At 42.4% G+C, this 71,538-nt stretch overlaps 2 protein-coding genes across 6 annotated transcripts in view; one reads left to right on the top strand and one right to left on the bottom strand.

The window, feature by feature from the left end:
* Window positions 1-9,473, bottom strand: part of M1AP (meiosis 1 associated protein) — a 105,076-nt gene extending 95,603 nt beyond the window's left edge. For both annotated transcript variants that reach the window (XM_023732482.1, XM_012556265.2), the window contains exon 1: window positions 9,234-9,473. In XM_023732482.1, coding sequence (XP_023588250.1) covers window positions 9,234-9,473 — 240 coding nt within the window. The remainder of the gene's footprint in view (window positions 1-9,233) is intronic.
* Window positions 9,474-15,030: 5,557 nt separating this feature from the next.
* On the top strand, window positions 15,031-53,263 carry SEMA4F (ssemaphorin 4F). 4 transcript variants are annotated; one of them, XM_004369155.1, is made up of 14 exons: window positions 15,037-15,265; window positions 17,492-17,643; window positions 18,207-18,266; window positions 18,495-18,593; window positions 23,432-23,525; window positions 43,158-43,277; window positions 43,375-43,526; window positions 44,193-44,371; window positions 44,584-44,731; window positions 44,865-45,087; window positions 45,190-45,299; window positions 45,410-45,570; window positions 51,722-51,780; window positions 52,018-53,202. In XM_004369155.1, the coding sequence occupies exons 1-14, from the start codon at window positions 15,121-15,123 to the stop codon at window positions 52,626-52,628; spliced, it is 2,313 nt and encodes a 770-aa protein (XP_004369212.1). In that variant the 5' UTR covers window positions 15,037-15,120; the 3' UTR covers window positions 52,629-53,202. The 4 variants fall into 4 exon arrangements, with proteins under 4 accessions (XP_004369214.1, XP_004369212.1, XP_004369213.1 ...); XM_004369156.2 differs by lacking the exon at window positions 18,495-18,593 and having other exon boundaries at window positions 15,110-15,265; window positions 52,018-52,628; XM_023732463.1 differs by lacking the exons at window positions 23,432-23,525; window positions 43,158-43,277; window positions 43,375-43,526 and having other exon boundaries at window positions 15,121-15,265; window positions 52,018-52,628.
* Window positions 53,264-71,538: the final 18,275 nt, after the last annotated feature.

Below are 71,538 nucleotides of genomic sequence, written 5' to 3'. Positions count from 1 at the left end.
TAATGTCACCATTTTTTCTTTAACTTTTTATTTTGAAATAATTATAGAGTCACAGAAAGTTGCAAAAATAGTACAAAATGGTTCTGTGTACCCATCACCCAATTTCTTCCAAAGTAGATACCCATAGTACAATTTCAAAACCAGGAAATAGACCTTGGTACAAAGTGTGCATGTAATTCTATGCCATTTTATCACATATGTAGATTCTCGTAACCACAACTGCAATCAAGATACAGAATTACTCCATCACCAGAAAGATTTCCCTCCTGCTACCTCTTTAAAGTCACACCCACTCCATCCTCCCCACCATCCCTAACCTTTAGCAACCAATAATTTGTTTTCCATCTCCACTGTTTTGTTATTTCAAGAATATTATATAAATAGAATCATAGAGTGTGTGACCATATGTGACTGGCCTTTTTCACTGAGCATAATGCCCATGAATCCATCCAAGTTGCTGTGTATATCAATAGTTCATCCCTTTTTATGCAGAGTAGTATTCTATGGTGTGGATATACCACAGTTTGCTTAACCATTAACCTATTTAAAGACATTTTGGTTAGTTCCTATTTTTCCTATTACAAATAAAGCTGCTGTTAACATTTGTGTACAGGTTTTTGTGTGAATGTAAATTTTCATTTCTCTAGGATAAATTCCCCGAAGTGTCATCACTGGGTCATATGGTAAGTATATGTTTAGATTTTGTAATAAGTACCAAACTATTTTGCAGAGTGGCTGTGCCATTTTACATTCTCATTAGCAATGTATGAGAGATCCAGAGTCTCCACATCCTTGCCAGCATTTGGTATCGTCACTATTTTTTATTTTAGCTGTTCTAATAGGTGTGTGATGATATGTCACTGTGGTCTTAAATTGGCATTTTCCTAATGGCTAGTGATGCTGAACATCTTTTCATGTGCTTATTTGCCACCCACATATCTGTATATAGATTTTTGTTCTTGTGTTTTGTCTGTTCTCTAATTAGATTGTCTGTTTTTTGTTTGTTTACTGTTGTGTTTTGAGAGTTCTTTATATATACTAGATACTCTTTTGTCCAATATGTGATTTACAAATATTTTCTTCCAGTCTGGAGTTTATCTTTTTATCCTCTTGACAGGGCCTTTTGCAGAGCAAAAGTTTTTAATTTTGATGAAATATAATTTATCTTTTTTTTGTCTTTTATGTATGTGTTTTTGGTGTCATATTATCTAAGAACTCTTCGCCAAACTCCGGGTCTTGAAGATTTTCTTCTAAAAGTTGTATAGTTTTACATTTAAATCTATGATCCATTTTGAGCTAATGTTTGAATAAGGTATGAGGCTTAGGTCAAGGTTCATTCTTTTCCCCAAAGGTGTCCAACTGCTTCAGCATCATTTATTGAAAAAGCTACTCTTTTGACACTGAATTGCTTTTGTACTGTATCAAAAATCAGTTAGTCATACTTCTTTGGGTCTATTTTTGCATTCTTTTTTCTGTTTCATTGACTTATGTGTTCATTGCTCCACCAACATTATCTTTTGTGGGAACACAATTCAATCCATAACACTTTATTTCCTTTTTTACCTTACTGCACTATCTAGGATTTCCAGGGCTATGTTGAATAAGAGTGGTGAGAGCACACAGCTTTGCATTGCTCCCAGTCTTAGGGCAAAAGCATTCACTCTTTTACTATTAAATATTATGTTAGCTGTAGGTTTTATTATGAATAGGTATTAGATGTTTGTCAAATGTTTATTCTGCTTCAATTCATATCATCATGTAATTTTCTTCGTCAGCCTTTTAAGATGGAGGACTATTTTGACTGATTTTCAAATAGTAAACCAGCCTTGCATCCTTTGGTTATAAACTCCACTTGGTCATGATGCATAATTATTTTTATATATTGCTAAATTCAATTTGTTCATGTTTTGTTAAGATTATTCTGCATCTACATTCATGAGGGATATTGGTGTGTATTTTCTTTTTTTGTGCTGTCTTAGCATCTGTTTTTAAGAGCTAGGGCTGCTAACCAAAAGTTCAGCAGTTTGAATTCACCAGCCACTCCTTGGAAACCCTGTGGGGGCAGTTCTACCTTGTCCTATAGGGTTGCTATGAGTTGGAATTGACTCGACTGCAATGGGTTTGTTTGTTTTTTTTGGTTTGGTTGTCTGTTTTTGGTATCAGTGTAATAACAAAAAAACCAAACCGTTTTTCTCCATGATTTCTCAGGAGAAATTCACTCTCGTCTGATTGTTCTTCCCCTATAGGTAAGGTGTTATTTCTCTCTCTGCTTTCAAATTTTTCTTTGTCTTTAGTTTTTAAAAGTTTGATTATGATATATATTGGAGTGGATTTCTTTGAGTTTATCCTGTTCGGCATTCACCAGCTTCTTGAATCTTTAGGTTTAGGTCTTTTGCCAAATTTGGGGAATTTTCAGCCATTACCGCATTTTTACAAAAATAATGCAGGCCGCACCTTCCCCTCACGAGGTACCCTCACAAGCGCCATCATACCAATACTCTTTCACATGTTGCTGTAAAAAAATTAGCATAATGTGCTAATGAAAATACCTTTGGGGGGGGGTGAGGCAGCAAACAAACACAGAAGGTGTGTGTTATTTGTGTGAAAACATGGTATTTCTTTCAATATATATATTTTCAGCCCCACAGTCTTTCTCTACTTCTTCTGTGACTCTGATGATATGAATGATGAATGTTAGATCTTTTGTTATTGTCCCACAGGTCCCTGAAGCTTTGTTCATTTTTTTTTTAACATCTTTTTTTCTCTCCATTGCTCAGGTTGGGTAATTTCTAGTCTATCTTTAAGTTCACTGATTCTTTCCTCTAGTCTCTCATTCTGCTGTTGAGCCCATCCATTGAGATTAAAAATTTTGTTTTGTTATTCTATTTTTCAGTTCCATTTGGTTCTTCTTTATATCATATATATATATATATTTGCTGAGACTTTCTATTTTTCCATTTGTTTCAAGCATGTTTGTAACTTCCTGTTGAAGCATTTTTATGATGGTCGCTTGAAAACCCTTTTTGAAAACCATTTTTGGATAATTTCAACATCTGTGTTATCTCAGTGTTGGTGTCTGTTAACTGTCTTATCTCATTAAAGAAGAGATTTTCCTGATTCTTAATAAGATGATTGACTTTTTATTGTATTCTGGACATTTTGGGTATTATATTATGAGTCTCTGGATCTTATTTAAATCCTCCATTTTAGTATGACTCCTCTGATATTGTCCTAGTGGGGAAATGGGAGTTACTGCCGCATTACTGCCAGATGGGGGTAGGAATGCAGGTTCCCCACTTGGCCTCTGATTACACCCTGGGGGGAGGGGCATCTTGTTAAGGATGGGTGGGAAGTGAAAGTTCAGGCTCCCATTGACCTTCACTAACACCATTAGGAAGAAAGTGTGGATGAAAGTCCTGGCTTTCTACTAGTCCTTCACAGGCACCACCCTGGCTTGGAGATGAAAAGGTGCCTCATTCTGCTTCCCCACGTGGCATCTGTTCTGCCTCTTTCGATGCCATCTCAGTAGGGAGAGGGAAGGACACCTTGTTAATGTTAGGTGGGGGGTTGGAGTCCAGGTTACCCACATGGTCTCCAGGGACACTGTGGGAGAGGGGCCTCATTACTGCTAGGTGGAGATGAAAGTCCTGGCTCTCTACTAGACCTTTTCTGGCTTCTCCAGCCTGGAGGGGAGAAGTACATTGTTATAGCTGGGCAAGGGTAAAACTCTAGCTCCCCAATGGGCCTTTGCTGATGCGAGTGGAGTGGCATTTTTTTTCCCCATGATATTTGGCTTGAGTAGGGCGGTTATTGTCTAAAAAATTTCTGTCTTGCTAAGCTGCCCTCTCCTAGACTGAGCAGGCTTTTCTTGGGGATTGTTTTGTTTGCATTGGTGTTTCCAGGTTGGAGGATTCTCTACCACACAGATCAGGCTATGTGAGGCAAAAAGAAAATCCAGGGAACTTACGGACATGTCTTTTCTTGCACCTCGAGGTCCCTAGTCCTTTCTCTCTTCACGTTTCAGAGTCTTTTAGTGTGGTTTTGTACAAAATGTCTAGGATTTTTTAGCTGTACTCAGCAGGATGAATAAGGAGAAGTCTACTCAATCTTTTCTGGAACTGGAAGTTCCACCTTAGTTTTTGAAAGATGTTTTTGTTGAGTATAGACTTCCAGCTTAACAGCTATTTTCTTGCATCACTTCAATGATTTTGCTCCATTGTCTTCTTATTTGAATTGTTTTCAACAAGAAAAATGTTCTCATCTTTATCTTTGTTTCACTGTATATAATGTTTCACTGTATATAATGTGTCTTTTCTCTGGTTACCTTTTTTTTTTTTTAGCCTCAAAAATAAAAGCTGTATTTGTTCATTCAACAATCATTGAGCACTTCCATGAGTTAGGCCCTGCTCCAGGGGTGGGTGAACTATTTTTTTTTTTGAACATTTTATTGTGTTTTAGGAGAAAGTTTACACAGCAAATTAGTTTCCCACTCAACAATTCATACACAAATTGTTCTGTGATATTGGATGCTATCCCCACAATGTGTCAGCACTCTCCTCATTTCCGCCCTGCTCTCCCCATTTGCATCCATCCAGTTTTCCTGACCCTTCTTGCCTTCTCATCTTTGCTTTTGAGCAAATGTTGCCCGTTGGTCTTGTACAGTTGATTCTTCTAAGGAGCATATTCCTCACGGGTGTTACTGTTTATTTTATAGGACAGCCTATTATTTGGCTGAAAGGTGACGTCTGGGAGTGGCTTCCATTCCAGATTAAAAAGGTGTCTTAGGGTGACAGAATCTGGGGTTCCTCCAGTCTCTATCAGTCTGGTCTTTTTTAGGAATTTGAGTTTTGTTCTACATTTTTACTCCATTCTAACCAGTACCTTCTACTGTGTTCCTGGTCAGAGCAGTTGGCAGTGGTAGCTGGGCACCACCTAGTTGTTCTAGTATCAGGCTAGAGGAGGTTGTGGTTTGTGTGGGCCATTAGTTCTGTGGACTAATTGTTTCCTAGAGTCTTTGGTTTCCTTCACTCCCCTTTGCTCTAGACAGGAGGAGACCAATAGTTTACCTTAGATGCCACTTGCAAGCTTTTAAAACCCCAGATGTTACTTACCAAACATTATCTTTATGAATTATGTTACGCCAATTGACCCAGATGTCCCCAAGACTATGGTCCTGAGCCCTCAAACCCAGTAACTCAGCCCCACAAAGTGTTTGGATATGTCTAGGAAGTTTCCATAACTGTGCCCCCATGTGCTCTATTATATATGTGAATACATATGCAGCAATACCATTTTCCATAGTGGTTGTACCATTTTACAATCCCACCAGCAGTGTATAAGAGTTCTAATCTCCCCATAGCTTGTGTTACGTGTTGTTTTCTGTTTTTTTGATCAGTGCCATTTTTGCAGGGGTGAGATGGTATCTCATTGTAGTTTTGATTTGCATCTCTCTAATGGATAATGATCGTGAGCATGTCTTCATGTGTATGTTAGACACCTGAATGTCTTCTCTGGTGAAGTGTCTGTTCATGTCCTTTGTCCATTTTTTGATTGGATTGTTCGTCTTTTTGTTGTTGAGGTGTTGAAGTTTTCTCAATATTTTAGAGATTGATCCTTGTCAGGTATGTCGTTGCCAAAATATTTTTCTCAGTCTGTAGGTTCTATTTTTACTCTTTTGGTAAAGTCCTTTGATGAGCGTAAGTATTTAATTTTTAGGAGGTCCCAGATATCTAATTTATCTTCTATTGTTTGTGCATTTTTAGTTACGTTTGATAGTATATTTATGCCATAAATTAGTAACCCCAGCTTTATCTGTGTGTTATCTTCCAGGAACTTTATAGTTTCAGGTTTAACATTTAGGTATTTGATCCATTTTGAGTTCGTTTTTGCGAACGGTGTGAGGTGTGGCTTTTTCTGCAAACGGATACCCAGTTTTGCCAGCATCACTTGTTAAAGAGACTATCTCTTTCACATTGAATGGACTTCCACACTTTGTCGAAGATTAGCTGTCCATAGCTAGATAGATTTACTTTTGGGTTCTCAGTTCTGTTCTCCTGGTCTATGTGTTTGTCATTGTACCAGCCTCGTTGTTTTTCAGATTTTCTCTTTAATAGTAGTTTTGGTAAGATGTGCCTTAGTGTCGTTTTCTTTTTTTGTATTTGGCACTCATTGAGGTTCTTGGATCTGTGAGTTTAGAGTTTTCACCAAATTGGAGAATTTTCAGCCATTATTTCTTCAAATATTTTTTCTGTCCCTTTCTCCTTTCCTTAGGAGATACCAATTACACATATAATAAGCTGCCTAAAGTTGTCCCACAGTTCACTGATACTCTATTCATTTTTTTTATTATTCTTTCTTTCTTTCTGTGTTTCATTTTGGATAGTTTCTAGTGTTGTTTTCAAGTTCACTAATCTTTCTTCTGCAATGTCTAATCTGCCATTAATCCCAACTAGTGTATTTCTCATGTCAGAAATTATAGTTTTCATTTCTAAAAAGTATGATTTGGATCTTTTTTTTACATCTTCTATGCCTCTGCTTCTGGAGCCCTGGTGGTGCAGTGATTAAGCATTTGGTGGCTGACCAAAAGGTAGCAGTTCAAATCCACTGGGCACTCCTTGGAAACCCTATGGGGCAGTTCTATTCTGTCCTATAGGGTCGCTATGAGTTGGAATCAACTCAATGGCAACAGGTTTGGTTTGGTTTGGTATGCCTCTACTTAGCTTTTTGAACATATAGAATATGGTTACAGTAACTGTCTCAATACCTTTATATACTAATTCTAACATTTTTATCAACTCTGAGTTGGTTTTGATTAATTTTTTTCCTCATAATAGATCACATTTTGCTGCTTCTTTGCATACCTGACACATGTTGATTGGATGCCAGACATTGTGAATTTTACCTAGTTAGGTGCTGGATATTTTTGTATTTCTACAAATATTCTAGAGCTTTGTTCTGGGATGCAGTTGAGATACTTGGAAACAACTTGATCCTTTTGGATCTTGTGTTTATGATTTGTTAGATGATCCTGAATAGTGCTAAGTCTATTCCCACTACTGAGGTAAGACCATTCTGAGTAACCAACGTACTGTGAATTATGAGGATTCCCAGTTTGGCAGATGGGAACATATTCTATTCCTGTTGTACCAGGTACTATTGTCTCTAATCCTTTCAGTGGTTAGTTTCTTGGCCTTAGGTAGTTTCTTTACATGCATGAATTGATCAGTTGCTTTGGTCTCCCTGGACTCCCAAACGTATTTCCTCAATTCAGAGAGATCACTGGACCCACCTGGTTTCTTCCTCTCTGCATTGTAGCTTGAAAATTTTCTCAAGGCAGTATGTTGGGGCAATTATAGGCTTCACTTCATGTGTTTCCTGTCCTTCAGGGACCACTGTCATTTACTGCTTGAAAACTGTTTTTCATATATTTTTTCCAGTATTTTGGTTATTTAAAGCAAGAGGGTAAATTTAGTCCTCGTTACTCCATCTTGGGTGGAACAGTGACTTGCTTCTAACAAATAGAACATGGAGGAAAGAAGAATGTGTAACTTTTGAGACTAGGTCATCAAGGGTATTTTGGCTTCCTCTTTGATCTCCCTCTCTTTTGGATCATTTGCTCTGGGAGAAGCCGGCTGCATGGGATGGGACATTCAAGCAGCCCTATGGAGAGGCCTGAGTCACAAGGAAATGAGACCTCTTGCCAATAGCCTTGTGAATATGCCACCTTGGAAGTGGATACTCCGGCCTTCAGATGACTACAGCCATGGATGACATCTTGAATGAAACCTCAGGAGGAGACCCAAGCCTGAACCACCTACCTAAATCACTTATGAATTTCTGACCCATAGTAACTATGAGATAATTAATGTTTATTGTTTTAAGCTATTACATTTTGAGATATTTTGTTATGCAGCTGGTGCAGTGGTTGGTTGTTATAGCTGCTAACCAAAAGGTCGGCAGTTCGAGTCCACCAGCTGCTCCTTGGAAACCCTGTGTGGCAGTTCTGCTCTGTCCTCTGGGGTCACTATGAGTTGGAATTGACTCAATGGCAATGGGGTTTTTTTTTTTTTTTTTGGTTACGCAGCAATAGACGACTAATATAGGAACCAAATTCTATCCAGGCTGTAGAAAGGATAAGTTGAACTCCTTAATTAATCTCAGTCTCATCCATTCCCCATCATTCCTACCCCAGTGCAAGCAACAATGGACAGACAAAACCACCAGACTTAGCACTCGGAGCATTTATACGCAAACTTTTCTTGTATGACTGCATCTGAGAAGTAAACCCTTAGCTATTTTGAGCCTAAGGTACCTTCAAAGCAACCAAAGCATAATTATATATTTTCATAATATTTTAACTAAAGAGGAGTAAAGCAATGAATATTACTTTTATTCGTTATAGTATCAACAAAGATGTTATCTGTTCACTTTCAATGACAGAAACTAAGGCATTAATTAAAAAATGAGTCAATTTTAATCAGGTAGTACATTAGTAATTCAGCAATAGGTTTATAAAACTTTCTCCTTTGGAAGTCTTAAGCACAAAGCTGCCTCAAAGAAGGGAATGCACCTAGAATCTCGGGAAATCTTTCTTATCGCTGTGACTCTGAACTTTCTATAGAGAAGGGGAAGATTAGAATTTTGTTTGAGGAGGAGGACAGCTGTCTGTGTGTGAGAGAGCTTTGTAAAAGCAATGCACCTGGCCCACCTTTTGCCTTCTAAAACCCTAAGGGAAGTTTCACCTGAGTCCTATGTGGAACCGTAGAGAAAATATTTTCATGTTTCTTCACAGTTTGGGCTTTCTGAGCAAAGAAAACTGGAACCTGGGTTAAAGGATGAGTCTTGGAAGTTAAAGGGTGACTGAATAGCCAGAGAACTCTGAAAAGATTTAGACACTTATTTCCCTAATTGTTTACATGTCAAAGGTAGATGAAACTTAGAGCCCTGGAGTCAGTTGTTTACATTCCAAAGGACTGTAAACAACTAAGGAGCCAAGGTTCTCTCCTTCTTTTTTGGGGTGGGGGGTGGGGGGGTGGGGAGGGAGCATGTAGCCCATAATAATTCCCAGATTCAAAATTTTGGGGTTTCTTTTCTGCAGTACCAATCTCTGTGTGTCGTCTGTGGGTATTGAGTGTGGAGAACCAGCTTGGTTTTAATTCCGATCTCTGCTTAAGCGATCTCATGTTTGTTTTTAGGATAAAATATAGATATTTAAAAATTATTATCCCACTCACCACAAAGGGGAGGATGCACTCGTGCCGATTTTGTACCATATATACGCTGAACAGGGACATGCGGCTGGGGCCGATCAAGCTGCAGGCTAGAGAGAAAAAGTTCTGCAGAGCCTCACAGAGGTTGGAGCAGATGTCAGCCCATGAAGGCACAGCGACATGCACAATGAGAAGTCGTGGTGGTTGCTGGTAAATATGTGCAGGAGTGGAGGGCCCTCCGCTGGTAGTTCGTCCACGATGCATGGCAGCTAGACCAGATGTGGAACTGCAGCTACTACCTGATTACCTTTGACAACTATAGGGAAGGAAAGAGAAATTACTGTCATAAAGCTGAATTATGTGCTCTGCTGAAACAATGAACAGAGATCTAGTGGACTAAACCCAGAAAGGAGTCAGACTAGGTACTAAATTCAACAACCTTGCTACACTGCCTTAATGGTTATAATAATTTATCTGTAAATCTTTTGGATTTTTTGTTCATAATCATATAATCTATGAATAATGACATGCACCAAAATATAAGAATAAAGTCAGACTATAGCAGCAAAAGGACTGTTCGTAAAAGACTTGTTAACAATTACCCCTAACTGCAAATAACACAAATGTCAATCTACATTAGAATGGATAAACTGTAGTATATTCACACATACAGAGAGATGAACTAGCTACATGGAACAAGGATGACTAAAAAACAAGACACAAAGAATACATACAGTATGACTGCACCTACATAGATATTAAAAATAAGCAAAAATAAGTATATTGTTTAGGGATGCATACATAGTGGTAAAACTATAAGCAAGGATTTGATTATCACAGAAATTAGGGTAGTAATTTTCTCTAGGAAAGAAGGAAGGTGTTATGATTAGAAGGGACAAAGTGGGGGCTTCTGGGATATTTGCAATGTTCTATTTCTTGACCTTTACTCTGGTTACATGGCTGCTCACTTTATAATTATTAAATTGTACATTCATGTTTTATGAAATTTTCTCTATATATGTTATTGTTAGCAAAAATAATTTTTAAAAAGAACATTAAGACAACCATAAATGGAATGTTCTTTAGATCAAATAAACAGGTCCCTACCTCTGGGAACTAAAATGATTCTATGTAATTGTTTTTTAGTTAAAGAATGCAGGGAAAATAAAAGCTTCTTTAATTTTCTAACGACCAAAAGAAAGATGATTATGATAATTTTCAGAAATACTTTGGAATTTGGGGTCTTTAAGAATTATCTAAGATTGCATAGATAAATGTGTCTCTCAGAATGAACGCCAGTTGCTGTCAGGCTGATTCTAACTCATGGCGACCCCATGTGTGTCAGAGTAGCACTGTGCTCCATAGGGTTTCAACAGGTGATTTTCCAGAAGTAGATTGCCAGGCTTTTCTTCCAATGTGCCTCTAGGTGAACTCAAGCCTACAACCTTTTGGTTAGCAGCCAAGTGTGTCAGCAGTTTGCACTACCTAGGGACTCCTCAAAATGAATATGCACACTTATTTCCTTCAAATTTCCCTTTTCGGATGGTGGAAATTGGTATTCATTTATTCAACAATTTTTTATGGAGCTCTAACTACATTCTTGGTACAACTGAACAAATGAATATGCTAACCTGTTGAAGTTAGTCTTGAACCAGAAATCCAAATCAATGACTAATGACCAAGAAAGCACATACCAGAAGTATCTTTTAACTGTACTTTTAAATTAAGTGCATGGGGCCAATTTCTATATGTAATGCTGAATTTGAGGCTGACACACAGATTCACACCAACAAATAGGCACACAGATGCCTTATTTGATGTAGAAGCTTCTACTCCCCCTGCCCATCCTTCCTCACATCTGAAACATTTGTCATTTTAGAGTACAGGCAGTCCTCACTTTGCATGGTTCCAATATGTACAAATTTCAGTTACCACAATTTAGTTAAATAACACTAGTCCCCCAACAATATGATGAGTAATTATATAAAGTACAAATTGCAGCTAGCTCTTCAGTCTACAAATCACTACGTAAATAACAGATGTGCATCACAATCAGCGACCAATCATATTCTCCCCAAAGTCGGTTGCTGGCTTCACATCTAGTCAGTTCACACACAGACAGCAAAGTGTGTAGTTGTGTTATCTCCTTGTCTTCTAGTGATAAACATACGCGGCATTTTACAAAAATGAATAATCAAAAGAGAATATTTGTAACAAAGATGAAAATGCAGTAAAGAAACAAAAAGTGTTAAGGCTGGAAGTGAAAATTGACTAGACCATAAACGGAGTTATAGAAGAAACAGCTGACCATGAGGATGTTGACACTGCACACTTGATAGATTCTAAGATATGCAGCAAAGGAACTTAGTGAAGACGAACACTTAACAACATAAATGAGGAAAGCAGTTGTGACCAAATGGCTGAAGATGTCCCAAAGAAACTGACCCTGGCAAAAGACTTCACATTAAAAGAACTCTTGGAGGTATTTTACAATATTGAAAGTGCAGAGAATAATAAATTATGGGAGGCTGATTCACACTTAGAAAGTATTATAACTTGCTAAGGCATAGAAAAGATGCTTGCTCTGTATTGTAAGTAATACCATGAGATGAAGGCAAGTACTGTTCAAACTACTTTGATAAGTTTTTTTTTTAAATAGAGAAATAAAGCATTTTAATCCTCAGCGTTTCTAATGTTTTAAATTACAGTGTACTACATAAATATTAGTTTTACTATTTTTTTCATTTCCCTTTACACATAACTGACAGAGTTTTTACTGTTTTGACAACAATTTTAAGGGTCACAAAACAATTGTACTTTTTCCTGTTTAGATCGCTTTGCACGGTTTCTGCTTGGGCAGTCGTTTTGACCATCTCACAGTAACTTACAATGTGAAGACTGTACTTTCAATGAGGTAAGAGGCAGCTCTCTTTTCTATAATTTCAAATGTGATCAATTAATGCATCTGATGTGTCTGGACATAGTACTAAACAGGATATGACTTTATTTCTGACCTTATACTCTTCATTTTTGCCAAGAACACCCACTTAATGGTTTCCTCCTGCAAACCGATTATATCTAGAACAGAGCCTCGAACCACCAAAACCCATCAAGTTAGTCCTTTAATAAAAACCCTTCAACAGTTTCCAATTATATTTAGAACAAAATCTGTACCCTGGCCCCAAAACTCTGCTTGTATCTCCAGTCCAGACTCTATATCCTCATGCCATGCCATCTGCTGCCCAACACCCATTTCTCCCCCAGCCCTCCTCTGCTGCCTTTCAGGTCCCCAAATGTGTTGGGCTTCTTGCTGTAGCTCCTGCTGCTGGTCATTCTTTTCTGAACATACTCTCCTGAACCTTACTCATCCTTTAGGTCTCAACTTAATAGGTTAGGGCCCCTTTACATGCCACCATAAATGCGCCTGTACTACGCTTGTATAACCCTCAGTTCACTTCGTCCTGTGATAAATGAGTCAATGGTTCTCCCTCAGGTAGGGCCGTATTATGAATTTCGTAGGTCCCTTCTCCACTGTTTTGTTCTTATTTTTTTTTTTTAAATGAAAACATTTGCGTGGAACCCTGGGAGCGGCGCCAATCAAGCCTAGCAGACAGGCGGCCCTGCCCTCAGGCCCGGGCGGTCTGCAGAGGCAATACTGTGGCTCCTGGTGAAGACCTGGCGTAGGCCAGGCAGCTCAGTAAAAGCGAGCTGAAGGACGACTGGACCCGCAGTGGGTTTTAGTTCCTCCCCTCCTGTAACTGGCCACCATCCTGCCTCACCACCTGCCCTGGGCTAGGCCGGACTAGGGCGGATTCCTGAGCCTCTAACACCTGCCTGAGGGCGGGCCGAGCTCACTCCTTCGTTCCGAGGCCCTCAGCACCGTCTACTGCCCTGAGGCATGGAGGAGCGCGGACGTGCTCACTCTCTCTTGGGAAAGCAGACTCCCGTTACCTGGCCCTCCAGGCTCTCAGCGTCCACCCGCACAGCCGACGACGCCCCCTTCAGGCCCGCCGCGGCTAGGCCGGGCGACTCCTGAGCTGCGCGGGGCGGAGGGGCGGGGGATGGGGAGAGGGCTACGTCAGGATTTCACCTCAGGCGTGAACCTCAGGCTCACGGTCTCCAAGCCCTGGGTGCCCTGGTAACAGCCCTTACTTGACCCCTAAATAGAGTTTTGGATCTCTGTGGGGAACTTTATACTAAACCTGACATATTCTCCTTAGCTTCTCCCCCTCATCCCCACCTGCAATGAAACATTCCAGTGCCGAGTTCTTGGCTTTAACCCTTTCTTCCAGATAATTCATTCACTGATTCATTCAGTCAGTCACTCTTTTATTCAATGAATATTTATTGAGGGCACGCTATGTGCCAGGCACTGTGCTAGAAGTTGAGGTATAGTGGATAAGCAAACTGGTTTTCCTGCCCTCATGGAAGTTAGTTAAGTCCACCCTCAGAAAATTCTTTTAAGTCTTTTCAAATTCCTGCATCCCAAGAGAATCTGCCTCTCTACTTATACTTATCCTCACTTGCTGTTGATTTCTATTGTCTCTTTGATAAAATCTATATAGGATAGGAGTATCCTGCTTCTTCTCAGCTGGCTGGTCTGGGTCTTCAACTTTGTGTGGTTGAACAGGAATCCTCTGAAAGAGCCCACAGGAAAGGAAAAAAATGCCAGCACCAAACTAAAAATGAATATATACATAGGTTTCTTTTGTTTCCCTCTTTATTAGCATTTTTTCTTCTCAGTTCATGGTACGAGATGCGGGTTGGGGTGGGGCTTAAGGCGGACCTCAGTGTGCCAATGAGTGGTTCAGGACAGGTTAGATGTTTCAATAGGAAAAGAGTCACCTGCTTATGTTCTAGACCCACTAAACCACTTTTTCTCCTCTCAACTGTTTCTCATAGTAAAAACCGATTAAACCTACACAGCAAACATGCATCGTAGTGTATTGCAATTATTTTTTTGCGAAAGCTGGACAATAAGGAAGACCGAAGAAAAATTGACGCCTTTGAATTGTGGTGTTGGCGAAGAATATCGAATAAACCACGGACTGCCAAAAGGACGAACAAATCTGTGTTGGAAGAAGTACAACCAGAATGCTCCTTGGAAGCAAGGATGGCGAGACTACGTCTCACATACTTTGGACATGTTATCAGAAGGGATCAGTCCCTGGTAAAGTGGAGGGTCAGCGAAAAAGAGGAAGACCCTCAACGAGGTGGATTGATACAATGGCTGCAACAATGGGCTCAAGCACAGCAACAATTGTGAGGATGCCGCAGGACCGGGCAGTATTTTGTTCTGTTGTGCATAGGGTCGCTATGACTCGGAATCGACTTGACGGCACCTAACAACATTTGCAGTTATTTGTTTACATATCTGCCCCATTACACTGTGAACTCTCTAAGTTCAAGGATCGTGATTTTCTGTATCTTTAGTGTTTTCCGTTGTGTCTGGCACATAGGGAGCCCTCATTAAATGCCTGCAGAAGGAGTAATTTTGAGAAACCTGGTGCGTGTACCCATTGACCCACATATTTTCCCTATTAGTGCAGATTTGGACGTTTTGAGTTTTTGGAGCGCCCGGAGCAAACCTGCCACTTGAGGTCCTAGAGCTACACCTCCGGCCCGGTTCCCACGAAGAACTCCCACCTACCTCTGGTTCTAGCTCGGCCTCTACCTGGGTTGGGCTTCTCCTCTCCTCAGCCCCGTCTCCACTCAACCCCGATTGGCTGTAGAAGGAAAGAGGCCCGGCCATTGGTCTCTCCTTGAGGGGGCGGAGCTGGGCTGCATTTCGTCCTGCAGCCGCAGGCCGAGCCCGGCCGATGAGAGCCGAGTGGGGCCGAGGCCCGCGGCGCTGTGTCTGGGAGCCGAGGCGGCAGGGCGCACCCCATCCGACAGCCAGGCGGAGCCAAAGATGCCGGCCTCTGCTGTGCAGCCCTGCCTGGGCCTTGGTTCGCCTCCGGCCTCGCCCTTCCCGCTGCTGCTGCTGGCGGTGCTGAGCGGCCCAGTGTCCGGCCGTGTCTCCCGTTCGGTGCCCAGAACCTCCCTTCCCATCTCTGGTAAGGCGCGGGCGCCCTCGCCCTCAGTCCTTCGCGTCGCGCCCAGGTCCCAGCCCAGACGTGCCCGTACCACCTGCTCTTCCGACTCGGGCTGCCGCACCCAGGGACCGCTCAGCGCGCGCGCCACGCCGCCTGGTCCAGATCCGGCCGGGATCCCTACGCGGTGTTCCTCCACCGCATCCCCGGCCGGGACCTCGCGCTTCGGCGCCCACGGCACGCCCTGGCTGCTCTCGCGGACCCTTATTCTCAGAACCGCAGGAACTGAGCCCCTTACGGTGCAGATGCGGACACTGAGGCAGGCCCAGGGAGGGGATGGGGGTTGCTTGAGGTTGTCCATTTCGAAGTTTCCTCTCCCTTATTCCCCGCCTCCTCCTTCCTTGCACATACACCTGTGTCCAGTTTGGCGCCCATTCTATTTTCAAACCCATCGGTCTTTCATTCCATTCCAACCACCCAACCCTCTCATCCCCAGCTCAGCATTTTCGTATGCCCACTTCTCGCGTTCATCTCCTATTATCAGTTCTACCTCCCTGCAAGCCTTTTGCCCTGCTCACAGCCCTAATCTCCTTAACCCATTTTCCAGCCCCCTCATATCTCTGACACTAGCGTCCATGTTTCCGATATCCGATCCACCTAACCCTCCTAACTTCCTCAAGGTTCCCTGCTCGCTCAACCCATTCCTCACATCGAATGTAGGAAAACCATTCAATAAGTTGATTTAAAGTTCTGTTTAGATGATTTTTAATGTCTTTGAAAGGAAAGGGAGCCAGGGAACATAGCCCTTTCAAAAGTCGTGGAAGGAGCCACGGATGCCACACAGTTAAAAGTGGCAATAGGAGTGATTCAGACTTTGAGGTTCTCTGCTGAGGTGGGCATGAGTGGTCATGGACCTTGTTTTCTTCTCAGGGCATTGAGTGTTAGCACCTTGGGCAAACAGAACTGGTAAAGCTGAAAGTGCAACCTGTTGGCAAAAACTCACAACTGGTAATGTTAATTTAGAATCTAAATTTCATACCAGTAACGTATAGGAATGCTATATGCTCAGAGCCTGGGGTTTCAGTTTGTGCTGGAGTAATAGCCATAACATGGAGTTGAGATTGCCAGGTTGGGTTCATGTCCAGAATCAAGAGAGATCTAAGTGGCAAGACGAAGCAGAGTTGGGGGTAGGGAGGGAGGTTGGGTGATCCAGTGCTTATTCTAAGCATGAGAGAGTAGGCTGGATACAGCATGGAGCTGAGCATGTGTGTGGGAGGATAGGTGGGTGGGACTCCATACATCACATCTAGGAATGAATGACTGATGGCCCTCTACTGTCCTAAGGACAGATGAACAGACGAAGCAGGCAGAGTAGAGCTGTGTTGGTACAGAGATAGGGTCTCTAGAACCAGAGGGTGAGCTAAGAAGGTAAATTCATGATAACTTATTTATTTTAATCTTTAAACATAGAAGAGTTCTGAATGCTAATAGGTTTAGAATTGTTCAAAACAGAACATATGCCTAAGGAAGGAAGAAAGGAACCATTTGTGAAGCATGTACTATGTGCTAGGTGCTTCTACATATGCTGTCTCCTTTAATTCTCTGAACAACCCTGGATGGTGGTATTCGCAGATTAGGAAGGTGATGCTCAGAGAGGGCAAGTAACTTACTCAAGATCATACAGCTGGTAAGTGAAGAGTCAGATTTAAACACAGACTGGTCTGTTTCCAAAGTACGTACTCTTTCCCACTACACTCTCTACCTCTTTGGGTAGAATTGGGAAGGCGGTCAAAATGTAGGGAAGAGAGGGAAGATAGACTCCCAAAGTGTTGGTCAAGAGAGTGAAACACTTCCATTCTAAGTGAAAATAAGTTATTACTAAGTAGTGATAAAAAATGAAATATAGCAGAGGAAAGTATATGAACCTTCTGAAGGTATTTTCAAGTTATGTATCATGTTGCTATGAATAGAAATTACAGACTTAATATTTTTGCTGTTATTTTAATAAAATGTTCTATTTTTATAGAAAAAGCATACTTGATGGGATTGTGTGTTAAAATATTCTGGTCTCATCAGTATCTCTGGGGAAGCTTAGATGATCAGCCTGTCAAAGCTCTGTGTTTTCCACTGATGGCTGCTAAATAAATGCTACCTGGAAGAAACCAAAAATTGGCCTCTTTGGCTTTACCTTTGTGGGCCCAGCCCTTATGAGGTAACGGTTAATATCACTGTCCTTTCTCTTCCTGCCAGAGGCTGACTCCTACCTCACCCGGTTTGCTGTCCCTCAGACACGTAATTACTCTGTTCTCCTTGTGGACCCTGCTTCCCACACTCTTTATGTCGGCGCCCGGGACACCATCTTCGCTTTATCTCTGCCCTTCTCAGGGGAGAGACCCCGCAGGGTGAGAGTTGAGAGTGGGGAGGACTCTAGACCCTAGAGCATGAGGTTAGAGCCATAGTTATGGGATGTATGTGACTGTAGGAGTTTCATTGTAACTAACAGTGGTTGTGGGAGGGGGAGTATTGGTGAAAGCGAATGGGGGAGATGGCAGCTGAGGGTGTCAGCTGAGGGTTGTGGGGGTCATGATGCCTGGGGAGGATATGAGGGAGGTTCATGATTATGGGGATGAGGCCAGGTTTCAGGTCATAGCAGGGAGAGGAATGACTAGAATCACAACACACTAGGGCAGTAGCTTTCAACCTTTTGTGACCACCCATTAGTAAGAAATATATTTTATATTGTGATCCAAAAGAAATGTTTCTTGAAACAATATCTAATCTCCTATATGGGATACATGCTGATATATTCTGTTGGTCATGATTTCACAATTGATTTCACTACTCATTAATGGGTGGGGACCTCCAGTTCCGAAATTGATGGCAGTCCTGGAACTGTCTCACCTCCCCTGACCTTGAGGGAGGTTGGGCATTGATCTGAGGGAAACAATCACTCCTCCTTTTTCAGATTGACTGGATGGTGCCTGAGGTGCACAGACAAAACTGTAGGAAGAAAGGCAAGAGGGAGGTAGGTGTGAATCTGGGCCATGTCCTGAGTGTTGTTTGAGGCCTTGGCCCAGCTCTGATTTTGTCAGTCCCCTGTGGTGCCCCCATCCCATGGGCCCAGTCAGGGACTCTAACACCATGCCATCACCCATCATCTCCGATCTCAGAGCTGCATCTAACTGTCCTGACACTACCCGGCCCTTCCTGTACCTGCTGCTTCTGATTCTCTCTAACCATCTCTGACCCCCAGGACGAATGTCACAATTTTGTACAGATTCTCGCCATTGCCAATGCTTCTCACCTCCTCACTTGTGGCACCTACGCTTTTGATCCGAAGTGCGGGGTTATTGTGAGTGACGGGGGTGGGAAGAGAGGGAGAGGGAGCCTGCACCAGTGTGAGTTACTCGGGGACAGGGGTTGGTGGGTGGGAAGGGCCTACTGTGAGTGACCATGATGGGGGCATGCTTAGAGTAACCTTTGTGCATGATAAGCATTGGGGTGGGGGTGGGCATGCCACTGAGGGATGGGCATAAGAGGGAGGAGGAGGGAGGTTATCTGTAGAAGGTGAGGTACATAGGACGTAAAGGGAGCCATAGTGGGAGGGTGAAAGAAGTTAGGGATGCTGGCTGTGGTGGGGAGAGGAAAAGTCCAGGAGAGGCTTACAGAGACCAGGAACTCACGTTCCCCTTATCCCGCGTATGCTTTGTCCGAGCAGCCTGGGTCGTTTTATTAATCAGTGCAGCCCATGCCTGTTTTTTCACCCCATAGCATGTGACTGTCCCTCACCACCCTCCCCTACCTCCCCTGCCAACTGAATTTTGTTGTGGGCTGTGACGCTCTGCTGTCACGGCTTCTGCGGTCACTGCCCACTGACGTAGTACCTACTGGCCCCTTACTCTGAATCTTGGCTTCACAGTGGACACTCTGTCAACCACGTTTTCTTCTAGACCCTCTCCTTTGCCGCTGAAGCTGTGGGCATCTCCACTCTCTAACCCAGGCAGGCTTGGGACACATATATCCCTAATCACATCCGGGCTGGTCATGGCCACATCGGTCTGTGGGACTGGTGACATCTCAGCAGGGGTCTTATCATATTTGAACCCTCAGCTTTTCCCATCAGTTGTCTAGTAGCCAGTCACTGTCTGACAGCACACATTTGTGCAAAGCCTCATGTGTCCTTTGTATCTAATGGCTTCCCTTTCTGCTCCATAGAACAATAGGAGGGAGTGGAACCATCCCCTTTTCTGACCCTAATCCTTAACTGGAGAGCTTGACCTGACCCTTCTGCAATCTGCAATAATCCTTGCCACCTGGATCTAGTCAGCATGTATCTCCAAACTCTTCTTTGTCACAGACCATCTTCACATCTCTAGCTTAGGATGCCAAAATTGTATTTGCTTGATTGCCCCAGTCAGTCCCTCTGGGTTACCCTTGGGGTTGGTTGGGCATATGTTAAGTCCTTTCCACAATGTGGATGATAGATACTCTACCTAGGCATGGATAGCTGCCTCATTCTGGGGCTGGTGGCTAGAAAGTTTTCTAGTTCAGGGTGGTGTTGAAGATCTCTATATCCCATTGGGTAATTTTTTAAGAGTCTAGTTTTCTTTAACTGGTGGTGCAGTGGTTAAGAGCTCAGCTGCTAACCAAAAGGTAGGCAGTTCAAATCCACAGGGTGCTCCTTGGAAACCCTGTGGGGCAGTTCTGCTCTGTCTTATAGGGTCACTATGAGTTGGAATCGACTTGACGGCAGTGGGTTTGGTTTGGTTGATTTGGTCTGCACAGACTTGGGGAGCCCATAGGTATGAATATCAGAGCCATGGCTTATCTACGATGAGATCATTCCAAGTTAATCTCTCAGTGCCTCTTATTCTTCCTTGACTCTCTGAGGTAGAATCCTAGTGGTTGTCAGATAAGGTATATTCTGGACATACCTGTCAGGATTTCTGTGACTTGGACCTCTGTCCACTCTTGAAAAATGTCAGCAACGAAGAGTAAAACCAGGGAGTGTACATCCTGAGCTCCACAACTTCAGTGGTCTCTCCTTCTCTGGAGGGTACCTGGCTGGCTTGTGAAACGAAGGGCCGTTCTTTTGTCAAGGCTTATTTGTAGGAAAATATTGAGCATAGCCCTGAAGTGGTCAGCACTGTTAACCCTGAGTCTGCCTTGTAGACTTTCTGAACATTCTCTTCTGCCTTTACCTGTCTTATCCTGCTTCCTGGCAACCCCAGTGTACTTGACCAAGTTCTAGCCTTTTCCTTAGTGCTGAACCTCTTATGACCCAGACTGATGACTTGAGAGTATGTAACTCTCATCTCAGAGCTTTGACTTACTGATCCAGACACAGCAACTTGCTCAGAGATGATTATGGAGAAATGATTCTTACAAAAGAAGTTCCAGTGCTAGACCCACCAGCTCCAACAGTATGGAATGCTCTGCCCTTCAGTAACAGTTCACCAGACATTGGAAGAAAACATTTTATTTTGTTTTGCTGAGGTAACTTCTCAACAGTTAGTAGAGAGAAATGTTTAACTTCTAACAAGAACAGTGACAATGATGATGACAAGAATTCCCATTCAGTTGAGTATTTACCCTGTCTCAGCTTGGTACTAGGCACTCTGCATTCATGATTGAGTTTAGTTCTCATCACTACATCATGATATTTAGGTATTATTAAGTTACACCTTACAGGTAAGGAAAGTGAAGTTCAGAGAGGTTAGGTGCCACGTCTAAGAGTATATAGCTAGCAGAGGCAGAGCCAAGATTCAAATTCACATTTGTCTGGCTCTGCTCCACTATCCTGTCTCTAGTCCAGCCTGCAGCCCAGAAGACCTCATTTGGCTTCATTTTCTTGTGATGTTAAACCTGTTTCATGTAACAAGGAACATCTTTGTTTTCTGACCAACTGGTATGTTTTGTACCCTTCTTCACCAAGGCCAAAAGACACATTCCATCCCCACAGCTCAGTGAGAGCCTTCCAAGCCAACTCTGACTTGCAGCTTGAGGGACTTGCCTTCACCACAGCTGGTTTTGAGAGACTGTGCTGATTGACACAGTGAAGATACAATGAAGAATTTCACCAGATATAGAATGTAGTGGAGTGGTCTTGCCTCTCTCAGACTCTAATTAGACATCACTTTGACCATACAATAATCATAACCTATCTAGTTAATAGGAGGCTCACTTTCTCAAAGGTTATAAACCTAGATGACATGATGATGCCATTTGGGGAAACTGGAAGGGGACTAGTTTTGAAGTGTTGAGTTTTAAGAGGTGTTGAGTTTTAACGGGCTAGTAGATGATCTCTGTGAGAAGTCTAGCAGTCAGTTGAAAATATGGCTAGAGTTTGGAAGAGATCAAACTCAGAGACTTTGGAGGAATAATATGCATAGAACATCTGGCTGGAAATGTAAGAATGAATGAGATCTTCGAGAGTTATATGAAAAGAACTAAGGACAGATCCTTAGGATACATACTTAGGGGTGATAACAAAGAAAAGAAGTGACCAAAGGAAACAGATAAACAACCATTAGATAGGAAGAGGGACTCTAGGAGCATAGCATTTTAAGAGTGTCAGGAATGGAATATTTCAAGGAATGGAGCGAGTCAAAATTTTAAATGGTGCATAAAGATTAAAGAGAATGAGAACTGAGAAAAGCTCATCCGTTTAGTCCTTGGTAAAATGTAAGGGAGTAGTTTTAGGCATAGAGATGGAATAATAGGTGATCCAGTTTGTATCGAACAGAATTCATTTTGAGAAGTAGTAGAAAGTAAGTAGGTTGGTCTAAAGAGTTTTTACTCCAGGCAATTGTGAGCCATTTTGTTACTCTCTTGCTCAAAAATTTATCAAGGCAGTGACTGATACTCTAGGAAGATTAATCTGGGGTGGATATGTAGAATAAATTGGAGGTGGGGCTAGATAGTGTGGAGAAAAGGAGGTTATCGCAATAGTTGAAGTGAGAGTTAAGAAGGGCAGCAGCAGGTATTCATCCCATCTCCAAAGTACCCAAAGGTCTTAGTAATCTCTCACCAAATTGTCATCTTTCGCCTCAGGCTAGGATGTTTCCACTGCCAGAGGTGAGGTACTTGTGCCTCTGTGGGTTCTCCCACTCCAGTAGACTCTCTTGACCCAATATTCCCTTTATCGGAATTCAGATCACATCTGATTTTAGCAGGCTGCCTTCAAGGCTCTCTCAGTAAAATAAAATCTTGCTTGCTATCTGCAGTAAATAGATGGGCAATGAGAATGGGCCAGTAGTATGCTCAGGGGATATATATTATGTTGCTAGTCCAACTGCTGTCAAAGTACTTAGGCTCCAGCCATACCATATGTCCATCCTATTTGTGAACTAGAGATAGCATACCTGACACTTCTGTGCCACAAGTTTGACTTCCAACCGGACACAGTTAACTTCCCTCTCAGACCTAGGTTGAAATCATCCCTGATATTTATTTTTAGATGTTATCTTGAAGACTCTCTTAGTGCAGGATGCTAGGTTAAGGTAACTTCTGGCTGGCTTTCGTGGAAGTCTTACACCCCTTGTTCCCTACCCAGGTCACTGCTTCTGGATGAGGAGGCCCTTACCTACCAAAACTTTACATTCTGACCTGAGCCTTAGGTCATTCTTCACGGACTTTGCAGATTCCCTCCTTCCCTCCCTTGGCTATATCCTTGACTCTGGCCCTGTCTCTCATCCTTGGGGTTGGATTAGGGGGAGGATGACCCTTCTTTATCTAAGCCCCTGGACTTCAGAGGGTTCTGTACCAGGCTGTACTCTTCTTTATCCTTCCCAAGGGCTCCAGCCCTCATGAGGCCTGCTTGCTTCCCTGGTCCTCCTTGTCTTGTTGCATATTCTCCAGCCTGTTGCAAAACCTACAGTTCTCCAGTGTTTCAGAGGAAAGAGCTACCTGTCTGCCTCTTAGTGTCTTATAAGGCCATCCTAGCTGTTGTTTCATCTTTGGGTACTAGGGGAATTGAGGGAGGAGAAACTGATAAAAAGAGGGGTGGCAGAGATGGGAAATGCAGGAATGGGTGGGGTATCAGGAATAGTAGATTGGGAATATGGGAGTAGCAGTAGGGGAATGGGAGATGAATGGGGAATTGGCTTTTCCTTCATCTGACCATCTCTGTAATTCTTACCATGAACCTTCCCCATGACCCCTAAACCATTTACACCCTTCTGGTCTTAGGATGTGTCCAGTTTCCGGCAGGTTGAAAGACTTGAGAGTGGCCGGGGGAAATGTCCTTTTGAGCCAGCTCAGCGGTCAGCAGCTGTAATGGCTGGTGAGTGGGGGGAGACAAGAACCTGTGACTTCTTGCTATAATTGCCTCCTTCCCCACCCTACTGTTGGAATTTCTCTGCCCTTACTTTCTCAGAATGTCCATTATTCTCATGTCTCTTAGTAGCCTTTTCTATCCTTCCCAGCGTGCCTGTGACCTCCTGCTTTTCCCCGCAGTGTTCTTTCTCCAAGGCTCTCTCTAGACAGTGTGTCCTCTTGCACGCCTAGTGTGAATGCCTCTTCTGGTAACCTCATTTTCTTTTCTGATAGTGTTTATTTTTTCTGTTTACAAGAGGAATCCACTACAATGCATATTGTAAAATATTTGGAAAAAGTATAAAGAAGAACATAAAAATCTACAACAACACTGCCCAAAAGAACTTTGTACAACAATGGAAATGTTCTAGATCTGTGCTGCCTAATACCACAGCCACTAGCTACATGTGGCTTTTGAACCCTTGTAATGTAACTAGTGAGACTGAAGAATGGAGTTGATAATTTTAATGCAAATAGCTACATGTGTCTAGTGTCTACCATATTAACGCAGTTCTAGAATATCTCTACTCAGGAAACCACTGCTAAAAATATATTTTAGTATACTTCCTTCTAGCCTTTTTTTATGTATGGGCATGCGTGCATGTACCCTCATGCACATATATTTTGCTGGCCAATTCTTTGTTGCTCAGGGGAATCATTAATGATTATTAAATAAATCCCTACTGTTATTTATTTTTGAACACTTTATATATAGTTGCTCAGGTGTGGAATGTTTTTGTCACATATCATGCCTAAACCTCTTCTGGAGGTTGACTGTCTAGTTCTTTGTCTGTCACAGACAAAGAACTCTTTAGGGCAGACTACCCGACACATACCCTCCAAATTCAGGGAAAATCCAGTCATTTTCTCATGACAGTGTAAAACAAGCAGGCTAAGGGAAAATTAATGTGTGTGTACATGTGTATAAACCTTTTAAATTTCATGCTATATGGATATAATTTTGTATTTTTTCATGTAACTTCATATTGTAGGCATTTTCTATATGATTTAAAGATTCTTTGTAAACAGTTTTTAATGACATCATGATACTCATCCTGTAAGCATACTATAATTTAATTAAGCAATTCCAAAGTTTATTTTCAATTTTATTTAGTTTACTACAAAGTTTTTGCTTTTGTCCAAAATGCTGCATTGAAAATTTTCTGCATAAGTTTTTGTCCTTGTTTGTTTGTTTTTTAATTGTACTTTAGGTGAAGGTTTACAGAGCAAATTAGTTTCTCATTAAACAATTAATACACATATTGTTTTGTGACATTGGTTGCCAGCCCTATGACATGTCAGCACTCTCCCCTTCTCGACCTTGGGTTCCCCGTTACCAGCTTTCCTGTCCCCTCCTGCCTTCTTGTCCTTGCTCCTGGGCTGGTGTGCCCCTTTAGTCTCGTTTTGTTTTATAGGCCTGTCTAATCTTTGGCTGAAGGGTGAACCTCAGGAGTGACTTCAGTACTGAGTGAAAAGGGTGTCTGGGGTTTTGTTCTTATTTTAGATTGTCTTTTTAAGATTCCTGGAAATGGATTACTATATCAAAGGGTGTGAACATTTTACAGCTCATTATGTGTTGCTCCCTGAATTTTTAGAAAGAATGTACCAATTTACACCCTAAACTGTTGGTGAGTGAGAATGGTTTTTTTTTTTTTTTGTTTCTTAGAATTTATCATCATTTTAAAAATCTTTGCTAATTGGTGACTAAAAATGGCACCTTGTTTTAATTTGTATTTTTTTGAATATTAGTGAAGTTGAACATTCTTCATGTTTTAGTACTTATTTTTATTTCTTTTTTGGTAAATTCTCTGCCCATGTTCTTGGAGAGGTTATCAGGTATAGCATGTTAGTGTTCCAGTCTACATATCTTTTCCTTTGTGATTATTTCTTTTTAAACCCAACCCTTCCTCATTTAGAGAGCAGACACAAAATTTCTTCTGATGATTTTTTCCCCCGAAACTTAACTCCTTGATCTATTTGGAAGTTATTTTGGTGAACTGCATGAGATAGGGATCTGAATTAAAATTTCTCAGCTAGCTAATCAGTGACTTAACATTGTTCATCAGACCTTTTTCTTTCTTCACTGACGTATGCATCTTCCTTTATCGTAAGGGAGCCCTGGTGGTGCAGTGGTTAAGAGCTTGGCTGCTAACCAAAAGGTCGGCAGTTCAAATCCATCAACCACTTCTTGTAAAACCTTTGGGCAGTTTTACTCTGCCCCCTAGGGGTCACTATGAGTCGGAATCGACTCAACGGCAGTGGGTTTGTGTTTTTTGGTTTTGGTTTATCGTAAGATTAATTCTTGCCTATATTTTTAGATAATATTTTAGGAACAAAAAATTGGAACACAAGATCTAACAATTAAAATTTTTCTTATGTATGACTTTATTTATAGAAAAAGTCTTAAAAGCTATAAAAATTAAACCAACCACTCTTCAGTCGGACAGTTAATGAATCACCTTTTCTGAAAAATAATAAAATAACATAAAAGTTTTTGGAAATGAACATAGAGTACATATCCAGTAAATATAATATTTGGGTTATCATTTTTATCATTTATCTGTTGAAATTGTTGAGACCTTATTTATACTTATACATATTTGAATAAAACAGTTTAGTCAACAGATTATTTTTCTTGGCTTTTTATCATGTGTCTTTGGCAAAACTCTGAGCAGTTATTGGGATCCTTAAGAAAGATTCTCCGTTTTAGTGTTGTGAATGTCTTTTGATTCTACAAAATTGTTAGTCAACAAAAGTGACTTATCAATTGCAACATTCTAAGACAATCACTTAACATACTTTCTTGGTTTAAAGTAGTAATCTTTAAGCACATGTGACCCTCTGAGAGTAATTTCTCTGTTCTATTCAGCAAGGAAATTCACATTAGGATGTGGTTTAAGAACACAAATTTCACAAATGAAATTATTGTATGACAAAATGAAGAGAACATTTCAAAAAGGTTTTAAGTCCTTTTTTTTCCAGATAATGAAATTCAGAGTGGTCTTTCAGCTGTTAATTAATAGAAATGATGGGAATTCATTTTGTAATGGTTTAGAATGACTAGCTTCAGATAGTTCACTAGAACCTCCATGTCTCTTTCTGTCCCAGATCCAAACCAGTCAATAACAAATATTATAAATTTTCTTCTGAAGTTGTTACTTTACTGGTCTACAATTTAAAATTTTTTTGGTCTGACATAAGTGTCCGTATTTACCTGGGGCTTTCCTTGTTGATCCATTATGCCCTGCTGCCCCTCTGTTTGGAAAATAGCAGTATAGAAAATACTGGCAACATTATCTAAGAACTGGGACCCAAGTTCTGAGTTAGGATCTATGAAAATTTTCTTAAGGATAATAAAAATATTCTGAAATTTAAAAAAAAAGCGTTTATAAAGAAAGCATTATTAGGATACAATAGTGGGAATATTGCTGCAGTAGAAATCCTTTTATATACATTTTAATGAAAATCTTTTACATAAATTAATTGCATAAGAGTCAATCCAAAAATTGACTGGGACCTAATTGACTGGGAATTTCTGGGTCAAAGGGTATAAAGACACTTATGGTGCTCGATGGATTTGACCACATTGCCCTCTAGTCAGTCCCACCAGCAGTGCAGGAGAGGGCCTGTTTCATTGCATCCTTGTCAGTCTCAGGCAATATAGCTAACAAATGTATAAGCAAACAGTGACCTCCTGCAAAGTCCAATTTGATTTGTGTTTTGATTTGCTCTGTTAGTGAAGTTGAGCAGTTTTTCATATGTTTATTGGTGCTTGTATTTCTTTTGGGAAAAGCTGCAGAAATCTTGTCTTCAAATATGATGCACTTAGATAAAATCAGCAAAATTTCCTGAGTGTCTCTATTTGCACTATTCAAATTTGGAAAAAGGTGACTATCTTGACAGTAACTTTCTCATTAGCCTGAAGAACACTGGCAACTCCATCTCTGTCTCCTCTATAGGCTCTTTGTCTTCTGCTCATCTTTTAGATGTTGGGGTTACTTAAGCTTCCACCCAAGATCCTCTTCTCTTCTTATTCTATGTGCTCACACTAGAGATCTCAACCAGCCCTGGGGCTTCTGTTTCCACCTATATTCTGTTACCTCCCAAATCTGTATCAGCCTCCCAGACCTTATCTGGAGCTACAGACCAAACATCCATCTGTCTTCCAGATATCTCCACTTGGATGTTCCACCAGCATCTCAAAGTCAGCATGTCCCAAATTGAGCTCATCATTTTCCCTCACCTCCCCAAACCTGCTCTTCTGCCAGTGCTACCTGTCTGAGTGAATGGTGCCATTGCCCATCGAGGCACCCAAGCTAGAGCAGCAGCAGTCAGTCGTCTTTGGCCCTCCGTACCACGTCCTGTAATAAATGAGACTTACGAAGAAGAGCAAGGAAGGAGGGAGCTTTGCTCTTTCTCTTTAGAAACCCATCCTGTGCTGTTTTCTCCTTTTGGCCTCATTGCATCTTGTAATTACTGTATCTGCCAAGTAGCACTCACTGCACACGTTTCAGATGCATTGGGTGCCCCCCCAGCATTTTGGAGCCCAGCCTACCTCATAAATCTATGCATGTCTGACCTAAGGCTAGCATTTGCACACTGATGGTTGCAACCAGACGGTTCTAGAAGTCCTTCATAACCAGCAGAGGAAACGGTAGAATAAACGCTGCATCTCCATCTGTCTAATTATGTTTCTTAAGAGGCTGTTAAGATAGAAAAGTATCCAGCTGGCCCAATCCTTAGATAAGGAAATGGAGCTATTAGAGTAGGAGCTGTCTATCTGAAAGACATCTGACCATGAGAAGGGAGTGGAGTTAAAAAGGCCAGGGCATGTTTAAAATCCTCTTTCTAAAACTAATGAACAGATATTCCTATTATAAAAACTTCTTTAAAAGAGAACACTTTTCTCATATTGATACCAGAGTGAAAGCTTGAAACCCCCAGTTATGTGTGCTACTCACTGCTATACACCCCTCCTAGCTGGTCCCTTTGGGGTTGCTAACACATTTGGAAGGAGCCCTGGTGGGGCAGTGGCTAAGTGCTCAGCTGCTAACTGAAGTGTTGGCAGTTTGAACCCATCCATCACCTCTGCGGGAGTAAGACCTGGCAGTCTGTTCCCATAGAGATAGCAGCCTAGAAAACGCTATGGGGCGGTACTGCTATGTCGCATGAGGTCGCTGTGAGTCAGAATCGACTCAATGGCACCTAACAACAGCAACACATTTGGGAAGCCTGTGTTCTCAGGCTTTACATCTGGGCAAGGAGCGATCTATTTTCACACATGATTATGATTTTTCTTTGATTGTGGTTCTTTGCCTTTTGTGGTTTTTAATCTTTTGGGTTTTTTATTTTTTTTTTGTATTTCCAAAATGAAAATATCTTAATTTTTCAGGTTATAAAAGTAAGAGATGCTAACTACAAAAAACATTCAGTGAATACAGAAAAGTATAAGGGAGGAAATAAAAATCACTTGTAATTCTACTAGCCAGAGACAAACATCATCAACGCTGTTGAGGAACTTCTCAGCACTGTGGGTATTACCCTCCATTTTTTGCCAGATGTGTATTTTAGTGTTTACTGACTTCACCCATTCAGCAATAATTTGCCAAACAACTGTACTTTCAGGAGTGTTCTATTATGTAAACAGTGCAGCAGAATATTTGGCACTGAGACTGTCCTGGAGAATCTAGGACATTTGGTGGTCCTGTGTTCCCTCCTGAGCACCTGCCCTCATGCCTGAAATGCTGACTATGCCTTCTCCAGTGAGTGAGGGGAAGGCTGTGTTGCAAGCCCCTTGCTACTCCTGGAACATCTGGAGCCCTGCTACTTCTTCCCAAAGTTCCGACCCCTCCTGCTGTCCCTTAGTGTCAGTGACCCTTGGCTATTCCACTCTGAGTGGCTGTACTGTTTTTAGCATTTCTAGGCTCCAGTCTTGCTGACTGCTGCATTGATCCCTTAGTAAGTTTTGGAACCCTTCATCTCCATCTACCCCCAGGTCCTTGCGTGGTATCGGTGGTTCTTTACTCTTTTCAGAATATTTATAATTGTTTGCCCCATACCCTGCACAACAAGTCATGCCCCACAATATTCATAACTATCTCCTCCCCCACACCTCCCTCCATTCTCAGGGTTTCCATGACACAACTTCAGCCAGAGTTTTTGGATTTAGAATGTTTTCTCTTAGGGAAAATGTTCAATACAACTGTGGCCTATGTGTCAATTTTTTCACTTTTGGAAATAAAAAGATGGTTGACCCATTTGTTACTCTCTTTGCTGCCAGGACTGATGACCAGTAGCCTCGTTTTTCTCCCTCCTGAAATCCTCAGAAAGGGAATGGGAAGCCATTTTATAGGTTTTTTTACCCACCTCCTTCTGGCAACAAATTAAGCAGATGGCTCTTTGAGGTTTCATAAGGAGCTGCACCTACCATGTATTGAACGCCGGCCATGTGCCAGGTACTAGCTGAGGCTCTGTACTTGTTACTCATTTAGCCCTCAGCACCACTCTGAATGGAAGGTGGTATTATCATCACCATTCTACATTTGAGCAACTTGAGGCTTAGGAAGGTTAATTTACCCGAGATCATACCACTAATAAATAGGATTCAAACCCAAATCTTCCTGGCTCCAAAACTCTTGGATTCTTCCCACAATCTCAAATGATAGAGTAGTCTCCCTTCCCCACCTCAAAGGGAATTTCTAGCCCTCACTGCTGCTGTCAGAGGGCTCCTGACTACTCTTTTGCTCTGCCTAGAGTGTTTGTTTTTTAATGCTGGTTGTCTTTCCAGTGCCTGAGACATGCAGCTTCCCTCTAGCATCTTTCACATCTCAGAGTCCATTGATTTTCATATCTTGTTCACTGTTTCTACCTCAGAAATGTCTCCCGAATCCAGCCTCTTTACTCCTGCCTTTGCTATCGTTCAGGCCCTCTAACTCTCGCCTGGACTGAGTAAATGATTTTTTAACTAGCATTATCTTCTTCTTTTTTTTTTCTTAATAATATTTTATGAGTGTTTGGTGAAAGTTTACACAGCAAGTTAGGTTCCCATTTGACAACTTCCACACACATTGTTCAGTGACATTAGTTACACTTACCACAATGTCTCAGCATTCTCTTTGTGTTCTGTTTGTTCCCTTTCCAGTAACTCTAGTTTCCCTTCCCCCTTATTTTCTCATCTTTGCTTTTGAGTAATTGTTGACCTTTTGGTCTCCTACTGATGGTTTCTAAGTAGGGCACCAATCTTATGGGTAATACCCTTTATTTTGTGTGCCACTCTGCTATTTCTCTAAAAGGTGATCTGAGGGGATAGGCCCAGTTCTAGGTTTAAAGAGTGTCTCAGGGCGATAGTCTCAGGGAGTCCTCTGTTCTCTACTGTTTCAGTTTGTCTGGCTTTTTTTTTTTTTTTAATAAGAATTTGAGTTCTGCTGCATATTTTTCTCACATTCTATCCAGGAGCAACTTTTGTGACCCCGGTCAGAACGGTCAGTGGTGGTAGCCGGGGACCAACTAGTTCTTCTGGTCTCAGGGTAGATGAGGTTGTGACTTGTGTAGACTTGTTTCTTCTCTGAGCTTTTGATTAACTTCTTACTGTTTTGGTCCTGGCAAGTAGAGACCTGTATTTGTGTCTTAGATGGCTGCTTGCAAGCTTTCAAGACCCCAGACACTACTCATCAAAGTAGGATGTAGACCATTTTCTTTACGAACTACGTTATGCCAACTGACCTAGATGTCCCCCGAGACCATGGTCCCCAGCCCTTAGCCCCAGTAACTCGGTCCCTCAAGGTGTTTGGATATATGTATGAAGCTTCTGTGACTTTGTCTTGGTCAGGTTGTGCTGACTTCCCCTATATTGTGTGTTGTCTGTCCCTTCACAAGAGTTAACACTTGTCTGCTATCTAGATAGTGATTTCCCCTCCCTACCCCTCTCCTCCCTTGTAACCATCAAAGATTGTTTTTTTTTCTGTGTGTAAACTTTTTCTTGGGTTTTTATAATAATGGTCTGATGCAGTATTTGTCCTTTTGTGACTGACTTATTTCACTCAGCATAAGGCCCTCCAGATTCATCCATGTTGTGAGATATTTTTCATATTCATCATTGTTCTTCATTGCGCAGTATTCCATTGTGTATATGTATCATAATTTGTTTATCCATTCATCTGGGCACTTAGGTTGTTTCCATCTTTTTGCTATTGTGAATAATGCTGCAATGAACATGGGTGTACATATGTCTATTTGTGTGACAGCTCTTATTTCTCTAGGACATATTCCTACGAGTGGAATTATTTGATCGTATGATATTTCTATTTCTAGCTTTTTAAGGAGGCACCATATCGTTTTCCATAGTGGTTATACATTTTACCTTCTCACTAGCAGTGTATAAGAGTTCCAATCTCCTCGCAACCTCTCCAACGTTTGTTATTTTGTGGTGTTTTTTTTTTTTTAATTAGTGCCAGTAATGTTGGGGTGAGATGGTATCTCATTGTAGTTTTGATTTGCTTTCTCTAATGAATAAAGATCTCTAGCTTTTCCTCATGTGTCTGTTAGCCACCTGAATGTCTTCTTTGGTGAAGTGTCTGTTCATATCTTTTGCCCATTTTTTTATTGGATTATTTGTCTTTTTGTTATTGAGGTGTTGAAGTATTCTATAGATTTTAGAGATAAGACCCTTGTCAATATTGTCATAGCCAAAATTTTTTTCCCAGTCTGTAGGTTCTCTTTTTCCTTTTTTGGTGAAGTCTTTTGATAAGCATAAGTGTTTAATTTTCTGGAGCTCCCAGTTATCTAGTTTATCTTCTGGTGTTTGTGCATTGTTATGGTTTGTATTGAATTTATCACATGTATTAGGGCTCTTAGTGTTATTCTTAAATTTTCTTCCATGATCTTTATCGTTTTAGGTTTTATGTTTACGTCTTTGATCCATTTTGAATTAGTTTTTGTGTATGGTGTGGGATGTGGGTCCTTTTTCATTTTTTTACAGAGGGATATCCAGTTTTGCCAGCATCATTTGTTAAAAAGCCTATCTTTTCCCCGTTTAATGGACTTTGGTCCTTTGTCAAAATCAGTTACCACAGGTGGATGGATTTACATTTGGGTTCTTGATTCTGTTCCATTGATTTATGTGTCTGTTGTTGTACCAGTACCAGGCTGTTTTGACTACCATGGCTGTATAGTAGGTTCTGAGATCAGGTAGTGTGAGGCCTCTTACTTTGTTCTTTTTTTCAATAATGCTTTGCTTATCTGAGGCCTCTTCCCTTTCCATATAAAGTTGGTGAGTAGTTTTTCCATCTCGATAAAGTATGCTGTTGGTATTTGGATCGGGATTGCGTTGTATCTGTAGATCACTTTGGGTAGGATTGACATTTTCACAATGTTAAGCCTTCCAGTCAATGAGCATAGTATGTTTTTCCATTTACGTAGGTGTCTCTTTGTTTCTTGCAATAGTGTTTTGTAGTTTTCTTTGTATAGGTCTTTTACATCCCTGGTTAGATTTATTCCTAAGAATTTTATCTTTTTAGGGGCTATTATAAATAGTATTGTTTTCCTGATTTTTTTTTCTCAAAGTTCTCTTTGTTGCTATAAAGGAGTCCAACTGATTTTTGTATGTTGATCTTGTATCCTGCTACTCTGCTGAATCTTTCTATTAGTTCCAGTAGTTCTCTTGTGGAATCTTAGGGGTTCTGTACGTATAGTATCATATCATCTGCGAATAGGGATAGTTTTACTTCTTCCTTCCCAATTTGGATGTCCTTTATTTCTTTTTCTTGTCTTATTGCTCTAGCTAGGGCATCCAGCACAGTGTTGAATAGGAGTGGTGATAAAGGGCATCCTTGTCTTGTTCTTGTTCTCAGGGGGAGTGCTTTCAGCCTCTCTCCATTAAGAATGATGTTGGCTGTTGGTTTTGTGTCGATGACCTTTATGTCATGGAATTTCCCTTCTATTCGTCTCTTACTGAGAGTTTTTATTGGGAATGGGTGCTAGACTTTATCAAATGCCTTTTCTGCATCAATTGAGATGATCATGTGATTCTTTTCTTTTGTTCTATTTATGTGGTGGATTATGTTGATTCATTTTCTAATGTTGAACCATCCTTGCATACCTGGTACGAATCCCACTTGGTCGTGGTGTATTATTTCTTTGATACGATGCTGAATTCTATTGGCTAGAATTTTTTTGAGAGCTTTTGCATCTATATTCATGAGAGATATTGATCTGTAATTTTCTTTTTTTGTGGTGTCTTTGCCTGACTTTGGCATCAGGGTTATGCTGGCTTCATAGAATGAATTCAGGAGTATTCTTTCTTATTCTGTGCTATCAAATAGTTTGGGTAGTACTGATGGTATGCGCTCTTCTCTGAATGTTTTGTAGAATTCTCCAGTGAAGCCATCTGGGTCAGGGCTTTTTGTTGTTGTTGTTGGGAGATTTTTCTTGTTGTTGTTTTTTATTACCTCTTCAGTCTCTTCTCTTGTTATGGTTCTGTTCAGAGTTTCTATCTTAGTTTGTGCTAGTTTAGGTAGGTAGTGTGTTTCTAGAAATTTGTCCATTTCCTCTAGGTTCTCAAATTTATTAGAGGACAAGTTTTCATAGTATTCTGTTATGATTCTTTTTATTTCAGTTGAGTCTGTTGTAATATCACCCATCTCATTTCTTATTTGAGTTACTTGCTTCCTCTCCTGTTTTTCTTTTGTCAGTTTGGCCAGTGGTTTGTCGATTCTGTTGATCTTTTCAACGAACCAACTTTTGGTCTTGTTGATTCTTTCTGTTGTTTTTCTGTTGTCTGTTTCATTTATTTCTGCTCTAATCTTTATTATTTCCTTTCTTCTGTTGCCTGTGGGCTTCTTTTGCTGTTCTCTATTTGCTAGAGTTGTAGGGCTAATGTTCTGATTTTGGCCCATTTTTCTTTTTTGATGTGTGTGTTTATTGCTATAAATTGACTTTACTGCGTCCCAAAGGTTTTGGAGTGATGCATTTTCATTCTCATTTGAGTCTAGGAATTTTTTGATTCCATCCGTGATTTATTCTGTTACCCAGTGGTTTTTTCAGCAAAGTGTTATTCATTTTCCATCGGTTTTGTTTTTTTTTTTTTTTACTTGCTCTTTCTTAATTCCCTTAATTTCTGTTTACCTGGAAATACCCTATTTCACCTTTATATTTGAGAGAAAGTTTTGCAGGACATATTATTCTTGGTTGACAGTTATTTTCTTTCAGGGTTTTATATATGTCATCTCACCGTCGTCTTGCCTGCATAGTTTCTGCAAAGTAATCAGAGCTTATTCTTACTGTTTCCTCTTTGTATGTGACTTTATCATTTTTATAGAGCTGCTCTCAGGATTCTTTCTTTGTCTTTGGTTTTGGCAAATGTGTTATAATATGTCTTGGTGACTTTCTTTCGGGGTCTATTCTATATGGGGTTCATTGAACTTCTTGGATGGTCAGCTTTTTGTCTTTCATGATATTTTCAAAGTTTTCTGCCAGCAAATTTTCAACAATATTCTCTGTGTATTCCATTTTCTCCCTCTGTTCAAGAAGTCCAATCACATGCAAAGTTTTGCTCTTGATTGTGTCCCACAAATCTTAAGTTTTCTTCATTCTTTTCTCTGATTTTTCCTCAAACAAAATGATGTCCATCGATTTGTCTTCAGTCTAGCTGATTCTGTCTTCCATTGTTTCAAATTTGCTCCTAAAACCTTCTGTTGATATGTCCATTTCTGAAATTTTGTTGTTTTATCTTTTGTATTTCTAATTGTTGTTTCTGTATGCTTTCTAATTGTTTATTTATTTTGACATTTTGTTTTTGTATTATTTTCCTGAATTCTTCTATTGGTCTACCTGTGTTTTCCTTGATTTTGGCTATGTTTTTGTTGGTTTTGACTGTGTTTTCCTTGATCTCTTTCCTAATTTCTTGGAGAGCCCTAAATATCAGTCTTTTGAATTCCATGTCAGGTAGTTCCACTGCCTTTTCTTCTACTGGAAGGTTATCTGATTGCTTTTTTTAGTCATTTGCCGGCGCCATCTTGTCCTGCTTTTTTATATGTTTTGATACTGTCTGCTGTCTCTGAGGCATTAAGGTATTATTTTCTTTCTTTATTGATTGTATGTTCATTTGTTTCATCCTGCTTTTTTGTTTTGTCTTGATATGTCAGGGTGGGTGGGCTAGGAGTGCTTTGCTGCTTGCTGGTCTCTGGGCACAATAGCTCTTACCACCTTGTCTGGGTGGGCGGGGCAGCAGCAGGCAGGGTGAGCCTACTTCCCTGTACACTGGTTTGGCAAGGTGGCTGAGGGAGGACTGGGCAGGCACTGTCTTCCTCCTCTTGTTGGTCGAGATGTGGGAATTTGGTGGGAAAGGGAGGAAGGTGGTGTACGGGATTAGGTGGGAGGGAGAAAGGGAAAAAAAAAAAAAAGAAAAACAAAGAAAAATGGCTGAGCAGGAGCTGGCGCTTGGGGACAGGGCAGACCTGGGGGCCAGTGGAAAGGGAGGGGAGGTGATGTACAGGTCTGGGTGGGAGGGAGAAATAAAAGACAGAAAAGAAAGAAAAAGAAAGAAAGAAAGAAAATGGCTGCGCAGTGGGAGCTGGCATGTGGGGGTTAGGGTGGACCTGGGGTGGTGGTGGGCCCATGATTCTCTAGTCATGATTGCACGGCAGTGATTTGGCAGGAGGTGGGGGGAGGTGGCATACAGTTCTAGGTGAGAGGGAGAAATAAAAGAGAGAGAGAAAAAAAGAAAAAGAAACAAAAAAATGGTAGTGTGGCAGGAACTGGTGAGTGACGGCAGGGCAGACCTGGGGTCCATTGGAAAGGGAGGGGAGGTGACGTATGGGGCCAGATGGAAGGGAGAAATAAAAGACAGAAGAAAAATAAAAAAAGAAAAGAAAAATGGCAGCATGGCAGGAGCTGGTAATTGGGGGTGTGGTACACCCAGGGCAATGGTATGTCAGTGGCTCTCTAGCTGGGGTGACATGGCTGGGGTTCGATGGTGAGGGGAGGTAGTGTATGGGGCTAGGTGGGAGGGAGAGAGAAAAGGGAGAAAGGTGAAAAAAAGAAAAGAAAAAAACAAATAAAAGTGACGGTGTGGTGGGAGCTGGCCGGTGGGGTGGGGTGGACCTGAGGTGGCAGCAGACTGGTTGCTGTCTGGCCATGGCAGTTTGGCAGGAGGGCCTGCAGGAAAGGGCAAAGGTGGTGTACAGGGCTAGGTGGGAGGGAGAAAGAAAAGGAAGAAAGAGGGAAAAAAAAGCTGTGCGGTGGGGTGGGCATGTTGTGGACCCTGATGGTGGGGGCAGGCGGGATGGGGGTTCTTGCTTCAACTCATGAGAAGGGTGAGTGGTGGGAAAGTGTGTTTCTTTGGTTACTAGGTGCTCTGTCTCCTGTTTGGAGCTCTGTGATGTTGCTCCTGCATGGTCATTACTGGCTGTGTTCCAAGATGGTGACACTGTACTATGTTAGTTGGCAGGGGACCTCCACTCTGTATTTCTCCTTGTTCTCTGTTTCTTCTTCTACTCAGTGTTTGATCTAGTTCCTTATCCCTTCATTTGATGCTTAGGGTTTCAAGATTGACATTTGTATCTGTTTTACTTAGTTTTTCAGGTCTTTGCTGCAGAGGGACGGCATGGTATGTCTGTCTAGGGCGCCATTTTGGCCTCATGCTGTTGGCAGCTTTTTTTTTTATATATATATATGTATATATTTATTGTACTTTAGATGAAGGTTTACACAACAAATAGTTTCTTATTAAACAATAGTACACATATTGTTTTATGACATTGGTTAACAACCCCACAACATGTCAACACTCTCCCTTCTTGACCTTGGAGGACCCTTTTTTTTTTGTGAAAATATACATAGCCAAAGTTACACCATTTCAAAAGTTTCTACATGTACAATTCAGTGACATCAATTACATTCTTCCCGTTGTGCTGCTATTCTCACTATCCTTTTCCAAATTATTCCATCACCATTATCTTCAACTCACTGCCCCCTAGGCTTCCCATCAAACATTTTGAGTTGCTGTCGTCAATTTGATCTCACATAGATAATTCGTTTTTGTGTTTTTTTTTTTTTTTTGGTACCTTAGATGAAGTTTTGCAGAACAAATAGTTTCTCATTAAACAGTTAGTACACATATTGCCCTATGACAATGGTTAACAACCCCACGACATGTCAACACTGTCCCTTCTCAACCTTGGGTTCCCTATCACCAGCTTTCTTGTCCCCTCCTACTATTCCTTGTCTTTGGACTGCTCTGCCTTGTAAGTCCCGTTTTGTTTTATGAGGCTGTCCCATTCCCGGCTGAAGGGTGAACTTCGGGAGTGACTTCACCACTGAGCTAAAAGGGTGTCCGGGGACCATACTCTTGGGGTTTCTCCAGTCTGTCAGGCCAGTAAATCTGGTCTTTTTTTTTGTGAGTTAGAATTTTGTTCTACATCCTTTTCCAGCTCTGTCCAGGACCCTCTATTGTGATCCCGGTCAGAGCAGTCAGTGGTGGTAGCTGGGCACCATCTAGCTGTACTGGACTCAGTCTGGTAGAGCCCGTGGTAGCTGTGGTCTGTTAGTCCTTTGGACTAATCTTTTCCTAGTATCCTGTTCTCTTCATTCGTCCTTGCTCCCTAAGGGGCGAGACCAGTGGAGTATCTTAGACGGCTGCTCACAGGCTTTTAAGACCCCAGACGCTACTCACCAAGGTGGAATGTAGAACACTGTCTTCATAAACTGTGGTATGTCAGTTGAGCTAGGTGTTCCCCGAGACCATGGTCCCCACAGCCCTCTGCCCAGCGATTCAGTCCTTCAGGGAGTTTGGAAGTGTCTATGGAGCTTCCATGACCTTTCCTTGTACAGGTTGTGCTGGCTTCCCCAGTAATGTGTACTGTCTTACCCTTCCCCCCCACCCCTCCCATCCCACATAACCAACAAAGATTGTGTCTTTTTGTGTGTAAACTTTTACATGAGTTTTTACAGTAGAGGTCTCGTACAGTATTTGTCCTTTTGAGATTGACTTATTTCACTCAGCATAATGTCCTCCAGTTTCATCCGTGTTATGAGATGCTTCACAGATTCATCATTGTTCTTTCTCGTTGCATAATACTCCATTGTGTGTATGTACCATAGTTCGTTTATCCATTCATCTGTTGATGGGCATCTAGGTTGTTTCCATCTTTTTGCTATTGTGAACAGTGCTGCAATGAATATGGGTGTGCATATGTTCTTTTGGCAGCTTTTTGATGGCATCTTCAATCTCTCATTTTGTAATGGGTCTGTTTAAATTTTCTCTTTGTGTTAGTTTGGATAGGTAGTGTGTTTCTAGAAATTTGTCCATTTAAGTTTTCAAATTTGTTGGAGTATAATTTTTCACAGTAATCAGTTAGGATCGTCTTTATCTCTGTTGGATTGGTTGTAGTGTCACTAATTTCATTCTTAATTTGGTTATTTGCCTCTTCTGTTTTTTTTCTTTTGTCAGCCTAACCAGTGGTTTGTCTATTTTATTGATCCTCTCAAAAAAGCTACTTCTGGTTTTGTTAATTCTGTTTTCTATTTCATTTATTTCTGCTCTGATCTTTATTATTTCCATTTTTCTGGTAGCTTTTGGCTTCTTTTGCTCTTCCTTTTTTATTTGTTCAAGTTGTCGGTTTAAGTTAATGATTTTCGATCATTCTTTTTTAATGTAGGCATTTATTGCTATGAATTTCCCTCTGAGTACTGCTTTTGCTGTATCCCAAAGATTTTAATATGCTGTGTTTTCATTTTCATTTAATTCTAGAAATTTTTAATTTCTCTTTTGATTTCTCCTATGACCCAATAGTTTCTTTAGTAGTATATTATTTAGTTTCCATGTATGTATTTATTTTTCCTGTTGGTGATTTCTAGTTTCATAGCATTATGGTCAGAGAAGATGCTTTGTATAATTTCAGTCTTTTTAAATTTGTTGAGACTTGTTTTGTGTCCCAGCATATGGTCTATTTTGGAATATGATTCATGTGTGCTGGAGAAGAATGCGTATTGTTCTGATGCTGGGTGGAGTGTTCTATACATGTCTGTTAGGTCCAGTTGGCTTACGGTTTTATTTATGTTCTCCGTGCCCTTATTGATCTTTTTTGATGTTCTGTCTATAATTGAAAGTGGTGTGTTGAAGTCCTCTACTATTATTGTGGAGTTGTCTGTTTCTCCTTTCATATTAGTCAGTATTTGTTTTATGTATTTTGGTGTATTGCTGTTAGTTGAATATATATATTTATAATTGTTATGTTATCTTGCTGTATTGACTCTTTTATTATTATATAATGTCCTTTATCTCTTGTAATTTTTATCTAAAATCTGTTTTGTCTGATATCAGTGTGGCCACCCCTGGTCTTTTTTTTGTTTACTGGTTTCATGCAGTATTTTCTCAATCCTTTATTTTCAGTCTGTTTGTATCCTTATGTCTAAGGTGTGCTTCTTATAGACAGCAAAAGGATGGATCATGTTTTTCTATCCATTCTTCTGCTTTCTGCCTTTTGCATGGGGCTTTTAGATTATTTATATTTAAGGGTATTACTGAAAACAAAGTGTCTACCTCACTCATTTTGCTGTTTGTTTTTTGAGTGTTTCATATTTTTTTTAATTCTGATTTTTCTGCTTTTGTTTGTATTTGGCTACTTTCTTGTAATGAGTCTTTTTGCTATCTTCTGAATACTTCTTCTTTGTGATTTTTTTAGTGGTTGCCACATGTGTTACATTACACAACTTAAGATTGCAACAATGTTTAACATACGAACAACATTTAACATACAGCTTTAACGTAATAAATCTGTTCCTGATATGCTCCTCCCTCCTCCATTTCTGTTGATGTCAATGTACAACCTATATTTGATAAGTTTACTTTACACTTATTTCTTACAAACTTGATATTTTATTGTTTGCAGAATTTAATTATTGCATTTATTCCCTGAAGATATCAAATAATTGGCCCTTATGATTGCCTGTGTTGTGTTTTTTGGAAATCTCTGTCTCTCTCTTATTTTTTATTTTTTTCCCATGTATAAATATGAGTATTTATTTATTGCCCTTGCCTTTACATTTGGAGTACTCTCTTGAGTAATACTTTCAGAGCTGATGTGGTAGTGACAGATTCCCAGAGCTTCTGTTTATTTGGGAATGTCTTGATTTCTCCCTCATTTTTGAATTACATCTTTGCTGGGTAAAGCAAAAAAAAAAAAAAAAAAAATCTTTTCTTGGTTGGCAGTTGTTTCTGTTCTGTATTTTATATATGTTACTCCATTGTCTTCTGGTTTCTAGAGTTTCTGGGGAGAAATCTGCAGTGATCTTATGAAAGCCCCTTGGTGTGTTATGTAGCATTTTTCTCTTGCTCCTTTCAGAATTCTCTCCTTGTCTTTGATTCTCCAGAATTTTATTAAGGTATGGTGTGGAGCTGATTTTTTTTGTGTCTCTTCTAATCAGGCTCGTGTAGCTTCCTGTATTTGCAGGCTTGGTTCTCTGTTCAGGTCTGGGATATTCTCTGATTATCTCTTGGAAAATTGTTTCTATGCCTTTATTGTTGTCATGCTGCTCTGGGATTCCAATAATTCTAATGTTAGATTTCTTAATAGAATCTGTTCGCTTTTGTTCTTTTCTCTTGTTTCTCTTGAGACTTACTAAATTCAGTTATTTTGTCTTCTAGTTCATTTATTTATCTTCAGTTCAATTCTATTGTTGAGTGTTTCTCTTGCTTTTTCTAATTCAGTTGCTTTATTCTTCAGTTCTAGTAATTTTTTTAAATGTTTTCAGTTTCCTTGTTGAGTCTCTCATTTTGTTCCTCTGTTTGTTTCCTGATCTCTGCTAGTTTGTTTTCTGTGTGGTTTTGCTTTCTTTAAACATATTTAGCACCATAGTCTGAAAATTATCAATTCTTTGCATTAGTCAGGTGTCATAGGAGAAATTTCCTCTTATTCATGTTTTCCTTTTGATTTGTCTTTCTTCTCTTGTGACTTTGTGTGTTGTACTATTTTTTGTTGAACCTGAGCCATTTTGTTATTATTGTTATTATTATTAGTATTTTTTTTTTACTTAAAATTTTGTTTTCTGCTTTTATGTGGGAAAATTTTCTGATTGGGTGCCCTGGTGGTGCAGTGGCCAAGCATCTGGCTGCCATCCAAAAGGCTGGAGCCTGCACTCACTAGCCACTCCATACCTTGAATGGCCACTAGCAAGATTTTAAGACCCTAGGCACTACTCACTGAACTAGGGGGTAGAAGAAAAACTTTAAAAACTATATGAGGCCAATTGACTAGACAGTCCCCAGGAACTCCGTTTGATTACCTATAGGAGAAAGTCCATATTCCCTGGCAGATTCATCACAATTGGGTGCCCATCTCTGCATCTCCAACTTCATCTCAGCTCACTTGCCCCCTCCCCAGCTGAAGCTTCAGCCACAAGAAGCGTCCCACCATCCCTGAACATGGCTTACCTCTTCATCATTTGCTCGTCTTTCTTCCTGAAGACCTCCTTTTAATGGCAAATTTCTCATTCTTCAGACCCAGCTCAGATGTCACGTCCCCCAGGTAGATGTAGCTGGGTCCTCCTCTGTGCTCCTACATACTCCTCCTGGCATCTGATGACACGTTTGTCTTCCTGACTCAGATGGAAATTCTTAGGAGCAACAGTGTGCCTAGTACCTGGCACAGAGCCTCGTACATAGTCGGTGGTCAAAGAATGCCTGTTCTCTCCAGAGTACCTGTGAGACTTAAGACCCCTGCAATGTGTTTGTGACCTTCTTCTACTCCCTGAATCATTTTGTGCCTGTTCATGTCCAAGCCCTTGGTTCTCTCATATTCAGCCCACAGAGCTTCACCTTCCTTCCAGAGTGTCTGTGATTTTTCTCTTTCCCAATCCTCACCACCCCTACAGCATCTGTACCCCTCCACTGTACCAGGAGGGAGGATTCAATTCCTTGTTGCATTCCCCCACTGTCTGTGAGACCCCCATTAATCCCCTTGAGTGGTATTTCTCAAAGCGAGGTCCTGAACTGCCTGTATCAGGATACCTCTGGTTGCTTGTTTGAAATGCAGGTTCTTGGGCCACTCCCCAAATCTACTGAATGAGAATTGCTGGGCCCAGAGCCCAGGAATCTGCATGTTAATCAATTCCCCAAGTGGTTCTAGGATACCATAAAAATTTGGCTTGTTCCGGAGCACTGTACACTCACTCCTGTTCAGAAAGAACGCTGGTTCCCTCAGACATTTACCATAGAGGGAGAACTTAAGTAAGCTTGGGACAGACTGCAGAGCAACCCCCATCCTGGAGAGTCACAGGACAATTAGCATATTATGGGGTAGAGAAGTCCCTAAACAAAAAGAAAAGAAGTATGTTTCACTTTTATGGTTATGCCGAAAAACTGACTTCCACAGGGGAAGCTTTTATTCTCCCTCCATACACACAAACATTCCAGCAGTTTCCCCTTAACACTGGTTTCCCTTCCTGAGTGAGGTGGCATCTGTAATGTGCTTAGCAGTGCCTGGTGCTTAAGGGTGCTCGGTCCCTGATAGTTTCTGCCCCTGCTTTATCTGCCACTCTGCCTGTGACCCCTTTGGCTTTCCTCAGTGCATCTCTGACAGCTCTTCTCCTCCCTTTCGCCCTGCAGGGGGGGTCCTCTATGCTGCCACTGTGAGAAACTACCTGGGAACGGAGCCAATTATCTCCCGGGCTGTGGATCGCGCTGAGGACTGGATTCGGACAGAGACCTTGCCATCCTGGCTTAACGGTGGGGATGGGTGGGGGCTGCTCTGGGGGGCAGGATGGTGGAGGCCGGGTGGCCCCAGGATGTGTCTGTGGGAATCTGAGGCCCCGGGTCTCCCCAGCCCCAGCCTTTGTTGCAGCCGTGGCTTTGAGCCCAGTCGAGTGGGGGAATGAAGATGGAGATGACGAAATCTACTTCTTCTTTACGGAGTCTTCCCGGGCATTGGACTCATACGAGCGCATTAAGGTCCCACGGGTGGCCCGCGTGTGTGCGGTGAGACCCTGATCCCAGCCATCTGTCTGTCAACTCCTGCTCTGACTATCCTCCTGTCTTTTCCTCTCTGGGCCTCGGTCTTTGCATCTCTCCTCTGTCTCCTCTTTTTTTCTGCTGTGGCTACTTTTATGGGAGCTTAAGGAGGGCATGGAGGGGCTCTGGCCTCTTTGACTCCCATAATTACCCTCGTGACACCCTGTCCCCAGAAGGTGGCTTAGTGTAAAGGTTATAGGCAGGACCTGGTGACGGACAGACCTAGGTTCAAGTCCCTGCTTCACCATGTACTGCCTGTGTGACTCTGGGCAGGTTCTTTGACATTTTGAATCTCATCTGTAAAATGAAGATACTAATTATGCCTATCTACGAGGGTTGTTTTGAGGACTGAATGAGGTAACTTGTGTAAAGCACGCAGCACAGCATTCCATAAGCACACAATTAACTTAATCACTGTCTTTTTTACTGTGACCCCTCCCACCTTGGTATTGAAGCCCTGTATCTCATTATCTTCCAGGTTACTCTGTCTGTATCTCTTTTCTTGCATTTCTGTGTGTCTGTCTCCCTGTCTGTGTCTGTCCTGAAGCCAGGGAGGAAACTTGTGTTCGTCTCCTCGCACCTCCCACAACGTTGGTCTTCTAAAGAGAATGTCTTATGCACTTGTCACTCCAGGGGGACCTTGGGGGCCGGAAGACCCTCCAGCAGAGGTGGACGACGTTTCTCAAGGCTGACCTGCTGTGTCCAGGGCCTGAGCATGGCCGGGCCTCCAGTGTCCTGCAGGACATGGCCATACTTCGACCTGAGCATGGAGCAAGGACCCCCATCTTTTATGGCATCTTTTCCTCTCAGTGGTGAGGGGGTCCTGGTGTAGAGGAGAGTTACAGGGTGGGAGATGCGTGGGATTGGCACAGTGTCACTGCTGTCTCTCCAGAGAGGGAAGACTTTCCCTCCCACAACGGCAAGGCTCCTTGTGCATTTCTCATGGGTCATCTCATTTGACAAGGGTGAGTTGTTTTCCTCTAGCTCCCTCCAAATATCTGGCTCCAACCTGTGACTCTTCCAGGGGGGGAGCTGCCATCTCTGCTGTCTGTGCCTTCCGACCACAAGACATTCGGACAGTGCTGAACGGCCCCTTTAGAGAGCTGAAACATGACTGCAACAGGGGACTGCCTGTCCTAGACAATGATGTGCCCCAGCCTAGACCTGGAGAGGTGAGGACGCTGGGCCAGCTCTCCATCCCTGGGCTTGAAGTAAAGAGCTGCCGTGAGTGCCAGAGCCCACCTAAACATCACCGATACTTCCTGGCCCTGGAAGCTTTGTTACCCACCGCTGTGTTTCCTCTAGTGCATCACCAACAACGTGAAGCTCCAGCAGTTTGGCTCATCTCTCTCCCTGCCTGACCGTGTACTCACCTTCATCCGGGACCATCCACTCATGGACAGGCCAGTGTTTCCGGCTGCTGGCCATCCCCTGCTGGTCACTACAGATACAGTCTATCTCAGAGTTGTGGCCCACAGGGTGACCAGCCTCTCAGGGAAGGACTATGATGTCCTCTACCTGGGGACAGGTATATTTAATTGTCCAGCAATTGCCTACCCAGTGGTAATCTTGCCGGATGTCAGCGCCCCAGGCACAGGTACAGTGATGTCATTATGTCTCTGCCTTCTAGAGGATGGACACCTCCACCGAGCAGTACAGATTGGAACCCGGCTCAGCGTCCTTGAGGATCTCGCCTTATTCTCAGAGCCACAGCCAATTGAGAACATGAAATTGTACCAGGTGAGTTGTAAATTTTAGGGGACCTGGGAGACATCTGAGTCCAGAGGTAGTTTGTGACCCTGAGGTCTGGGAGATCCAGTGTATTCCCCTTACCCACTCCCTTTCTCTAGGGCTGGCTCCTGGTTGGCTCCCATACCGAGGTGACACAAGTGAACACAACCAACTGTGGCCGTCTCCAGAGCTGCTCAGAGTGCATCCTGGCCCAAGACCCTGTCTGTGCCTGGAGCTTCCGACTGGGGGCTTGTGTGCCCCATACCAGGGAGCATGGAGGGTGAGTGTAGCCGCACTGGTCTCTTGCCTGCTGTCCTGTGGCTGTGCTCCATCTATAGACCTGTGGCTGGGTCTCATCCATCTGTTAATGCTGCTGTATCTCTGTATGTTTTTTCCTTCCTGTTAGTGTCTGTGTCACTTGTGTGTCTATATGTTGGTCTATACTAACTCATCTGTCTGTCTGTCTTGTGCCACCTCATCAATGCCCTTGCCTCTCTGCTAGATTTGCTCTGATCATGTGATGGGCCTCCATCTTGCCAACTCTAGTGGACACTTCTCAATTTTCTTCTTACAAGAACTCTCAAAAGGTTTTCACAGCTGACCACAGCTTTCTTCCTTGAAGTACTCTTTCCTCTTGCTTTGTGTGACTCTGCGTTCTTCTGGTTTTCCTCCTTACCTTACTAGCCTGTGTCCCTTATTGATTCCTTTTCCATGCAACTTATGTATGCTGATGTTCCTCAAGGTTCAGTCCTGGACCCCCTTTACATTTCCGTATTCTCTCTAGATGATTTCATTCCCACTTTCAATACAATCTGAGTGCTGGTGATAACGACAAACGTATCTTTTGCTGAACTACAGAATTCTGTCTCCAACTGCCTACTTGATATTCCCCTTGGATGCTTCTATGAACTTAGCAAGTCTCAGTATGCACTCTTGTTTCTTTTTTTCCTCATATACTCCTACTCTGGTTTTCCTCATCTCAATAAAGGAACCTTCATTTGTCGAGTAATCCAACCAGAAATCAGCCACACTGTATTGCAACTTGTGTTGATTCTAACTCCAAAACATGTCCTCAATCTACCCTCTTCTCTCCATCTCTACTCTGCCACCACCCTAGTCCAAGCCATCTCACTTCTTAACTAGAGTACTGTAATAATCTAAATTATCACTGTTCGTTCATTTTGGTACCACTTACTCTTTCCTCAGAAGGTAGTTAAAAACATATGTCAGATTGTGTCATACCCCTGATTAAAAATAGATTATTTTCCAGGGACCTTACCAAAATGATTTTCCTGTTTACCTTTTAAGAGTTGGGCAGAAGAATATAGGAGCCCATTTTTAGCTTCCCCTCTTCCAAGAAGGATCTTGGGGATGGATGGGTAACTAAAGGTGGATATCAGGAAGTCAATAATGAACTCCATTCAGGAGGGGCTCAGGCTCTTTAGACAGGCTCAAGCTGCCCAGTGAGGGTTTTGCTATTTATACAAGTGACCCAACACTATTCAGACAATCCCAGGCAACTCCTTCCCAGTCCTCATAGTAAAGGAAGGGAGTTGAGGGAGATTTTCATACTAAGAGGATCCATTATAATCTGGGATAGCAGAAAATAGATAGGTTGAATTAAGACGGGTTTCCTGGCAGCATCAGATCCATTAAGGTACCCCCTCACATCCTTCTCCCTCCTGTTGTATAGCATTGTCTTTACACTTTTGACCCATCATCCCATAAAGCCCAGGTTTTCATACAATTCTGGGGTTCATAAAGTTATATCAGAAAATGCTCACTTCCGTACATCTTTGACAAAATTGGGATGATTTTGTTTAATCTTTCTCAGTCTTACAGGCAAAACTATAATCTCCTTGTTATTTTAATTTTATTTTGTTGATTATTGGGCAGGCTAATTTTTTTTTTTTAATTTAATGGTTGTTTGTGTTTCTTTGATTGTGATTTGCCTGCTCATGTGTTTTGTCTCTGATACATGAGTAGTTTTAACCTGTTGTTGCTGTACCATCAATGCTATCTGTTTATCGACTCTGCTTTCTGTCTGTTAGCTCTGTACTGTGTATGCCACCTGTATGTCTTTCTGTATATTGTCTCTGAACTGTTACAGTGTTTGGCTTATTGTACATTGTCTCTACATTGTCAGTGTGTCTGTCTGCTGGCTTGGCCTCATCTGAGCTGATCATTAGATCCTTTGTGGGTTGGGCCTGGATCTATCTACCCATTACCTGCTAATGCCTGTTGGATGTAGGAACTTCAAAAAGGCTTAGGGCTGTGGTTGTGTACTGGAATAACTTAGTCTTGCTTGTGTACTGGAATAACCTAGGGAGCTTTAAAAAACATTGATGCCTTGGTCCCACATCCCAGATGTAATTAGACTGGGATGTAGCCTGGGCATCACAGATTTTTAAAAAAACTTCCCAAGTGATTCGAAGATGCAGCCAAGTGAGACTCACTGATTTCAGTGAGTCACTGGCTAAAATTAAAAAGACTGACCATATCAAGTGTTGGTGATGATGTAAAGCAACTGAAACTCTTATGCACTACTGGTGGAAATATAGAATTCCCCTTCCATGTGGGAGACCCCAGTTCGATTCCTGGCCAATGCACCTCACGTGCAGCCACCACTCATCTGCCAGTGGAGGCTTGTGGGTTGCTATTATGCTGAACAAGTTTCAGTGGAGCTTCCAGACTAGGACAGACTGGGAAGAAAGACCTGGTGACCTACTTCCAAAAATCAGCCATTGAAAACTCTGTGTATTACAACAGTCCAGTCCTCAACTGATCATGGGGACTGTACAGGACTGGGCAACATTTCATTCCATTGTGCATGGGATTGCCATGAGTCAAGGATTGACACTTCATGGCAGCTGACAACAACCACCACTACTTTGGAAAGCAGTTTTGCTTTTTTTTTTTTTTTTTTTTGTGGTAAAATAGATATAACAAAATATTTGCCGTTTTAACTATTTTTACATATACAGTTTAGTGACATTAATTATGTGGTAATTTCTTAAACACACATACACCTATCATATGACCTAGCTATTCTACTCCTCGGTATTTCCAGAAGAAATGGAAGTGTATGTCCATACAAAGGCTTGTACATGAATGTTCATAGCAGCTTAATTTGCTATGGCCCAAAATTGTAAACAACCCAGATGCCCATCAACAAGGGAATGTGGTATATTCATACAACAGAATACTATACAGCAATAAAAGGGAAGGAGCTACCAATACATGCATCAACATGGATGAATCTCAAATTGAAAGAAGCCAGGCAAAAAAGAGTGTATGCTATATGATTCCATTTATATAAAATTTTAAACAATGAAAATTAATCTGCAGGGACAGAAACCAGGTCTGTGGGACAGGGATTGCAAGGGGGCACAAGGAAACTTGAGAGTGGTGGATATATTTATTATCTTGGTTGTGGTGATGGTTTCATGGTGTATACATGCATCAAAACTTACCAAATTGTACACTTCAAGTATGTGCAGCTTATCATGTGTTAATTATGTACCTCAGTAAAGTTGTTACAAAAAGACTGGACACCTCCCTCCCACCTCCCTAAAAAAAGGGACACAAAGATATTTTAAAAAGTTAAATTTCATAAATGGGACCCACACACACCAACTTAATTTAACAATAGATATTTTTTCCACTTCTATTGGTTAAGACAATTTCCTAAGGAAGAAATGTTGTTTTCCAGCTTAATTACACACTATATTTTTATTACCTTTTAAACTTAAGATATTTAATATGAAAGTTCCCAAATTTGTAATTATAAATTGTTAGAAAGATGGAACTCATGTATACGATTTTATAAATACAAGAAGAGGCAGAATAGTTTAATTCCCCTTTTCTTAACTTCTCATTTTGGGGCCAAGATTCAAAATGACATTTTCCCTCTGATTGACATTAGTCTTAGAGAAACTACATTACTCTATATGGAATTTTTGGTGTCTTGTCAGTTCTTAGCAACTAAGGATTTAAGCTTTTCTTCTGGTATGTAAAGATATGCCAAAAACCAGAATTTCTGGTTAAAACACAATTTAATTCACAATAGCATTTTAGTTTTACTTATGAGGAATTTATCTTGAAATAGATAAAGGTTTAAATTTTTAGATTCTTAGTCATAACCTATTCATATATATTGATTTTTTTTTAACAAAAGTATTTTTAAGCTTATTTTAAAAAATACTTTTATCAATGAAAACGTTTTATGTTTTCAATGACGAATTTTTTACTTTTATTTTTAAAATTTTATCGTGGTGAAAATATATATAACAAACCATATGACATCTTAACAATTTCAATGAAGAATTTTTAAATGTTTTCATGTGGAAAATTGTAAAGATACTAAAATAAGGAGTATAGTTTATTGAACCCTTCATGTACCCATCGTCTAGCTTCAGTAGTTATTAACTTGTGGCCAACCTTGTTTGATCCATGATCAACCCCCTCCCTTGTATTATTTTGAAGCAAATCCCTGACATCAGACTCATCTTATACATTTCAATATGGATCTCTCCAAGATTAGGACTCTCTTAAAAACATTTTATGATGGGAAATTTCAAACATTCAGAAGTAGAAAGAAAAGTATACTGAATGCCCATGTATCCATCACTCAGCTTCAGCAACCGTCAACTCCTGGCCAATCTTGTTTCATCAGTACCCTAAGTCACTTCCAACTATTTTGAAGCAAATCTCAAACATCACTCATTTCATCCATAAATCTTTCAGGGACTTTCTTAAAAACATACCATATTTCCATTATCATTCCAAAAACTTAATTTGTTAATGTCATCAAATATCCAGTCAATGTTCCAGTTTTCCCACTTGCGTGTGCTTTTAATAGTTTGTTTCAGTCAGGATTGAAATAGTGTCTATCGATTACAATTGGTTGATATGTTTTTTAAGTGTCTTTTAATCATTATGTCCTCTCAATGAAGTAATTTATTGCTTGGAAAGTAATTTTTCAAACAGACCTTGAGATTTCCTGTTTTGAAATCCAGTTAATTTAAAGGAATTTTTTAGAAGTAAAAGGATGTGTCTTTGGGAATAAAACAATTCACACATGTTAAAACAGAGTGGTAGTGTTTAAAATGATAACTGACACATAGAAAAAAAATCTTAAAATTTAATTTTGTCTTTTGGATATTCATTTTGCATTGTAAGTGTAAGATTTTGCTCAGACTCTTCACTTTCCACCATTTGGGGATATAAAGTAGCTATTGGATGGTAGGTTTGGCTATCTTCACATTTTTGGTTAAGAATTCTGACCTGGTCTTCTAGTTTCTCTTGGGAGAACTTTTAAATGTCTAGGATGAAAGCAGGTGATTTATTGTTTCCTTTATTGTTTTAATATCCGTTAAGATAAGAGTTTCATTGGGCTAGGGCATCCTATGTTCTTAAGCTTCATGAGTACCCTTAAGATACATGTGTGTGTTGGGGTGGGGGTGTATGCCAGTGGCCTGAGTCGGTACTTTGGTACACTCCATCCTCCATACCTCAATTCACGCAAGAGAGAAAAACAGACTTTGAAGTTCCTGTGGCTACATGTGGTCTTGTCTTGTTCCTAAGCTCAGCTGGACTAGTCTGCCTTAGTTTTACCCAGTAAAATTCCATCCATTTATACCAGCCTCAGGACTCATTTCAGGGGGCTCAATGACTGTTGAAGGAGTTCACCCTCAAGCCAGGTCTGTCTTCGGTCAAGATGTTCATGTGTTCAGACTGGACTTCTTCATTGACAGTCTTAGTAGAGGCATCAGAAGGCTCCCCCTACCTCTGGGAGTGGTGCCAGGGTGTTTGTCAACAATCAGTCTGTCTTGTTATCCCTCTGTCAGAGACAATCCACCCAAATTCTGGAAGTATGAGGATTGTGTTGTGTTTAAAACAGATCCATTAGAGGCTAATATATATCAACAGTATTGAAGTGAGAGAATACCCATGTAGTCTTCATCTTTGGAGATCATCTTGCTGATTTCCATAGAATTTTGGTTAGGTTTTATAGAAAAGAGGTTTTCTCTTTTTCTTAAAAAAACAGAAAAAAAAAAAAAGAAATGTCATTTTAATACATTTTTTTCCATAGACATCTTGTGGTTGTGGACAACCACCTACGTTTCTTGGAAAGCTCTCATCTTTCTTTAAAAGCACTCCTACCTAACATCTTCCTAACAGACCTAGTGCAAGTCTGGTTAACTGTGGTCTGCTAGAAATATGTGCAGAATTTGGCAAGGCAAATGTCATGAGGGGTATAGGAGGCAATTGGGTTTTGACTGGGGAAAAATTTAGTGATGAGAATGTTGGCCAGTAATTCTAGGAGTGATTTACAAGATGATGGCTGTAACGAGTGGGTGCACGTTCAGTGACACTGAGGATGGTAGAAGAAATGTTGACCCTGGATTTACCGAGTATTCTCTTTATAGGCTGGTGCAAGGCATGGAGTCAGCAGACATCTCCTCTTTGTGTCCCAAGGAGCCTGGAGGTCTGTATGGTTTAGGGAAGTGTGGGTAGAACGGGTGAAAAGGTCTATTTTGGACCCACTTTAAAATTTAGATTCTGGGAGGTATGGCAGCTGATGACCCAGGGTCTTATTCTCATTGGGAGCCCGCTTTTCAGCTTTGTCCCTGTGGCCCCTTCTCATATCCAGCACCCCATATTTCTCCTCATACCCCCAGCCTGTATCCTCACCACCTCTTGTGCCGCTGCTGTCTCCCCACAGAACACCCGGTAGTGTTTGAAGTTCCTTTGGCAACAGCTGCACACGTGGTCTTGCCGTGTTCCCCAAGCTCAGCGTGGGCATCCTGTGTATGGCACCAGCCTGGTGGAGTGACTGCACTCACCTCCCGGCGGGATGGGCTGGAGGTGGTGGTGACCCCAGGGGCCATGGGAGCCTACGCCTGTGAATGTCAGGAGGGTGGGGCAGCGCGAGTAGTAGCGGCTTACAGCTTGGTATGGGGTAGCCAACGGGCGCCCCCAAGCCGGGCCCACACAGTGGGGGCTGGGCTGGCTGGCTTCTTCCTGGGGGTTCTTGCAGCATCCATGACTCTCCTCTTAATTGGTCGGCATCAGCAGCGACGGCGGCAGAGGGAACTCCTGGCACGAGACAAGGTGGGCTTGGACCTGGGGGCCCCACCGTCTGGAACCACAAGCTACAGCCAGGACCCTCCCTCCCCCTCTCCTGAAGATGAGCGGCTGCCCCTGGCCCTGGCCAAGAGGGCCAGTGGCTTTGGTGGCTTTCCTCCACCCTTCCTGCTTGATCCTTGCCCGAGCCCAGCCCACATTCGGCTAACTGGGGCTCCTCTAGCCACGTGTGACGAAACATCCATCTAGAGCTGGGCAAATGACCACTAGTGCATGGTGATCACTGGAATAGAGTGACCACTGATATGTGGGGTCACTGGGCCAGAAAGACCATCAGGACCTCCAGTTGTCTTTAAGTCTGAGTGACCACTTAGACTTCAGTATCTGCCCTTTCTGGGCCTGGACAGGCTAATGTCCAAGACAGGCCTTTGCCTGATTCCTGATTCCCATGAGAGGTCAGAGCTTCTGCTCTGTAGCTAATCTAGGCTTTTCCCAACCCTGCCCTCTGAACCCCTGTGACCCCTTCAGCCCTGGCCCCTATCTTGGGCCCCTTAGTTTTGGGGATGGGGCATAAGACACAACTAGGACTTCGGCGTCTGTTTGGGCCCTGGCCGCTTCTGGTTGGGCCCTGGCCAGAAGGAAAAGCCAAGGAGGTGGTTGGGGCTAACAGACGCTGAGTCCTTGAGTGGTTTGCTGATTCTCACAGTTTATCTGACTCTCTGTAGGGGAGTGCATGGTCCCCATGTTGCAACATGGAATCTCTGCCCTGAGATCTCCCCCTTCCCAATTCTCCTTTCATGAAAGAGCATGTGTAAATACATGGGTGTTAACAGGAGGCCTGGCCACATGTGCATGAATGACTGGGCCAGTGCTTAGGTGTATTTATGGGGAGTCGGAAAGGGGAAGGTTGAGGGGGGCATTGCCTGCAGAACCTTAGACCCTGTAGCCAGCAAGGAAATGGCTTTCCTTTCTAAAAGGAAACAAATCACTGCCCCTCCCCAAATGACCCTCACAACCCTTCTCTAAATTTGAGTAGAGAAAAGCTCCTGAAGTGGCCTTCTGGGTGGGAAGGGCAGGGGTACCAGTGACCTTGTCTTTCTCTTCGGTTTTTGCCTCCTGGCTGCCACCACTGCCATGCCACAGCTGCTTTTCCTCTGGTTAGTGTGGGCTGAACCTCCTTTCCTTCACTCCCATTACAAATAAACTTCATGACATTCTCAATATTCAGGGAAGACAAAAGGGAAGCAGTCACAGGAAATACGAGCATTGTTGAGACAGGTTTGTATCAGTGATTTTACTCAGGATAACACCCTTGCCCTCAAGCAGGAGTTCTCCACCTGGGGACCATGGACTCCCTGAAACTGTATGCAAAATGTTGTATGTACTTGTGTGTCTGTATTTTTCTGGGGGGAAGTTTTATGATTTTCAAGAGAACCTAAAGCCTATAACAAGGGCAAGGGACCACTGCCCCGAGGTCACCGTGCTTTGGCTAAGCCGGGATGGTGCCACTCTGCAGCAGCTCTTCTTGGCCCCACTGCACCTGCCCTGTGGCTGGCCCCTAGACTTGTAGCTGCTGGACGACCTCTTGTTTCTGCAGTTTCTGGAAGCTGGGCTCTGTGCGTATTTGAAGATACTGTTCCTGGGTGGTGCAAACGGTTAAGCGCTCAACTAGTAGCCAAAAGGTTGGCAGTTCGAACCCACTCAGATGCGTCTCAGGAGACAGACCTGTCAGTCTTCTTCTGAAAAGTCATAGCCTTGAAAACCCTATGGAACGGTTCTAGTCTGCACACATGGGGTCGCCATGAGTCTGAATCTACTCAACGGCAACTGACAACAATGTTGACTCTCACCACAGTTAAAGACCTCTTCCTGCTTCAAACTCCCAGATGCTCTAAGCTTCTGCTCCAGTCCAGTCTGACCTGTGGATGTGCCTCATTCATACCTGGTGAGGGACCCCTTGGGCTCCACTGAACAAACCAGCCCTCCCCATTAGAAGTTTTCAGCTCTTCTTTTCCTTGCAGCAGCCTGTGAACTACTCAAAATAGTCCCTTTGGTTTGGAATTATCAGTGGCTTTGCCACTAATAAGTGTGTGATCTTTGGCAGGTAATGTAACCTAGGAACTTCAGTTTACTCATCTGTAAAGTGGGGATAACAATATCTACCTCAGGGTTGCTGCATAGATTATATGAGAAAATGTATAAACAATAAAGCATTATCTATACCAACGTTGTTGTTGTTAGGTGCCATCGAGTTGCTTCTGACTCAGAGCGAACCCGTGTACAACAGAACAAAACACTGCCGGGTCCTGTGCCATCCTCACAATCATTATACTTGAGGCCATTGTTGCAGCTGCTGTGTAAATCCATCTCATTAAGGATCTTCCTCTTTTTCGCTGATCCTCTTCTTTACCAAGCATGATATCCTTCTCTAGAGACTGGTCCTTCCTGATAACGTCCAAAGTACGTGAGACGAAGTCTCGCCATCCTTACTTCTAAGGAACATTCTGGCTGTACTTACTGAAAAACAGATTTGTTTGTTCTTCTGGCAGTCCATGGTATATTCACTATTTTTCGCTAGTACCTTAATTCAAATGTGTCAGTTCTTCTTTGGTCTTCCTTATTCATTGTCCAGCTTTCACATGCATATGAGGCGATTGAAAACACCGTGGCTTGGGTCAGGTGCACCTTAGTCCTCAAAGTGACATCTTTCTTTTTAACACTTAAAGAGATCTTTTGCAGCAGACTTGCCCAATGCAATATGTCATTTGATTTCTTGACTGCTGCTTCCATGAGCGTTGATTGTGGATCCAAGTACGATGAAATCCTTGACAACTTCAGTCTTTTCTCTGTTTATCATGATGTTGCTTACTGGTCTAGTTGTGAGGATTTTTGTTCTCTTTATGTTGAGGTGTAATCCATACTGAAGGCTGTAGTCTTTGATCTTCATCAGTAAGCGCTTCAAGTCCTCTTCACTTTCAGCAAGCAAGGTTGTGTCATCTGCCTATCGAGGTTGTTAATGAGTCTTCCTCTAATCCTGATGCTGCATTCTTCTTCATAGAGTCCAGCTGCTCAGATTAATTGCTCAGCATACAGGTTGAATAAGTATGGTGAAAAGACACAACTCTGATGCACACCTTTCCTGATTTAAACCACGAATTGCCCCCTTGTTCTGTTTGAAGGACTGCATCTCTGTCTTTGTACAGGTTCCTCATGAGCACAATTAAATGTTCTGGAATTCCCATTCTTTAAAATGTTATCCATAATTTGTTATGATCCACAGGGTCAAATGCCTTTGCATAGTCAATAAAATACAAGTAAACATCTTTCTGGTATTCTCTGCCTTCAGCCATCTGACATCAGTAATGATATCCCTTGTTCCACATCTTCTTCTGAATCTGGCTTGAACTTCTGGCAGTTCACTGTTGATGTACTGCTGCAAATGTTTTTGAATGATCTTCAGCAAAATTTTACTTGTGAGTGATATTAATGTTCTATAATTTCTACATTCTGTTGGATCATCTTTTTTGGAATGGGCACAAATATGGATCTCTTCCAGTTGGTTGACCAGGTAGTTGTCTTCCAAATTTCTTGACATAGATGAGTGAGCACCTTCAGCGCTGCATCAGTTTGTTGAAGCATCTCAGTTGGTATTCTGTCAATTCCTGGAACCTTGTTTTTTGCCAGTGCCTTCAGTGTAGCTTGGACTTCTTCCTTCAGTACCATCCGTTCTTGATCATATGCTGCCTCCTGAAATGGTTGAACATCGATCAATTCTTTTTGCTACAGTGACTGTGTATTCTTTCCATCTTCTTTTGATGCTTTCTGTGTTGTGCAATTTTTTGCCCATAGAATCCTTCAGTATTGCAACCCGAGGCTTGAATTTTTTCTTCAGTTCTTTCAGCTTGAGAAGTGTCAAGCATGTTCTTCCATTTTGGTTTTCTAACTCCAGGTCTTTGCACATTTCATTGTAATATTTTACTTTGCCTTCTCAAGCCACCCTTTGAAATCTTCCGTTCAGCTCTTTTACTTCATCATTTCTTTTGTTCGCTTTAACTGCTCTACGTTCAAGAGCAAGTTTCAGAGTCTCTTCTGACATCCATTTTGGTCTTTTCTTTCTTTCCTGTCTTTTTAATGGCTTTTTGCTTTCTTTGTGTATGATGTCCTTGATGTCATTCCACAACCCATCTGGTCTTTGGTCATTAGTGTTCAATGTGTCAAATCTGTTCTTTAAGATGTCCTCTAAATTCAAGTGGGTTATACTCAAGGTTGTATTTCGGCTCTCATGGAGTTGCTCTAATTTTCTTCAACTTCAACTTGAACTTGCATATGAGTAATTGATGATCTGTTCCACAGTCGGCCCCTGGCCTTGTTCTGACTGATATTGGACTTCTCCATTGTCTCTTTCCACAGATAGTTGATTTGATTCCTGTGTATTCCATCTGGTGAGGTCCACGTGTATAGTGGCTGTTTACGTTATTGAAAAAAGGTATTTGCAATGAAGAAGTTGTTGGTCTCTGGCATCGTTTCTATCACCAAGGCCGTATTTTCCAACTACCGATCTTTCTTCTTTGTTTCCATTCCAATCACCAGTAATTATCACTGCATCTTTATTGCATGTTTGATCAATTTCAGACTGCAGAAGTTGGTAAAAATATTCAGTTTCCTCATCTTTGGCCTTAGTGGTTGGTGGACAAATTGAATAGTATTCGTATTAACTAGTCTTCTTTGTAGGTGTATGGATAGTATCCTATCACTGACAGCATTGTACTTCAGGACAGATCTTGAAATGTTCTTTTGATGATGAATGCGATGCCATTCCTCTTTAATTTGTCATTCCTGGCATAGTAGACCCTATGATTGCCCGATTCAGAATGCCAATACTAGTCCATTTCAGCTCATTAATGCCTAGGATATCAATATTTATGTGGTCCATTTCAGTTTTGACGACTTCCAATTTTCCTAGATTCATACTTGGTACATTCCATGTTCCAATTATTAATGGATTTTTGCAGTTATTTCTTCTCATTTTGAGTTGTGTCACCTCAGCAAATGAAGGTCCTGAAAGCTTGACTCCATCCACGTCATTAAGGTCGACTCTACTGTGAGGAGGCAGCTCCTCCCTAGTCGTCTTCTGAGTGTCTTCCAACCTGAGGGGCTCATCTTCTAGCAGTATACCAAACAATGTTCTGTTGCTATTCGTAAGGTTTTCGCTGGCCAGTTTTTTTCAGAAGTAGACCACCAGGTCCTTCTTAGTCTATCTTAGTGTGGAAGCTCCACTGAAACATGCCCATCATGGGTGACCATGCTGGTATTTGAAATACCAGTGGCTTAGCTTCCAGTATCACAGCAATATGCAAGCCACCACAGTATGACAAACTGGCAGACGTGTGGGGAGTTATACCAATAGATTGTTATTGTAAAATTTGGCCTATTATACCATTATTATTCAGCTTAACAATACAATAACCATGACACATGCAATCACTTTAGGCCCCATTCTGTGGAAGGAGGGTCATTGCCTTGCACAGATGTTCAGTTCTGGATCATCTCTGGGCAGATCTTAGCTGCCAATGTCTAGGTTTTGGGAGTCAGGACCTGTGCTTTTTTATAATCCTCAGCTGTATTGACCTTAATGACCTGCTGGTCCTGGTATATGGGAATGGAGGAAGGCCTGTGTGCTTTGGTTTATCCTCACTGCACCCTACTCTCTTGAGGTTTATGGGTTAGTTTTGCTTGGGGAAGGAAGGGAGATGAGGGAGACGTCAGAGGGGACTGGGGTCTCTTTGGGGAGGGAGGAGAAGAGTTCTTCAAGCAAGGTAGGGAAGACCAGACCATGGTGGATTGGGAGCCTTTGGTCCACGAACAGTGGCTCTTGGAGGAAGATGGGATGAGGGATGTAAATACACATGAAGGGAGAGGAGCCACATATTAATGGTTGGAATTTCAAGCCCCAGGAGTAAGAGACAGGACGGGAACTTGAAACCAACTCCCAGAGAAACAGTGTGAATAACATTGTATTATCTTTGGACGGTGGTGGTGTGGAAAGGGAGAGGGTCCATGGACAAGGCAACTGAAGAAGGGTGCAGGGTTGGGACACCCAGTGTCCTGTCCCCCATGCTCCTGCAGGGAAGACTGTTGGGAATCTGATGGCAGAAACCCTGCCTGCTTGTAGCACATCAAATCAGCCATAAGGGGGCCTCGTATTTGTGTTTACCTCCACACTCCAAGGATTGCCCACCTTCTCGCGCTCATGCAAATTCCCCTCTGCTTTTGGTTCTTGTCCCTTGTCCATAACTGTGGCTTGCAGCTTGTCAGCCCTAATCTGTGATCTACTGCTACTAATGTGACCTTACTGAGTCAGCAGAGCTAGAAGGATACACGCACCATGGCTCTTGTGAGCCAAGCTGGCTCCAGCATACCACTGGATCTGAACCCAACAGGAGGCAGGCCAACTTGTTTCCCCTAGCAGCCCCACAATTTGACAGGTGGCCTCAGTAATGGCAGGAAGGAGTTCTCTTCCATATCTGCTGGACCTTGACCCTCCTGGCTCTTCTACCCCTGTCAGTGGGGGGGCCAGCTGCGGCCACACTGACTGCTTTTGGTCCACTGGGCACAGATCCTCTATCAAGGGTGTAGGAATAAAACTTGCCTTTTTAGTTGTAGCAGAGGCAAGATTGGAATTTTTAAAAAGTTGTTTTCACCACCTAAAGGAAAACTAGCAATAAAAGCAACAAAGAAGAGATCTTCCTGCAGTTCCCTGATTGCCCTGGTGGAGCTCGGGACAGGTCTGTCTATGACATGGCAATTTGTGTGGCAAACAGACAGTAGGAGTGGTTCCAGAGCAGTCCATTTGCATTGATGTAAAACATTAAGTTCTGGTTAGGGGGTGGGGGCAAGTGACGGAATAATCCATTTCCCTGGAGGTTTGGGGAGAGAGGGATAGTTGGAAGGGCCAAGATAAGGGGTCAGGTTTAAAGCGTTCCTCCAAGCCCTGTGAAGAGATAAGTGCAGACTAGGAATTCTGTTTTTTCAAGGGCTACCAGCCCTTGACACAACTGGGCCTGGGGTTTTGGGCTACAGATGAGTCCTAGACCAGCCCACTGGTGGGGATGATCCCCTTATTTATGCCAGAGTTGGCACCCATCTCATGGACTCTGGTACTCGGCAGTGCTGAACCACACACAGAAGCGCAACAGTCAGCAACTGACGATGGATCCAAGGACCAACATCTCACCCGTATGTTCAAGCAGTGATCTGAGTTGAGGAGGCTGAGAATAAAATCTTCCTAGGACTGAGGTTCACTTCAGGGTCCCCCGATGGTTAAGGGTTGAAGAGACTGATTAGACCTGTCTGGTGAGAGAGTCTGAGGCAGAGAACTTCGCGGTGAAAGCTCAGGCCTCAGGCCTTCATTGGCACATTTCATGTCTATCGGGTAAGTGGTTCTAATCAGCCACAGGCAGATTCATCTGAATTCTCCCCTGCAAACCCCAATATGTAGAGACTTGGCGGTCATTGTCAGTAGTCTTCTTTCAAGACAACGCTTAAATGTGTGTGACAGATGAGCTCCTATTCCTTCCTTCACAAGAAGTGAGGCAGAAGCAGCCCTTCAATGAGGTGAGGAAGGGGATGGGTGTTTGAGTCTTTGAATGATGTAGACCTGTGCCCTGCTTCCACGCAGCTTCTCCAGAAGGGATAGAACCTCGGGTGGGATGGGACGTGGACACTGGAGACAGGCATGGCCTTGAGGATTGCCGGGAAGTGACCCCATGCTTTCGTGTGGAAGGATGGAGCTGCCTACCTTTTGTCTGTGTGGCTTGGGTGATAAGCTTCTTGGCAGCATTCAAAAGATCCAGAGGCTCTTCTGTCCCTTGCTGGGAGCCACATGAGCCCCTGGATTCATGTTCTAGGGAGAGGGATGACCATCCCCAAGATGGCTGAGTTAGAACATCTTTCCATCAGGCGAGTGGGAGCTCAGAGCCAGGTTGCTTTGGTCTGTAGAAATAATTTTTTTGTACCTGCGAGTTTTTGGAGAAAAATTCATACCCATTATGCTAATATCTAAGGAGACCTGGTGGCACAGCGGTTAAGCGCCCAGGTGCTAACTGAAAGGTAGGTGGTTTGAACCCACCAGCTGCTCTGCAGGAGAAAGATGTGGCAGTCTGCTTCTGTAAAGATTTACAGCCTTGGAAACCCTATGGGGCAGTTCTACTCTGTCCTACAGGGTCTCTATGAGTCAGAATCGACTCAGTGGCAGAGGGTGAGTGGGTATACTAATATCTGCATTTCTAAAATTAGCTGAGTCTTGAGCAATCTGTATTAAGAACCTGCATATAATTTGAGAGAGGAGAACTGGCTGTAGATAGGGTAGAGTTGAACGAACCAGTAACTAGTTGCTGTTAAGTCGATTCTGGCTCATGGCCATCCTGTGTGTGTCAGCATAGAACTTGTATTCCATAGGGTTTTCAAGGCTGTGACCTTTTGGAAGCAGATCATCAGGCCGTTCTTCCAAGGTGCCTGTTGGTGGATTTGAACTGCCAGCCTTTTGGTTAATAGTCAAGCGCTTAACTGTGACACCCAGGGACTTCAGTGCCTGAAATAAAGAGTCTCCCTCCAATCCTTTGCAGGAGCCATTCCCACTAATGCAACTTCTTCCCACTCATATCCACCAAATCAATCTTTTACCAGAGTCAGAACGCATTGCCTCTCAGGTTTACTGAATTTGTGCAGTCTACCTGTGGATTGATCATAGTACTACAGCTTAACATAGATTATGATGACCTTGTAACTTCCAGGTAAATGTTCTCAGAAGGGAACATGAGTGTACAGGGGAGGGTCCTAGTTAACAAGGAGTCCAAATGCTACTGCTACAAAGATTTGTGATAAAACTGTTATTAGGCACTTTCCTGGATAAGTTCTTACTCTTTTTTTGGTATTTATTGCTATACTATTGAGGATAGACTCTGTTATGAAGCAGTAACAAGCAGCTGCAAACTCTTAGTGGCTTAAAACAACCAGTTTATTTCTCACTTCATATGTCCATCATAAGGTAGTCACTCAGGAACCAAGGCTCATGGAGGCTCCATGTTGACACATGCTTCCATGATAGTCTGAAAAACAAAACAAAAACCCAAATACATTGCCATCAAGTTGATTCCAACTCATAGCAACCCTATAGGACAGAGTAGAACTGCCCCATGGGGTTTCCAAGTCTGTAATCTTTACGGAAGCAGACTGCCACATCTTTCTACTTCGGAGTGGCTGGTGGGTTTGATGTTTATGATGAAATAAAATAGTACATGTAATTTAAATAGATAAAGACACAATCTTGTCTGAAAACTTGCCTCCTCATGAGACACTGCCTTCTGAGACCAGGATCTAGTCTCTGTGAACCCAAGTGTGCCACCCAGAGGGGCGTCTAGCACCCTCACTGCCCCGCCCTCTCCTCCCCAGGTGCCACTACCTCAGAAGACTAGGATGGACAGAGAGACACTGTCTCCAGAGTAAAGTTTTCCAGCTGCCTCCAACAGGCATCCTGGATTGCAGCAGAGGGAATCTGGGAGCGTCCAGCTCTGCCTGAGTCTGACGCCGGCAAGGCTGGCCGGGGTCCACAGCTGGGCGCAGGCAGCAAAGACCTGGATCTCCCACCCCTGGGGATGAGGTGGAGGGGGGATGGTAGAGAACAGGAGCCAATGGGCGGTGGTGTTAAAAGTTAACAGAAAAAAGAAAAGGCCTGTTTGATTAAGCCACGTCTTCCCTCTGCAAACCCCTTCCCTCCCTGGGCTGTATTCAAACCCCACTGCTTTTGGAGGGAAATCCAACCCGTGTGTTTCTGTCATTTACACTTAACTCATCAAAATCCAGTTTTGAAAGAGGCCATTGGATGGTCTACAAAGTCTGAGCAAAGCTCCCCGCCTTGGGATTGTGAAAGCACCAAATACCGCTTCTAATCCACTAGCCTGTGGGCAGGCTGGGCCCCATGGAAGGCTGTCTCAATGTCTGCTTCCTAGCCTTGTGCCCTTGGATCCCCTCCAGTTGCCTCCTGATAGTAAACCAAAAACAAACCCATTGCTGTCGAGTCGATTCCGACTCATAGCGACCTATAGGACAGAGTAGAACTGCTCCATAGGGTTTCCAAGGAGCGGCTGGTGGATTCGAACTGACAACATTTTGGCTAGCAGCCGAGCTCTATTTCTTTTTTTCTTTCTTGCTCTCTGTCTTTAAATTGTGCTTTAAGTGAAAGTTTACAGTTCAAGTCAGTTTCTCATACAAAAATTTGTACACACACTGCCATGTGACCCTAGCTGCTCTCCCTATAATGTGACAGCAAGCTCCTCCTTTTCACCCCAGATTTCCTGTGTCCGTTCAGTCATTTCCTGTGCCTTTTGCCTTTTCATCTCGCCTCTGGACAGGAGCTGCCCATTTAGTCTCATGTATCTGCTTGAGCTAAGAAGCACACTCTTCATGAGTATCATTTTATGTCCCATAGTCCAGTCTAATCTTTGTCTGAAGAGTTGACTTTGGGAATGATTTCAGTTCTGGGCTAACGGAGGCCATGTCTTCCGTGGTCCCTCCAGTCTCAGACCATTAAGTCTGATCTTTTTACATGAATTTGAGTTCTGCACCCCATTTTTCTCCTCCGTCAGGGACTCTGTTATGTTCCCTGTCACGGTGGTCATTGGTGGTAGCAGGGCACCATCTAGTTCTTCTGGTCTCAGGCTGATGGAGTCTCTGGTTTATGTGGCCTTTTCTGTCTCTTGGGGTAATATTTTCCTTGTGTCTTTGGTGTTTTTCATTCTCCTTTGCTCCAGGTGGGTTGGGACCAATTGATGTATCTTAGCTGTAGCAGTCAAGCTCTTAAGCCAAGCTCTTAACCACTGTACCACCAGGGCTCCTTATAGTAGAGGCAGGGAAAAGAGAACTTGTCCAGCCTTGTGCTGGTGTTTAAAGCTTCTGCCTATAAGTAGCATATATTTTTCTGATCACAATTCAGTGACTAAAGGAAGTCACATGGCTGTGCCTGAGTTCAAGCAGATGGAGCAGGGCTGTCCTAGCCATATGCCCAGACAACAGGACTAAACATTTGTGAACAGCTTTAATGATTCAACTCTGAGGCTTGCCTGCCCTAACACCTTTTGGTCTTGCAAATTGTCCCCATCTCTGGATACTTCTTGCAACAGAAACTCAAAACTAGAATCTCTGCTCTCCAGATTTTGAAATGAAAGATTTAGGTTACCCCTGGGAGGCCCTGTGCTCCTTCCTCAGTTCAGCATGCCCCAAGGAGCCCTAACGGACTGGGGATTCAGTCAGTTAGTACTCTGGGATCCTTTGCCACAGGATCAATCCACACAGCTGCTCCATGTGCATCTACTATCTGGGCTAGAAGCTCCCAATCACTGACCAGGTCTATACTGAAGCCTGGAGCCACAGGCACGATGCAGAGGAAGAGAGGTTCCTCCTCAGTGTGCATGATGGATAGGAAGGGGGAGACTGCAGGGAGAGATTCCAGTGAGGCCCAGCCTGCAGTGGGGCCTGTGAGAAATGCAGCATGAATGAGTGATATGGCATGGATAGTCATGGATCTCCAAGCACCTCTGCTCATTAAAGCTTCACATTTGTTCATTCATTCATGCAATCAAGATTTGCTGAGCACCTACCTATTATATGAGACCCAGGTGGTGAAGTGGTTAAGAGCTCGGCTACTAACCAAAAGGCTCGCAGTTTGAATCCACCAGCTGCTCCTTGGAAACCCTAGATAGGAGGATGGTAGAGGCAGTTCTCTGTCCTATAGGGTTGCTATAAGTAGGAATTGACTCAGTAGCAATTGGTTTGGTTTGGGTTTGGGTACCTGTCAAGGATTAATTATGTCCCCCCAAAAATGTGTGTATCAGTTGGGCTGAGCCATGATTGCCAGTATTGTGTGGTTGTCCTCCATTTTGTGATTGCAATTTTATGTTAAAGAGGATTAGGGTGGGATTGTATAACACCCTTAATAAGGTCACATCCCTGATCTAATGTAAAGGGAGTTTCCCTAGGGTGTGGCCTGCACCACCTTTTATCTTACAAGAGATAAAAGGAAAGGGAAGCAAGCAGAGAATTGGGGACCTCATACCACCAAGAAAGAAGCACCGGGAGCAAAGGGTATTCTTTGGACACCAGGGTTCCTGTGTGGAAAGCTCCTAGTCTGGGGGAAGATTGATGTGAAGGTTGACAGAGAGAGAAAGCCTTCCCCTGGAGCTGACACCCTGAATTTGGATGTCTAGCCTGCTAGACTGTGAGAAAATAAATTTCTCTTTGTTAAAGCCATCCACTTGTGGTATTTCTGTTACAGCAGCACTAGATGACTGAGACAGTACCTATTACATGCAAACGCTGTGCTGGTACTTGAGAAAGAGATAGACATGATTCACATTGTGGTTTTCAGTCATAGGGAAAGATTTAAAGAAAAGCAGTAAACAAAATAATTAGAAATCATGATACAGTGTGCTAAAAAGGGGATCTGCCTTAGAAAGGTGGATGTGAATGGCCTCCCTCAAATGGAGCATTAAAGAGTAAGAAACCAACCAAACCCGTTGCAGTTGAGTCAATTCTGGCTCACAGCGACCCTATAGGATGGAGTAGAACTGCCCCACAGGGTTTCCAGGGCTGTAATCTTTATGGAAGCAGACTGCCACATCTTCCTCCTGCGGACTGGCTGGTGGGTTCTAAATGCCAACCTTTCAGTTAGCTGAGCATTTAACCACTGCACCACCAGGACTTCTAAAGGGTAAGAAGCTAGCCATTGAAAGAGTAGAGTAGGACAGGGTGGGCATGGGAGGGAAGCATTCCGTATAGAGGGAACAGAATAGAGGCAAGGCCTGAAGTGGCCAAGTTTGAGGAACTCAGGATGGCCAGAGTGGCTGAAGTTCACTCGGTGGGGGGCGGTGGGGGTGTGGCCTGGGACGTGGGTGGTGAAGTAAACAGGAGCCAGAGCCTTGCTGATCACGAGAAGTTTAGATCTTAATTCTAAGAGCAATTGCAAGTTTTTTTTGCTTGTTTTATGGTTATTTTTAATAAGGCTATACATACATATAGTTTAGAGATAGATAGTTCTACAAGGCTCACGGGCCAGCCTCCCGCCCCTGCTGATTTCACCATCAAGACAGAGAGAGAGAGAGAAGGAGGGAGGGAAGGAGAAGGAGAGAGGGAGGGAGGGAGGGAGGGAGAGAGAAGGAGAAAGGCAGAGGCAGACAGACAGAAAGAGACACAGAGTCAGGGAGGGAGGGAGAAACAAGAAGCAGGAAGAGGAGGAGGTGAAGAGAAGAGGAAGGAGGGAAAGGAGGAGAGAAGATGAAGACAGCATCCGCTGTACACCAGTTGTTGATTAAGTGGATTGTGTGTTGATAAGGATGTTACTGATGATCTTTATTTTCTTTTGATTGCTGGTCTCTATTTTCTAAATACTCCACAATTAATATGCATTGCATTTGAATTTGAAGCAGTAATAAAAGTTATTTTTTTAATGGAAGAAAATTGTGATTTTTCCAGGGAAGATACTATCTGACCATTTTTAGTTTTTGTTTTTGCAGTGGTACAGTGGGGGTCTCATCCCTGAATAAAACTGGACGCAGGTCATGACTGAAGTTCAAAGCCCTGTGGTTTTCCAGGTTAATTGCATTTATGGTGCAGTAGGTGTCGCTTTTTTCCTGAGAATGACATATGGCTACTGCTGTCAAGAAGTTCTCTGTGAGCTGGGTCCAATTCTGAATCAATGATCTCCTGCGAGATTTACCTAACCTCTAACCTTTGAGTAATAACTACTTGTCATTTTCATTTCTCTTATAATTCTAATCTATATCCCAATCTAGATAGGAGGAATTACTACAGTAAAACACATTCTTTAGAATTTTCACTTAGCCACCCTATGAGATCTTCCCAGTTATCTTTTGAAATATTCCAGGCAGGTGTTATCAACTTCATTTTATAGAGGAGGAAAGTGAAGTTAACTGTAGAACTTAAGTAGTTAACAGTTAATTGGTCCATCTTTCTTTCCTCTCCATTAACTAGTTTTAGGAACTAGCACCCAAAACAAAGCAAAACCCAAACTCATAGCTGTTGAGTCGATTCCGACCTATAGTGACGCTATGAGACAGAGTAGAACTGCCCTGTAGGGTTTCTAAGGAGCAGCTGGTGGATTCAAACTGCTGACCTTTTGGTTAGCAGCCTAACTCTTAACCACCACACCACTAGGGCTCCGGGAATTAGTACATATGCAGCAAAACAACACTACTTGTGCTTTAAATAGGAGCCCTGGTGGTGCAGTGGGTAAACACTCAGCTGCTAACCAGAAGGTTGGCAGTTCAAAACTACCAGTAGCTCTGTGGGAGAAAGATGTGGCAGTCCGCTTTTGTAAAGACTATAGCCTTGGAAACCCTATGGGGAAGTTCTACTCTGCCCTGTACGGTGGCTATGAGTTGGAATCGACTCGAAGGCAATGGATTTTTATGCTGTAAATATATTAAGATACAAATTTATCAACAGTGAAAATACACTTGGGTGGGTTTCTGAGAAATGCCATACAAATGATCTGAGCGGAGCCATGCCCCTTGTGCAGTGTCCCTGGAGTGTGCTGAACATGACCCATGTTTGCTGTGATTTGGGATTCCCATTGTACACATCGGTCACTGTGCTGTGTGGGAATATCTGATGCACAGGACTGGTTGCTTCTGCTCTCTGAGGTCTCACACTTTTCCAACCCTTGCATTTGATCATTATCGGGTTATCACTTCCTGATGCCTGCTTTGTGGCGGCTGCTTTCTCCTTTTCTGGTTGGTGTCCCCTAACTTGTTATGGATTTAGACGTAAAATAACCAAGTTAGGTAAAAATGAGGATAAAGTTTGCAGGTTTTGAGTAGGTTCTGAAGGCAAATCTATTTGGAGACATTTTGATTTGTACGTATTGGTCCCTGGGTGGGGTAACAATTTGTGCTTGACTGCTAACTGAAAGGTTAGCCATGGAAGAAAGGCCTGGTAATGTAATTCTGTAAAGATTACAGCCAAGAAAACCCTATAGAGCTTAGTTCTACTTTGTAGCACATGGGATCGTCATGAGTTGGAAACTTCTGGACAGCAATGTGTTTGGTTTTTTGGTTTGTATATTACTTCCTGGTTCCTAACTGAATTATGGAAGGTGAGATTGATAAGGAACTGGCTCTAGAGAGATGAAGAATGACTATGCCAGTAATCGTTAAAGTCACAAGATGGCCAAGGCCAGCTTTGATCTCAGCCTAGTGAGTCACCCTGGGACGTCTGTGTCACTTAGTCGCTGTCTCCAATGCTGCAGTTATTTGAAGGGAAAGCTCCTGGCTGGGGAGAGGATGCCCAGCCTTAAGGAGCCTTAAGGACCATTCGCTAACTGTGTGGTGGATACTGGGCTGGAAGAGAAGTTGGGGGCGTGTGGGCAAATATGAGGCAGAAGAAGTGGCTCCAGAGAAGAGATGCTAGATTATGACTCCAGTTGAAACAGCATATGGCAAATCTGGCCCTCTTCCCAGCAGGAATTGAGATCCAAGTAGGGGCATTATCTGCAGAGAAGCTGGGCAAGGGCACGATGTCAGGAGTACACCAGTGGAGGATAAGTAAGGGGATCCAGTGCATCACGCAGAGTAGCAACCTATGCCAGGCACTGTGTCTAAGATGAGGTAGAGAGTGGCAGACCCAGCATTCAGACATGAAATTGTGGCCGGCAGGAAGGAAGCACAGAACAGTTCTACTGCTGTTTGAGGCACAGGCTTAGGGACCAAGGGAGGAAGCACAGGTGTGGGACATCTAAGGTCCCCAAGAGACCTGGGATGAGGTTACTGTACCTGGTGTTCTCTGCCCATAACCTTCAGCCCAGGACCAAGGCTGAGAAGCCTGGCATGTGGGGGCTTGAGGACACAATGATTTCCAAACCCACCCCTGGGAGGTGTGGATGTAATGCAAGGAGGAGCCCTGTCAACTTTGGGCAAGGTGGGCAGCCTCTGAAGGTTGGAAGTTCTTTGCAAACAGCTAGGATGAGATTAAGACTGGGTATAGGTGCTGACGTCAGGGGCCATGGTCACCTGGGAATTTGAGCCCAGCCTAGTAGGTCTCTCTGGAACACACAGGTCTGAGGTTTCTCCTCAGAGGGACAGGGACCAGGCAGGAACAGATCAATTTGGTTTTACAGGGAGGTGGATGATGAGTTAAGTGGCATTAGGTCATAAACACTAAATACCTGAAGAGAAACACAGTTTACCCTAATGACCTTGAAATTATTTTTCGTGTGTGTGTGTGTGTGTGTGTGTGTGTGTGTGTGAGAGAGAGAGAGAGAGCTTTATTTTTTTGTCTGTTTATATAAATATAATATGCTCATTATAAAGCATTAAGAAAAATAAGAATCGTCCGGAATCCCATAAATCAGAGATCATCTCTGAATATATTTTGGTGAATTTCCTCCAGACTTTTTTCAATGTGTATGTTCAATATATTGTTAATTTCCCTCGAGGCATTTCCAACTAATGGTGACCCCATGTGTGCAGAGTAGAACTGTGCTCCATAGGGTTTTCAAGGCTGTGACCTTTCGGAAGCAGATCACCAGGCCTATCTCCTGAGGAGCCTTTGGGTGGGTTCAGACCACCAATCTTTCAGCTGGTAGTCAAGAGCTTAACCATTTGCACCACAAGGAACTATTCATTATAGGTGTATAAATATATATTTTAAATGAAATCATAGCATGATACTGTTTTGCAATCTGCTGCTTTCACTTGGTACTATGTCTAAGATTCCATTCCACAATAATAAATACAATTCTACCTCATCATCTCTGGTAGCTGCCATAAGATTCTATTGTCTGATGTTCATTATTTAAACTACTCCTCTATTAATCAGGAGCCCTGGTGGCACAGTGGTTAAGAGCTTGCTGCTAACCGAAAGTTGGCAGTTCGAATCCACCATCTGCTCTTGGAAACCCTATGAGGCGGTTCTACTCCATTCCATAGGGTCACTATGAGTTGGAATTGACTTGATGGCAACTGGTTTTCCATTGATTAACATCATATCATTTGCAAATATATAAATTTCTTTTTTTTCCTTCTTTTCCTTATCGCAGCACATTGGCTAGAACTTCCAGAAAAAGCCTGGGCAGAACTCATTCTTAACTTGAACCTGATTTTAATAGCAGTGCCTTTAGTATTTCACCATTATTTTCCATGTTTTCTAGTTGATACTTTTATAGTGTATTTATAAACTAACAGGGTTTTATATTTCTCTGTTAAAAGAATCAAGATGGATATTGAAATATGTCAAGTACCTTTCTAGCATCCATTAAGATGATCGTATAGTTTTAACCTATTAATGTCCTAGTGCTGAACCCGCCTTGGTTTCCCAGTGACTTTGCAGCCTGGAAGGGGGAGACTGCTGCTCTTGGAAACCTTGTAGGAAAAGTAGCATGCTCCATACCCCGTGCTATGCCTGTTCTTTACCCTGAACAATGTATACAGGAAATTACCCTGTGTCAGTTCATAGAGCATTTCCATATTCTTTTTTGTAGCGACAGAGTGTTCCATTGTGTGGTTGTGCCACAGTTTATTCATCCAGTTCCCTAATGATAAACACTGGGGGTGTTTCCAGTCTTTTGCTGCCATGATACATTATTTCATAGGGATGCTGGCATATGTCTCAGAACTGGGACTCTGTGTGTGTTAAAATGAACTGGGAAGCTTTCAATCTTTTAGAGATAGATAACTAAACCGATAAATTCTGATAGTCTCAGAAAAAGAGCTTAGATAACATGGCAATTATCTATTCCTGTGTTTGATAAAATGTCCACTGCAAAGGAAGTTGGGCATGGAACTGTTGCATGTGTGTGCGTGTGTGCGTGTGTGTGTGTCCAGGTTCTCAGACACCTTTTATGCTTCTTTCTTGACACCCATGCTCTCCCATAGCTGCACACATCCTTCAGCCTCTCAAAGGTCTTTATGAACTTAGATCTTCTAGGATAAGATGGAGGTAAAGATGATGATAATCATTAAAACACACTGAGCATCTTCCCAGGGCCAGGCACAGTGCTGGGTGCTTTGAGTACATTATTTATAATGCTTATTTCAACTCCACCAGGAGCTATTTTGTGCTCTTTTTACAGATGAGGAACCCAGAGTTCGGTTTTCTCAAGGTCCTCAACTAAAAAGTGGAAGACACAGAATTTGAAACCAAATCTGTAAGCTCCATGGCTATGCCCTGTTAACCACGTCCTTCCACAACTTTTGCTGGCTTTCACGTTCTGCCCCCAACAATGAACTGGGAGAGACTGGGTGAAGGGCCTATGACTTGATGGTGAAAAACAATAAACTTCAGCTTCTGGATTATTCTTTTAAATAACAGCCCTATGCTGCCAGCAACATTCTGATGTCAAATCAAGTCAAATTAACAAATAATTATGGAAGTCTGCCATGTGGAAGGCACAGTACTAGTTGCTATAGGGAACAGAGAAGTGTAAGTCAAGACTCATAGCCTGAGAAGCCCAGTCTTGCAAAGCAGTGTGAACATTTCTTGGTTAACTTTAAAAATAATACTCCCACTGGATAATGTTGCCAAACTACTTCCCAAAGGAGGGACCACATATGTTGTAAAATAAACACAATCAAGACCTGTTTCTGCTTCTTCCAGGGGGCCTCACACCTCACAAAGTAAACTCCAGGTCTATATACTTTTTAAACATCTAAATCAATCATGGAAAAACCTTGGTGGGTGCTGTCAAGTTGATTCCAACTCATGGAGACCCCATGTGTTACAGAGTAGAGCTGCCCCATAGGGTTTTCTTGGTTGTAATCTTTACAGAAGCAGATTGCCAGGTCTTTCTCCTGCAGAGCATCTGGGTGGGTTTGAACTGCCAACTTTTCAGTTAGCATCCCAGTGCTTAACTGTTGTGCCACAAAGACTCCTTATGGAAAAACTAGCAGAGATTATATTTCTGTTGTGGAGGAATAACTTTATAAGAGTTGAAGCAACTGAAAAAAAAATTAAAGATTGATAGATAAAAATGGAAAATTTCAAAAAAGAACTTAGGAATCCAATAGGATTAGATGTATCAATATGATAGATTATATGTAAATTTATAAAACACTTTCAAAATTTTACAATGAGTAGGCATTACTTTTTAAAT

This window comes from Trichechus manatus, unplaced genomic scaffold, assembly GCF_000243295.1.
Source record: "Trichechus manatus latirostris isolate Lorelei unplaced genomic scaffold, TriManLat1.0 scaffold00004, whole genome shotgun sequence".
NCBI classification, from domain to species: Eukaryota; Metazoa; Chordata; class Mammalia; order Sirenia; family Trichechidae; genus Trichechus; species Trichechus manatus.
Note: the sequence above shows the minus strand (reverse complement) of the source record. Positions and strands in the feature narration are given on the sequence as shown.

Excerpts from the sequence above, each read along its gene's own strand:
- SEMA4F (XM_004369155.1), top strand. The coding sequence starts at position 15,121 with ATGCCGGCCTCTGCTGTGCAGCCCTGCCTGGGCCTTGGTTCGCCTCCG. Across the intron at positions 23,526-43,157 it reads GTCAGCAGCTGTAATGGCTG|GGGGGGTCCTCTATGCTGCC; the intron begins GTGAGTGGGGGG and ends TTCGCCCTGCAG. Across the intron at positions 45,088-45,189 it reads TGTCCTCTACCTGGGGACAG|AGGATGGACACCTCCACCGA; the intron begins GTATATTTAATT and ends TCTGCCTTCTAG.